Genomic DNA, 71840 nt, shown 5'->3' with positions numbered 1-71840 from the left:
CTAGTAAGCAACAAGGCTGGGATCAGACCCCACACCACAGGGCTCCAGCGTCTATCTTACCTGCACCATGCCGTACTGCTCTGGAGGGTTTGCAAGGGAAGAGGACCGACTATTGACTGTCCCCAGCAGAACGGAGTCCAGAGGACACCAGAATGTCAGAAAGGGGTAGGAGGGAAGGCTGGCTGGGTGGCATGTGGTCTTCTGGCCCTGGCTTAGGTAGCCCTGTTCCAGGGGATTGCCTGCAGGGTCCTCTGGGGCTGGGTGCCATGACCCCTTCCATTGCTGCACGTTTGCATGAGGTTTTCAAAGAGCAAACGTGCAGCAAGAGAACACACTCAAGGCTTTTCAAGAGTTGGCATCATACCCACCCCCCGCCCCAGCTCTGGGCTCAATGCTTGCCCAGTTGTCTGAGGTCATCCAGAAGCCTGGCCAGGGTGGGAAGTCCAGGGGGCAGTCCCATCGGACGACACTAAACCCAGAGGCACGGCGTGGAAGAGACATGCCCAAGGCCACCTGACCCCCCAGTTATGTTCTCGTGCCTCTGTGGCCCATATTGAACTGTCCCCGGCCATGCCTTTCTGTAGAGTATGGACTTGCGTCATGCTAGCTGAGCCGCGTTCCTAAAATTTCACAGAAGAATCTGGAATCCTGTGACAGCCCCTTCCCTCTAAAACACCAGTTCCTTCTGCTGCCACACAGATAGCGTTTTGCTCACTGTCTGCCAGGGACAGGAAACCTTGCCCCCTGTCCCTATGACTAGACCGGTCAGCTTTCTTGCCTCCTCTGGGTGGGGCCGACGGGCAGTCCCCCGACGCCTGGTGCGCGCGCCTACCTTCCTGTCATAAACCTGATGCTCTGAACCCATTGTCGTCGCGCAGCATATGCGCGCAGCTCCCCGGGACATGTCCAGCCCATTCCAGGGCTAAATGTGGCTGGGGAGGAATCCCAGGAATTCTGTAGGCTCTCAGATTCCACCTTTCTCTCTGGTGGGGTGGAGGAAAGATGGAGCAGCAGCTATGAAACTGTATCCTTAGCTCCAGCTCTGGGCTGAGGGACAGGCGGGTGGGGAGCCCTGCTGGGAGCGCAGGGGCGACGACCCCTCACCCACCCTCCACCTCCTCCTTGGTTGCCTCGGCCACCAGGTCCCCCAGGGGGTTTGGGGTTCAAGCAAACCCCTGTGGAGCCCCGCAGCCCCGGTCTGGGCCTTCAGGCCCCCACGCTGGCCTGGGGCTGGGGTCCTGTGGGGCCTCGCTACCTGCCCCGAGTGGGGCCCGGGGCCGGGGCCCCGTGCCAGGCTGGCCTCTCCCTGCCCCCCACCCCCTCCCCGGGCCTTCATTCCCAGGCTCGTCCTGTGGAGGTCTCACTCTCCGGGGCCAGCCCTCTGCCCCGTGGCACCAGCTGGCCGTCCGAGGAGGCCCAGGGGAGGGCTCGGTAGGGATGGGGCCCCGGGGCTGAAGCCCTGTCCCTAAACACCCCCCCAACAGCCTGGGAGGGAAAGGGGCGAGGGGGAGGGAGGCAAGGGGCAGGGAAAGAAGGGAGGCAGGAGGGCACCCCGGCTTTCCTGGGCACCCACTGGAAGAAGCCCCCTCAGCCGGCACCAGGGCCAACTCGGGACGGGGGTAGCTACTTCGGAGACGTGTCCTGCGCTCTGGAGGGCCATGTGCTCAACACATGCCATCTTCAGCAGGTGCCCCGGGTCAGCAGACCAGGCCAACCGAGTCCCCAATGAGAGAATCTCCCAGCGGCCCCAGCCTTGGACGGTTGCTCCTGGGGGTCTCGGATGGGGCTTCTGGGTCCTCTAGGACCGCAGGTGCCTGGGGAGACCCTGCGGAGAGCCCTGGCCAAGGACGCAGGGACCCGGGCTGGCCCTGACTTGCCTGTCGCCTTGGCCACAGCCCCTGCCCCCTGGGGGCCTGGTCTCCCCACCTGTCAGCGGTTTGGCCTGGGGACCTGGCTGACCTGAAGGGCCCTGCCTATCCCTCCCCCGGGCTCTGAGGGACCGGCTGGCTCAGGGCTCCGGGCTCCAGGCGTGCCAGTCCCCCTGAGCCACCTCAGGGCAGCTCTGGCTGCCTGATTGATGCACGGGGATGGGAGGCCAGGCCAGCCTTGGGCCTCCGTCACCACCTCTCCAGTCCTGTCACCGCTCCCAGAACGGGGTGCTCCCTCCACTCTGTACAGCCGTCCTCCGCAATGTAGTCCTCATGGAGCAATCTTCACGGGATGGGGACTTGAAGCTACAGATGTGAAAGAGGCAACAGAGACAAAAGCTGGTAGGGCTCTCCCAGGATTGGGCCGAGGCTCGCCCCAGTCATCATTCCCTGGAGTCCATTCAACAGCCCTGGGAGGCAGTCTTGCTGTGTCCATCATCCAGTTGAGGAATTGGTGGTCCAAAGCCACACAGTACCCAACACGGGTGACTCCAGGAGCTAGAATTCCAACCCAGGCTTGGGCAATCCCAGAGTCTTGAGACTGCTGCTTTCTGGGAGCTGAAACCCTGTCTGGCCCTCATCTCACTCAAGCACACACACAAGAGAGAGACATCCACTTGGTATTTCTGGAATGACCACCTGGCTAAAGGAGCCACCTGCCCGCTAAACAGGGCCAGTACCCTGTCCAGGCCTGTCCTGACCCACGGGACCAGGCAACAGGGGCTGCTTGGAGGAGCCCTTAGTAACCTCTGTTGTCACAGGGCGAGGAAAGCTGGCTCAGTGGCCTGTTGCTCTGTGAGTGTGGGAGGAAGCCAAGGTGGGTTCCCAGCATGAACCCAAGTACACATTAGATCCCAAGGGCCTCACTCTTCCCCCAAAGGAACCCTGAACCCACTGAAGGCCGCACAAGACTGGGTAAGGCTAACGGAATTCTGGAGGGAGGGGCAGGGCAGGGTGGGCGGGGAGAGGATGGGCAGAGGGTGGGGGATGCCTTCAATGACTTCCAAGGAATTACACTTCTAGAAATGAGCATAAGTTACAATCAATTTCCAGATAATACATGCCTTGAAAGACAGATTGGTGGCTTGCATGTTCATTGTACCCAAACTTTAATTAAACCCTTTAAAACGAAAAGCTGCCTGGCATTATTCTGCTAATTGACCCGACCTGGAGGAAGAAGGCCCTATCTGGGACTGCAGTGATTGTGTGTTAATAACGTTTATTCCTATTATGTATTCAAGATGTGTGTGGGCTCCAAGCCAGTCATCACAAAGCAAAAAGGAATAAAACCTCCCAAGACCCCTTCCCCCAGCCCCAGCACTGCCCTGTCATTGCTGGTCAGGCCATCTGGGCCGGGCCCCCTGGGCCGCGAGCTCAGGTGGGACCACTTGGGGTTCTCTCCCTGTCCAGTGGTGGAGATTTGGAAGTCCCTATGCTTGCTGCAATTGGCAGTTTGAAGGCTCAGTAAGGTGACAGGGGACACAGCCGGTGATGGGTGGTACGCAGCTCATTCTCCAGGATTCCATTCAGAGAACTCCAGGGTTCTGGCCTGCACAGGTCCTTAGCCTCATCTCCTTGGAGGGCTGCCTTAGCGGGAGCTGCCATGGCCCTTCCAGAACCTGAGATGGGGCTGCCTTGTCCATGTGCTGCCCACGTGTCTGGCAGGAAAGGAGGTACCTACAGCCTCGGCTCCCTGGCATTTCTTATGCCACCCAAGGCATGGGTTACCCATGAATTTGAGGCCCCGCTCACACACTCTAGTCAGGTCTTGTCCCCGTGAGCCTCGGCGTCCCCATCAATCTTGTGAGGGGCAGTGGTCTTTGGGCCCTTGGTCACTGTCGTGCTTCTGGGGCTACAGGCCTCCTGGCTGGGTGCCAAAGGGCTCTGTTTGGGGAGGCCTGGAGGGTGCCCAGCCTCGACCCCGGCAGGCTTACCTCCATGCCCTGTGTTGCTGGTGGAGCAGGCTGGCCTCGGTGGACAGACAAACTACAGCACAGTGTTTCCTGAGCAGTTGTGCCCCCCATGGTCCAGTGGCACCAGGGGTTTGTAACCTGTGAGACTACAACCTGGCCGGAAGACTGTGTCCCCCTGGGCACGGCCCGAGGGTCTCCACGAGACAATAGGAGGCATGCTCTCTGTCACCCGACAAATGGGCGCTGAGTATGACAAAGTGAGCTGGTGCCAGGTGCTGCCTCGGTAGCTGTGGAGACAGAAATATCTAAAGTACCACTTGGCAAGTGCTGTGAGAGGGAAGCATGCAAAGCACTGTGGGAATCCAGGCAAGGGAGTGACTAAGCCTTCTGGGGTGCAAGCTGCCAGACAAGCGAGGCTTCCCAGGGAGGGGGCATGGGACTTGGCTTTAACGGATTTACCAGGAGGGGATGCAGAGAAAGTAAAGGGCAGGGACTCCCTGGAAGGGCACAGATGCCCCCGCTGGGCCCTGGGGTGCCTTAGGCCTGGTGTCCTCCAGAGGGGCCACTGAAAGGCCACGCTTGGGCTGGACAAGTGCAGAGCTGCAGATGCCATCACACACAGGCACGAGCACGCAGGGACACGTATGCACACACAGTGAGGCATGCGCACGGGCACTATTATGGAGGGAACACCCGTGTGCCCCCGGGACCCTATGCCGAAGCCCTCCCTCCCACAGTGGAGGCATGGGAGGCGGGGCCCTTAGGAGGTGCTTGGGTTTAGATGACGTCATGAAGGTAAAGCTTCCCTTACGGGACTAGGGATTAGTGTCCTTCTAATAAGAAGACAGACCAGAGTGTTCTCTCCCCACCACGTAAGGACACAGTGAGAAGGCGTCTGCCCTTAGGCAGGAAGAGAGCTGAGGACCAGGAACCAGATCCACCAGCGTCTTGATCTCCTACCTTCAGCCTCCCAAACTGTGCCAGAGAGGTGTCAGCTGCTTCAGCCCCCCAGCCTGTGGTCCTGTTACAGTGGCCCTGGGCTGAGGTACACAGGCACATACATAGACACATGCACGTACTCATGGGCACACACAAGTGCACACGACCTGCAGGTGGGCCCGCACACCCAGAGAAGCGCTCACTTGTCTACCCGGAGCTAAGTGCTAGCCCCCAGAAACATGCTCGAGGGCACCCCCCCCCACAGGCACGAGCCCACACGTGCGTGCACACAACATATGCACACTGCCCCCTCCTTCTACAACACCCCAGACCTCTGCTCTTGGGCAGCCAATCAAAAGGCTCCGTTCTGTGAATGGAAGCCAAATCTGGAACAGACCCTCAGTGTCCCATTCATTGCGCAGGCTGAGACTCTGAGTGGCCCTTTCAGAAAGGCATGGAGGATCCTGTCCCGGGCCCCCTGGATGGGCCGCTGCTCCCCAACAGGATGGATCAAAGTCCATTCGGCCATCTCTGCTTGCGCTTCCCCGCCCCCACTGCCACCATCCCTGCCGCACTGGGAGAGGGCCACGTGGTGGGGGCCGGGGAGGCTGAGGCTGCCGTTCTAGGGTGGGGGAGGGCAGGCAGCCTGGAGCCTGGAGGCAGCTGGCCTCTGCGTGTGTGTGTGTGTGTGTGTGTGTGCACATGCACGCCAGTGTGGACCGGTACGGATGTGTGCGAGTGTGTGAACTGCAGGCGGCAGCCCTTGCTCGGCCCCCCTAGAAATGCCGAGCTGTTGACACTTGCCACCCGGGTCCGTGCCGATGTGGGCACGGCAGGGTGGCTGTGAGCCACCCAGAGGCAATGACAATGTCCTGGAGCCTCAGTGGCCATTAGAGGGGCCGAGGGTCAAGGTGGGCTTGGGTGGTGGATCACAGTCGCCGGAAGCATGGCTGGGCCTAGAAGCCTGCACACCCAGTTGAATGCCAGCTCCACCCCTGTGTGGCTTTGGGCAGAGTCCATTCCCTCTCTAGAACTCAGTTTTCCCATCTAAGAACTTGTGGAAAAGAAATAGGTAAACTTAGAGTTGCTACCCCTGTTAGAGGAAAGCAGATTTTGAGAACCAAGAGACCTCCCTCTGTGGTGTCTGCAGGTTCAGTCCATGACATGCAACCAGCACAGTTGGATCAAGGGCCAACTTTGTGCAGGCTCCGTACTGGGGCAGGAACGTGTTCAGGGGTAACATTTGGCAGTGAACGTGACTAGCTGTGTCTCTGCTTTCAGGGGTTGACATTTGAGCCAGGGAGCTGGAATAGAGCTCTAAGCACCCCCCCACCCCCAGCTCTGAGACCCCTGAGCTGTCTCCTAAGTGGCCTGGTCAGGAACAGAAGTCCCGCTGGAACACAGAAGGTCCCAGAGAGAGTAAGAGATGTGGTCGGCAGAACAGTGCCTCCCCCAAATGTGTCAACACTTTAATTCTCAGAACCTGGGATTGTGTTACTTTCCGTGGTCAAGGAGACTTTGCAGGTGGAATTAATTCAAGGGCCTTAAGCTGGGGAGATTTCCCAGATTATTTTGGTGGACCCTAAACGTAATCACAAGGGTCTTTATAAGAAGGTGAGGGTCAGTAGAAGGACATGTGACTATGGAAGCAAGAGGCGGAGCGATGTGAGGAAGGGTCCTGAGCCAGGCACGTGGTCCTCTCTGGAAAGTGGAAAAGGCAAGGAAACAGATTCTCCCCTAGAGGCTCCAAAAGGAACGCAGCCGGCCCACACCCCGAGTTCAGCCCCACGACACCCACTTCAGACTTCTGACCTCCAGGAGAGAAAGTGCATAGATGTGTGCTGTTTGAAGCCACCAAGTTGGGTAATTTGTCACAGCAGCCGCAGGAAATTCATACAAAAGGAGCTGGCTCCTACATCCTCACCACGTGCCAGGCGCTATGCTCAGGGATTCACACTGATTGTGTCATTGGCTTCATAGAACGCTCCCTGCGTGCGCGGAAAGCTCTTCCCGTAACACCCATTTTACAGACGGGGCTCATGGGGGAATGGCTGGCCCATGCTCACCCAGTGGAGAGGTGGTGTAGCACAAGGACTGGCCCTAGGCCTGCTGGGCACCCCGCTGGGCTCTGAGCCCTCTGCTCTCTGACTGCCTCTGGGGGGAAGGACCCACCAAGAATGAAGTAGATTCCAGCACTGGGGAAGGGAGGAGCTGTTCTGGGTCCTGCCAGACTTGCCTTCTGGAAGCCTGGGGCTGGCTGGTCATCAGGGTCTTCTGGTGGCCTCCGGCCGCAGAAGTAATGCCCTTTCTGGTGCCTGAGCGCTGACCCCGAGCTTTTAGAATGCTTGCAGGGACAGTCATCTCAAGGAGCTGGGAGGCAACCACGGCTCTGCCTGAGCAGCCTCTGTGCCCCATCATATCCCGTGAAACCAAGGGGGCTCTTGAACACCCCTGCTCTGGCAGGCTGGACACCGAGCCTCAGAGAGGGACAGGGCCTTTGCCGAAGGTCACCCAGTTGGGTCAGCGTCAGATGGCGGCAGAGCCTGATGCTCCTGATTGCCAGCAGCTCACTCTTTCTGTCGTGTGACATCATTGGCCCTGATTTATGGGCCGATTCAATAGCAGACGCAAGCAATGAGCAATTAGCCCGCTGGCATGGTAGCTGGCGTGGCAAAGTGAATTTCTTCACTCGCCCTTGTAAGACCTGTCTGAATAGCACAAGAAGGTGTTAACATCGATCCAGGAAGCCTCACTTCCCAGCTGCTTGGATTAGCGCTGATGATTGTCCAGCCTGTGACAACAGCAGTGGCTGCGAGGCAGCCTGGCTTACGTGGCTGACCATGCCATCTTCACCTTTGCGTGACACCCCCATGGGGACAGCAGCCGGAGCAGAGGAGAGATGCGTGGGCTCCCATGGCACCAGACTCGAGTCTGGGGGGGAGCAGACCAGGGAATGGGATGGGGGACAGACCCCCCCACATACACACACCTGTGCCCTGTCCTCTCCTCTTGCTACCAGGACCCCCCTTTTGGGAGATGTCAGAGGTGGATTCATATTTGGGACAGTAACACAAGAAGACGGGAGCGGTCACTTTTTCTTGGCTCGGGCTCATTGGGGACTCCACGGGGTCTTCCTCAGATTCTAACTACAGGAAGCCCTGGCCTTGTGCCAAGTAGCTCTTCACCCCCAGCCCCCTCCTCTCCTCCGAGGTCCTAGCTCTGTCCTCCGGAGCCTCTGAGCAATCCCAGACCAGTGGACCCCAGAAGGTCAGACCGGGGGGCCCACCCCCAGGGAGAACTCACAATCTAGTGGAGGAGAGACAGGGGAGCCAAGGTCCTCCCCAGGGCTATATGTCCCCAAGAACCTTAAGTTAGGGCCTCAAGGCCTCAGCCACCCCCGGAAACATTGTGAAGCACCTCTTATTATCTCACTTCACAAAGGATTGAAGACCGAGCCCGGTTAAGCGGCCTGCCCACTGCTGCCGCTGGGAAAGGCGCTGACCACAGATGGGAACCCACAGACAGTGGATCTGAGCCAGTGCCAAGCCACGTGCTGGACAGGCCACGCGTCTCCAGAGGGTCCCATTGTCCCGGAATCGCATTTTGTGATTTCTCATTGACTCGCGCTCTCACTTGGGAGCTGCCATATCTTCATTTCTGGTGGATCTTCAATATATTTTCTCTATTCCAAAGGAATTAATGGTCTGTAAACGGTTTCTTAAGTGCACCTGGGAGCTATTTTGTCCCAGAGTGCAGTTCACAAACCAGTAGTAATAATATCACCTGGAGCTTCTTAGAAATGCAAATTCTCGGGCCCTGTCCCTGATCGGAGCAGACATTCTGGGAGCACAGCTCAGCAAGGACTGGCTACATAATTTGTGGAGCTTGGCGCAAGACGAAAATGCTGGATCCTTTCTTTCAAATTTCTTAAGAATTTCAGGTCGGTGACAGCGACTCATTAAAGCAAGCACCGGGCCTCTCTGAACATGGGGCCCCAGGCCACTGCCCAGGTCACATGTCCATGAACCTGGCCTTGGGCCCATAGACTGTTTCCTCAAATCCTTCAATGCCTGTTCCCCTGTGAGAACCACTGCTCTAATGCATTTCATTTTTTTAAAAAGATTTTATTTATGTATTCATGAGAGATGCAGAGACAGAGGCAGAGACACAGGCAGAGGGAGAAGCAGGCTCCCTGCAGGGAGCCCGATGCGGGACTCGATGCCAGGACCCTGGGATCACAACCCGAGCTGAAGGCAGATGCTCAACCACTGAGCCACCCAGGCGTCCCAATGCATTTTCATTTTAAGAGTAATACCTACTAGTTCAAGAGACTGTAGGAAATAGAGAAAGAGGCCAAGAAGAAAATTAAAAAGAACCACAAATGATCTTGCTACCCAGAGATAATCAACTGTTAACTTTTTGTATTTCCTCCTGCCTTCTTTCAGAGTGCAGGTTCTGGATCTTTATATATACACCCCTGAGCATTCTCTTCTCTAATGTGCTACTGTAAGCATCGTCCACGTAACCACTTGGTTGGCCGTGGCATCTGGAACGGCTCCCCACCTGTGTCAGCTGGCCCGCAGCTTCGGAGGCCCTGTCCCCCACCTGTCTGCTCTGTGGCGGTGGTGTGCCTACTTTCTGCCCACAACTACCTTACCACAGCGGTCTACTTCACCGTTCTTGGCATGTGTGCAAATCTGGACACTCGAGACAATTGGAGGCATGCTCCGTTGGGTCTTCGGAGTGTCCTCAGTAGGTCTGAACCCCAGTGGCCCACAGCAGTGACCAACTCAAAACATACCTATTCCATTCCTCCCAGCCCCTCCGTCCGATTCCCTGGGACCACTTCCCAGAGGAAACGTGTCAGATTCTCCTTTTGGGGCAAACACAAGCTCTTCCAATTAAGTGGATGGAGCACTATTGGCTTAACCACTCTCACTTGTGGGTTGGCTCCTGGTTTTCCTCCATTTTACACCGAGGTGGGTCTCTCTTTGGTGTGAAACTTTTCTGCACGCAGGTGAATTTCCCAGGACAGAATCTCAGAGATAGAATCAACGAGTCAAAATGGTGAGCCTTTTCAGGGCTCTTAATCCTGCACTTGTCTAAAGGAGAACAGATCAGCTTCTGGCTGGTCAGGCCAGTGGCATGCGACCAATGGAAAGCCTCTCTTGGCTTAAAGGTGAAGGAAGCATGGCCTGGATACCACCCACTGAGTTAGCGGTGGGCCGAGTCAGAGGCAGGGGATGGGAACATGAAAGCATGAGCTTCCTGTGGCTGTCATCAGAAAGTCCCACACACCAGAGGGCTTCCACAACAGAAATCTATTGTCTCAAGGTCCTAGAGGCTGGAAGTCAGAGGTCAAGGTGTTGGCCGGGCACACTCCTTCTGAGGGCCATAAGAGAGAATCCATTCCCGGCCTCCCACCTTGATTTCTTTTTGGCTTGCTGGCCATCTCTGGTGCTCCTTGGCTCATAGGAGCATCACCTTGACCTCTGCCTTCATGCTCACATGGCATCTCCTGTATGTGTGTCCAAGTCTCCAAATTTCTCCTTTACATTAGAACACCAGAAACACTGGATGATGGGCACACCTTACTCCAGTATGACCTCATAGTAACTAATCACAGTGGCAATGACACAGTTTCTAACTAAAACCACACTCCGAGGTACTGATGGTTAGGACTTTGGAGGGGACAAAATTCAGTCCTAACAGTGGGATCATAGGCCACACAGGAGGCCCTAGCTGAGGCTCTGCGCCTCCATAGAATCAATAGGAACAAGGCAAGGACTCTTTTTCAAACCACAGCCCCAGAAGCACTTAGGACACTACAGGTAGACCAGTAGTCGCTACGTGGAAGCGGGTGTGGGGTGGACCTTGCCCCAGCCTGCAGGGCCTATGCCAGGGTCCTCAGGCCACCAGGTCACCACAGGCCCCCTCCAAGGCACGACACCCAGCAAGACCAAAGGAGCACAGATTCGAGCCCAGATAGCTTAGCCCCTTCTTTTTCAGAGACCAAGCTCAGGCCCAAGGAGGGCAAAGGCTTTGCCTGGGGTCACAGAACAAGTTGGTGGCAGGCGGGCCTGGGACTGGGTACTCTGGGCCGCCATGGCTGCTCCATGGCTGAATGTCTCTTTCCTTTCCCTCTTTAGCAGAGATGCTCAGGGCCATGAGATCCAACAGAGGCCCACACAGGTGAGGACTCACTCAAGGGCACCCCACAAGGCAGTGATGAGGCCAGGATGGGATTCGAAGTCTCTTGACTCCTCGCTCCATGCTCCTTCTGGTGCCCCTGAAAGCAACGTCTATCTCTGCTTCCCACAGCACAGACCATGGACCCTTTGTTAATAAGGGTGTCGTGCCAAAGTGTTTCCACTCAGGTATGTTTGAGAAATGCTACCTTCTTCAAAGTTAAACCACGGAACTTCTCAGGGCCTTTTCTGTGTTAAGTGTGTTAGGATCCTCCAAGATGGGGATAGGATATGCAACGTTTTACAACTGCTTGGACCTCAGAACTCCTTTATCTGTGAATCCTTGTTGACTTTTCTCTAGACTCTTGGGATGGGCCTCTGAAGGCCGTGGGAGCCTTGAAGTCTCTCTGCAGGGCAGCAAGCAAAACAGTATGGGTCTTGGGAGGATCCTGCTGAATAGACATGTGGGAAGACCTGGGGGAGGTGGGAGGGCGCAGAGGTCTTCAGGCCCACACCTGCCTTCTGTGGACTCAGGACCTGGAACCATCTCGGGCTTCCGTATGAATTAATTATTCAAAACTCCTCTTGACAGCAGCCTTTAATAAACCTCTAATTTATTCTGCACTGAGGCTTCATAGACATACTTACCTTTCTACAGAAATATCTAGTCTTCTTTTCTGTTCTCACCCATACCTGCTGCAGCACTTAACCACACCTCGTTTACCCTACAGCCTGCAGCCGGGAAAAACACAGCCTACTTCTCGCACCAATTTCCATCCTCATGACAGAGCTCAGTGGTTCTGGAGGAAGCCTGAGACTTTCTACCAACAAAATGATACAGATTGAAGCTGTAAGTGCCCTGCCCCGTGTGGTCTCTTCCATGTCAGCTCCTCAGGGAGGAGCCCCCAGGGCTTGCCTCCATACTGGTGGAGTGTTCCACATGGCCATGGTTGGTATGAGGGTTGGATAGCCAATCTCTGGTCCTGGACCAGAGGTCTGATTGTTGGGAAAAGGAATGGGCCTCCCTCGAAATTCCTGAGGTCCAACTTTGAGGATCAATAAGGCAAGTGTGTTCGGCCAAGGACTTTTGCTGGAACCCAAACTTGGGGAATGACACCCAACCACTCAAGGCAGAAAAACACAAAGTAGGGATCCCAACGAGGGGTGACCCTTGCCAACAAGAAAGCTCATGTCTCAGCTCTGGGTTTATAGTAGATGGAACCAAGCACAATGAAGCATTCCGATTTAGAGCCCGTAGAGGCGGATCGGGGTCCATGCGCCTAGGGCGTCTCTTTGTTATTGTACAGAGGCCCGTGAGGTAGGCGTTTCCTCCCTTTCACAGAGAGCAGATGGAAACAAGTGAGGCAAAGGATTCTGTCTGAAGCCACCCAACTATCTCGTGTCAAAGCTACTCCAGGGTCTCAGAAACACGGGGTGTCAGAAGGAAGAGGAGCCCCGGGCTTGGCACCCTCGGCCACAGGACAAGGCAGAGGAGCCAGGGGTGGGGGCTGTGGGCGCCGCCCCACAGCCCCGGCTCTGCTCTGCACTCAGCGCCCAAGGAGGAGCCTGGAAGCCAAGCAGGCAGGAAGCCCCTGTTATCAGCATCCAGGTCGCCTGTCATCGACGGAAGTGTGTTTGGTGCCACAAGGCAAGTCGGGTAGCGCAGGGCCTTCCTGCCGATGCGGGAGGTCGGGAGGCGACAGGCAGGCCCACCTGCCCTCCCAGGGCTTGAGGAAAGGTGCGTTCTGGATTTGGAAGAATCTCCTGTTTTATTCATGAAGCACCGACCCGAAATAGAGTGAGAGCTCTTACATGTGGACATCCTGGCAAGCTTGGAAAGTAAGAAACAAAAATACCTCAGCCACAACATTCTCTATCTCGACTGCAGGCCGGCGTGTTATGTAATTGTCACTTAGTCATACTATTAAGTATACAAATTGCCAGGTTGATAACAGGGTGGAGGAGGATGGGGGACGACTTGGCCAGGGGTGGGGGTGGGTGGTCGGGGGTAGGGAACCCCACCTCCCAGGTCCTTGGGGCTGGGCAACTGGCACCCCGAGGCCGCTCCAGGCCTCAGGAGCCGGGAGCTGGAAGCCAGAGGAGCCAGCTCCCCATCTCATCCAGCCTCCCCGGTCCCTGACAATGGCTGGAAACAGGAAACCCTGCCTAGATCCCCAAGATGACCACTTCAGTCGCAAGTTTGGGAAGATTGATGGCCGGGGAAGCTGGTTCCCCTGAGGCACTGTTGGAGAAGGAAGGGGCTGGGCTTCAGGCCTGGGAAGCCCCCAAGTCCCCCGCGGGATGGCTTAGGAGCATGGCCTGTGAGAGGCCCTGGTGGCCCCGAAGGCTGGACGGAGGCTGGGGTCAGGGATGCCCGGCCTCGGGGCCTTGCCCGTGTCGCTGCCACTGACAGCCTCACCCTGGCTTTGAGGCCAGAGTTCTGCTGGCAGAGAAGGATTACTCAGGGGTGATCCCACTGGAAACCTCAGCGCCTGAAGACAAATGGCATTCATTATGCTGTAAGGCCCAAACCTGATTTAGCTGTTGATCTCAAAATTGAGAGAGAGGGAGAGACAGAGACAGAGAGAGACAGAGAGAGGGGCTCGCACACGTGCACACAAACACACAAGTGAACCAGGAGAAGAGGACACAGATTTGAGAATGAGTGTGCCTGAGTGTGGGAAAGAATGTTGGTGGTGGTGGGGAGGGGGTGGTGGAGAGAAGATGTGTGTTGGTTTGCAGGTCGGGGGGCAGATGGGGAGAACAATCGAGTCGTTTTTCATCCTTCCCCAGAGGGAAGCGACACTCTCAGGAGAAGAGGAAGGAAGGAAGGAGGACATGCACGGGCTGGGACTCAGCCTCCGTGTTTCCTTTTGGGAACGAAGATGGGTTAGGGGAGCATTAAGTTCCCGCCCCAGTGGTGGGTGCCCAGACTCATCAGAAGCCCCCTGGTCCTAGGGTTTCCCAGCCCACAAGCTGAATCCATGCTCTGCCTTTCACTCTGGGGGACCCGCCAAGTAGAGAAGGCCCTCGTGGGGGCCCCCTTTCAGGAACTGGAGTGACTCACCTGTGTCCTTCAGGACTGGTCACACTGGACGACTCCATCCTTGTTGACGTGTCCTCCACTTTCTGATCTTTGTGATTTTCCTCGTGCTATTTCTCCAACTTGGTGCATCCTCCCCAGCCCTCTCCACCCCGGGCGTCTTTCCAGTGGCAAATCAAATGCCACCTCTTTCGCGAAGTCCTCTTAAATTCTCCCAAGGGCAATGACTCACACTCCTCTCAACTCTACAGAAGCAACATGCTTTTATCAAATGTGACTGTCATTCTGCTGTATGCTTTCTCTTTTTCTGATTAGCTTATGCTTATGAAGACAATTCAGGCAAAAATAGAAAAGCATCCAGAGAAAAAAGCCAAAGGGGGAAACCCACCCATAATTCCCTCTCCCAGGAACAACTACTATTAAGATGTTGCCATATTTCTTTCCAGTTAGATTCCCACACATAGTTTCCTTGCTGTAGATGCACGTTCGTATCCTGCTTGCTGCATTTTCCATTTGTTGGGGTGCCCTGAAGCAGAGCCCTCTTCACATTATCAATTTTGCTGCAACCATCCACGTAACTCAGAAAACTCAAGAGAAGGGAAGTTGGGCGTATTTGCCTGTGATCTTATTCTTTCTGTTGTCCTTCCCTCCTTCCTAATGTCCCAAGACTCCTTTTATCATTTGTGCTCTAGAGACCTTCCTTCAGCCATTCTTTAGGAGCAGGTCCTTTGGTGACAAAGCCTCTTAGTTTTCCCTACAAATGAGATATATTCTGAATTTAGATCTCTGGATTGACAGTCCTTTGAAAAATATTGCGTCACTTTCTTCTGGCGTCCGTGGTTTCTGTGGAGCAATCCACCCATCGTTCAAACGTTTCCCCTAGAGGGAAGGTAGAATCTTCTTCCCCTAGAGGGAAGGAACGCATCACTGCATTCAAGATTTTTCATGACTGGGGTGTGTCTCAGCATATATTTCTTTGAATTTATTCCATTCGGGTCTTACTCAGCTTCTTGAATCTGTAGGTTTGTGTCTTTTGACAAATTTGGGACATTTTCAGTTGTTATTTCTTCAAATACTTTTTCAGACCCACACTCTTTTTTCTCTCCTCCTGGGACTTCAATGACAGGAATCTTTAGTGATCTTTCATTATAATGATCTTTCATCATACTCTCATAGGTCCCTCAGGCTCTGCTCACTTTCTTTCCAGTCAATTTTCTCTGTTGTTCAGATTGAGGAAATTCTATTGTTCTAGCTTCCAGTTCACTGATGATCTCCTGTCATTTCTAATCTACTTCCGAGTCCATCCAGAAAGACGTTCACTTCAGTTATTACATTTTTCAGATCTCAAATTTCATTTAGCTCTTTTTTATATCTTCTATCTCTTTGCTAAGGTTTTTATATTTTTATTTGTTTCTGGCATGTTTGTAATTGAGGGCTGAAGCATTTTTACGACAGCTGCTTCAAAATTCTCGTCAGATCATGCCAAGTTCTTGATTTGTCTCAGTGTTGGTGTCCGTTGGTTGTCTTTTGTCATTCGAGTTATGACTTTTCTGGTTTTTGGGATGATGGGCAATTTTGAACATATCCTGTACATTTTAGGTATTATGTTGTGAGGCTCTGGGTTTCACTGAAATCTGTTACAGCAGGCCTCGCCTGACACTGTCCGGTGGGTGAAGGAGAGTGCTGCCTTGTTATCGCCACGTGGGGTTGGAAGTCCAGCCTCTGTGCTTAGACTCCTTTGATGACCTGGGGTGAGAGAAGGAGGAAGGGATGCCTTGTTACTGCTGAGTGGGAGTAGGAATTCTCGCTGTCCAGTGGGCCCCCGGTGCCACCTGCCTGACTGAAAGGGAGGTGGGACAGCTTCTTACCGCTCCTCATGTGGCCTCCATGGCACAAAGGGTGGAGATCTCCTTAGTGCTGAGGGGAATGAAGACCTCAGCTCCCTCCTTGGCCTTTGCCAATACTCTCCTGAAGCAGAGGGAGGTAGAGATGCCTTGTTATAGCCTGGTGAGGGTGGAAGTACAGGGTTCGCACTGTACTTCTTCAACTCCTAGTCTGGAAAGTATAATGAAAAAAAAAAAAAAAACCCAGGGACCTCTCTACTGTGTCATTCCCCAGTCCCCTGGTCCCCAGCTGGTCTGCTTCTTCTATATTTCAAAGTCTACTTATATTTGTTTTATATGTAATGCTTGAGAAGTTTGCTACATTTAGTGAGAGGAATAAGGACAAGTATGTCCACACCATCGTATGCCAGCTGCAATTTCTCTCAATCCTCATAACAACCTTGTAAGGCAGGTACTAATTTATTTCCATTTTACAGATGAGGCAAGTAAGGCCTGAGGAGGTCATACAGATACCACATGCTGGAGCCAGGGCTGTGAGTTCCTGGCTCAGAATTTATTTATTTATTTATTTATTTTTCTGGCTCAGAATTTATTCTATGACACAAAACATCGTAGTTTCTGGTGCCAGTTTGGAGGAGGCACTGGCTCTGCTTTCCCATGCCTTCTTAGGATAGGGAATGGGAACCTCTCTCACACCCACCTTTGTGGACAGTGTGGCTCCTATTTGGATTTCTCAGCAGAAAGTCCTGGGTCACAAGCCAGAAGGACAAAGATGAACAGGCCATGAGAACATCTGGTTGAAAGCCAAGAGAAAGCCCAACAGGGATTTCTACAAACCAGATGTGTGGCAACATTCCCAGACCCTCCCCTTGCTCCTTGGGCATGGTGGGCATGGTGGGCCAGGGGCTCACTGTAACTCTCACTGCCTCTTTATGGTCTTGGAAGCACTTGCCCATGTCTTATCTCTTTAGAGACTCAACTTCTGTTACTCGTATTAGCCCCAGTTTACAGGTGTGGGCACTGAGGCCCAGAGAGGTGAAGTGACTTGCTGAAAGTTCTGTAGCTTCTAAATGTTTGTGCATCTGACTCCCTCATGATTGAGAAGCCCCTTGAGTGGGGATCCTTTACCTGATTCAGATAGTCACCAGCATCTAGTTTAGTGCCCGGCACAGAGGTGACTTTGAACTTCCTTTGATTTCCTCCTACCCTGGCTCTGTTGTGGATGGGGTCCAGTTGGGGGCTGGCACTCACCAGGCAGTCCCCACTGTCACTCCTACGCAGAAAGCCTGGCTGGGGGTGTGAGTAGAAGGCAAAAATAAGGGGATAGCCCATTCTAACCAGCCCGTATGGCCTTGGGGCTTGTTGACACCTGACCTCTCATTCCAGAAAGACCAGGGCATGGACAACCCAAGGCTTGGTATTAACCAAAAGGGGAATGGCCAGCATAGCAGTGGGGTCCATGGGCGATGGGGAAGGGAGCTCTTTGGCTGCCTCCTCTCTAGTGTTTAGAAAATGTTTCCTGTGGACGAGCCCTTAGCCATCCTCCTTTCACACCCCACCCTGTGCCCTTTCAGCAGGACCAAGCTGGTGACTTCATGCTAATTATAAGGCTTCAATTACAAGGCCCCAGACAGTGGCTGAGCAGACATATCTCATGTTACATCTTTGTGGACCAAGCCAAGCTTATATATGTGCTGCTAAATAGAAATATTGCTATCGGATAAGATTCATAATAAACTGCTGCTTAGACTGAGCAGGAAGCTGCTTAGGAGACTGGGGCAGGAGATTCATCTGGCTTCTCCACAATGAGGCTCTTGGTAGCATCTCATAACCCCAGCAATTTGTTGTGCATGGCCACACATGCGCGCGCGCACACACACACACACACACACACATATCAGCTCTCTGACGTAGGTTTTCTCTGTGATCGGGCAAGAGAGGAGCTATTTTGCTGCATCATACAATGGCTGTGTGGTGATGGGGCCTGCAGTGACTTGGTTTGGTGAGTGCTACCACACGGAGGGCAGTGGGTGATCTCAATGAGAGGCCATTGAGGCTTGTCTTGAGTGGGACAGGCCCTGGCAGGTGCTTCCCACTGACCAAGGCCTGCTAACCTGGCCTGAAGCCCCAGGGAGGACAAAGCCCTCATTCTCTCCTTGCACTCCAGTTACCAGAGCCAGGGTCAGGGCTCCAGAAGCAGGGCCTAGGTGGAACCGTGCTCGGGAGAGGGGGCTACCCAGGCTGGCATGGCCACATGGGAAACTGAGACCATCCTTACAGCCTACTTACCCTGAGGCTCTGGGCTTGCCACCTGGCAGGTTGGGATAAACTGGCTAGGCCTACAGGCTTGTGGGTTCAGAGAGCCCCTTCCTTTGGGAGCCTGGGCAGTGGGAAGCCTACAGAGGGCCGGGGGGCAAGGCTGGCTGGGTCCCAGTGACCCAAATCTGCATCACGTCCTGGCCACTGTCTTTCCAATGGAGCCTCACTATGTCCTGGGAGGAACCTCCCCAAAGATATCGAATGTGACCCAAATCCAGTACTGTTACTTCCTGAACCCTGAGACATTTTTAGGCTTGGTGGCAAAGGTGCCCTGAGACAGAAGAAAGTCTTCTACTTATGAATCAAATCAACCATGTTTCTTAATTCTCCTCAGAGAACAGTGAGGATTTCCACGTAACCAGGCCTGTGGAGGCTGGAGAGCTTACAATTCTCAACTGGACTCTTAACGTGTAACCCCTTGGCCCGGCATGTTCTGTTAATGCTCAGTGAAGTGACCATTCACTGAGCAAATACCACATGCCAGAGCCTGCACGTAAACATGGGCTCTTCTTGAACCTTTACAACCAAGCTGCCAGGGTGTATTAGTTTCCTCTAACAAATGGCCACAAACTTGGTGGTTTGAGACAACAGAAATTTCTTCTCTCACAGTCTGAAGGCCAGAATTCCAAGGCCATTATTACTGGGGCTAAATCAAGGTGTCCAAAGGGGACACATTCTCTCCAAAGCTCTAGTGGGAGAGATCTATTCCTTGGCCCTTCCAGCTTCTGGTGGTTCCAGGCTCTCCCTGGCTTGTGGTCACATCATTTCCCCCTCTGCCTCTGTGGACACATCACCTGGTCTTCTCTGTATATCAGATCACCCTTTTATAAAGACACTTGTGATTACATTTATGGCTCAGTTGGATAATCCAGAATCATTACCCCCATCTCAAGATCCTAAAAGTAATTGCATTTTTCTGGGCCAGATTAAAGGAACATTCACAGGTTCTGGGGATTAGGGCCTGATAGCTTTAGGGTGACATTTCCCACCTGGCTTCTAGCTAGAGGCAGGATAGAGTTGCGAGCACCTGGACATCGCTGGTGTGGAGGGGCCAGGTCAGGACAGGGATTGCAGGGACAGAGTGTCCTGCCCTGGAATCAGGCCGCATGTCGGAGTCCTCTCCATGCTTCCCACTGAAGAGCCCAGCCCCGGGCCTGAGCCCTGAGTGGTGTTCAGGCGGGAGGAACAGAGCGAGACAGTGGGATGGGTGGATCGCTGGACCAATGGGGGGTCGATGGGCCTCACCACAGCGCCCCGAGCCCCTTGTCCTGTCTGTCTGCCTGTCCCCGGAATCGGGACAGCTGCGTTTCTCCTGGAGCACTTTGTCCCTTCAGCCAAGGTCAGGCTCCCCTCCGTCCCAATGTTTCTCATTTGCTCTGCTTGTTGATTCTGATTCAGAGCCGAAATGCCTTTGGAAGGACAATCAACACTCTCTTCAGCTCCGCTCACCAGCCTGGCGAGGATGGAGATCAGATGCCAGCTGGGCAGCCGCCCTCGTCTCTCCACACGGCCCCGGGGCCCAGCTTCACGGGCGCCCCGTCCCCCCATCTCCCCCCACTCCGCACTGGCCAGGCTTCTGTGCTTCCCCCCGCAGCCCCGGTGGGGAGGCCTCTCCCGATCTCCCCTCCAGCGTGGCTGATGTCCTGGCCGGAGCTGAATTCAGGCTTTTCTTCCCCCTCACCACCCCTATTGAAATTCAAGCTCAATGACAACACTGTCCCTGGAAGAAAGTCTCTCTCTCTCTCTCTCTCTCTCTCTCTTCCTCAGATGCTCCATTCTATGTAGACTCGTCCTCAACTTGGTCAGTCTGAGCAGTGGTAATCCGTCCCTCCCGATGGCAGGGCCCACTTCTGAAAGCGATTTCTGTGTTTCAGGAGTCTCAAACTCCCACCAGCAGCATCCTTCAGCGGCACGCAGGTGACCGCCGCCCATCGATGACACCCCTGGTGGAGCCTGGGCCCCCACATGACTTGGAAGGCAGCTCCTTTCTGGAGCAGCCTCTCTCTGAGCCTGCCTAACTGCCAAGCCACGTTTGCAGAGCACGGTGATCGTGGGTGGCAGGGGTAGCAGAAAGGCGCTGGGCTCTCAGCCACCTCCATCCCAGCTGTGTGACTGCAGGCAAGCCACCCAACCTCCAGGGCTCCCGTATTCTTCACCGGGCAACCTGGGTGGAGTGGTCCCCCGTCTGACCTTAGATCCGGGCGTGGCTGGAACTGGACCTCCAGCTCTTGGAAGTGAGCCAGGAGGGTGGGCTCCCCAGAACGGGGCCCCTCCAGGGAGAACCTTGGGGCGGGCAGTGGAGGACGTGTCCCAACACGGGTGTGAGCTGCCTGGGGGAGGGAGTCTTCAAGGACAGGACAGGTGTATTCACGAGGTGGGGCCGAGCCAGGGAGCAGGTGGGTTGCTCGCAGGGCCAAGGCGGAGAAGGACCCCTCCTCTCCCTACAGAGTGGGTTGTGCACATTGTGTCCAGGACCCACTCGCTCCCCCTTGGGAATTCAGAAGCCTTTCGGGACCACAGGGCCCTCCAGAGGAGCAGAAGCAATAGGAGAAAATCTCTCTCTCATCTCTCTCTCTCTCCCTCCTTCCCTCCCTCCCCACCACCATCATCTATCTAATCTGTTTTAAGAAATCGTCTTACACGGTTGCGATGGCTGGCAGGCTGGACACGAAGGTGAGAGTTGATGTTGCTGCCTCAGGACTGAAGGCTGGACACTCGGACAGGGTTTCTATGCTGCAGTCTGGAGGCTGAATTCCTTTCTCTTTAGGAAACCTCAGTCTTTGCGCTGAAGGCCTTCAACTGATTAGATGAGACCCACCCACACTATGGAGGCTCATTTGCTTTACTCAGAGTCAGTTGATTTAAATGCTAAGCAATTAATTAAAAATAAATAAATAAATGTTCATCACTTCTTAAGAATACCTCCACAGCGATATCTAGTCTGGTGTTTGGCCAAACAACTGGGCACCGTGGGCTAGCCAGGTTGACACATATCATTAACCATCACAAACATCTTGATTTTGGCTACTCTGCAGTGTCCCCTGCTGCCCTCAACCTTTGGTCAAGGCTAACTTTAGGATCAAAGAAGCAAATCCCAGGAGCCTCGGTGCTGCTTTTCTGAAGTGAGATTATGCCAGTATGTTCGGTGACCCTGAAGTCACATGGCCACAAGGTGGGCAGAAGGTGGAGGGTGAATTTCCATTCACACTCTAAACTCTGCCTTCCTGGGCACGCTTTCCCTAAGTGGTGGTGGTGGGGGCACAGGCAGGCATGAGTGTTGGGCTCTTAGGCTCCCCATCTTTTCCTCATTGGCAACCCCCTTTCACTCCTTAACCTGGGAGGCACTTTCTGACATCTCTCAGCCTCCTGCTCTCAGGTAACACGTGTTGGATTTATCCTCTCTCTTTCATGCGGCTCCACTGCAGACTGTCGGTGCCACAGCCATGTGATCCGGCATTGCTTGGCTTCAGAATGTGTCAGCCTTCGGTCCCAGACCTGAGATCTGGAGGGCTCCTTGCAGATCAAGAGGCCAATGGACATCCAGAACCTCAGAGTTTTCAAAACTTTCTCTGCAGTTCATTGCCCCCACCCATCCCAGGCACACACACACATACACACACACATACACACACACACACACACGAAGCCTTGCCAGATGCTATAAAGAATGTGTGGAGGCCCTCAGAGTGTTTGGACTTGGATTCTGTGACAGGTGCAGCTGGGTTCCAGCTGAAGGGCGAGGTCTGAAGTGGGCCACAGGAGACTTATGTCTTCATATACCAGGACATGGCTGAGCGTTGGGTGGAGAGAGGGAGTTCTGGCCGTTTTTCCATCAATCTTGATGGCTCAGAATAAGTAAATCCTATGAAAACATTTGAGTCAATATGGGAAGGTTGTAGAAAAAAAACAAGAAAGGCCCAAATGGTGGTATGGTAGGCTGAACAATGTCCTCTGAAAGATCCAAGTCATGATCCCTTGAACCTGTGTTACCTTATATGGTGGGAAAAGGACTTTGTAGATGGGATTAAGAATAATGAGATGAGAGATTTCCCTGGATTAGTCAGGTGTGCTGTAAATATAGCCACAAATGTCCTTAGTGGAGACAGGCAGAGGGAGATTTTGCACGGATACAGATGAGAAGGCCAGGTAAGGATGGCGATAGAGGCTGGAAGAGGCACAGAGCCTCCCCTAGAGCATCTGGAGGGAGCATGACTTTGCCGACACCTTTATCTCAGCCCAGTGATCCTGGTTTTGAACTTCTGGCTTCCAGAACCATGAGAGAATGCATTTCTGACATTTTAAGTGCCAAGTTTATGCTCCTTTCTTATGGCAGCCCTAGAAAACTAGCACAGGGCACTGACATGAGTGCCCTTTTGTGGGAAAAGGAGGAAAGATCACAAATTGGCCAGGCGGGATGGGTGGAGAACAATCTTCAGGATCAGGCTGCTTGATGATGGGGAAACTGAGGCCCCGTCCATGGTGGAGTGGTGGCCACCAGCTGACATGGACCCCAGTCTCCTGCCTCCTGGGGTGGTGTCCTTGTCACTGGTCTGTTGTTCCTCTCAAGAGATTTGGCTTTCCACCTCCTCTGTCTCTGATCCTTTCGTTTCTCCAGGACTCACTTACTCCCTTGGCCTCCAGACTTCTTTCTGCCTGACTCCAGGTTGCCCAACACTCCCCGAGCCCCAGGCTGCATGCCTTCCTCACAGGCAACGTCTCGCTGACACCAGAAAGCACTTTCATGACACCAGCATTGACATCCCCAGAAGACAGCTCCTGTCTGCAGCCTCGAGGAGTGTGTGGCGCTCCTGAGCCTCTGCAGAGGCCAGCCTCACAGTCTGTAGGCTGTAGGCCTTCTAGTACCGCCCCCCCCCCCGAATACCCAGAGAGCAGACTGGCAGGCGGGCTGGCACTCTGTCTGCCCCCTCGCCACCAGGTGGCCTCCCCAGCTCCCAGGCAGCATGCCATGCAGCAGGCCTTCTGCAGACAGCAGTCGCTGGGGATCCAGAGCTAGACCCTTTTAACACGGTTCAGCCTCCAGGTACTCAGCACTGGCACCCTCAGCCACCACCATGCCAGCACCAGGCCCTTCTTTTCTTTTTCTAAGATTTTATTTATTTATTCATGAGAGGCACAGAAAGAGGCAGAGACACAGGCAGGGGGAGAAGCAGGCTCCCTGCAGGGAGCCCGATGTGGGACTCAATCCTGGGACCCCCGGATCATGCCCTGAGCAGAAGGCAGGCGCTCAACCACTGAGCCACTCAGGGGTCCCACACCTGGCCTTTTCTATATTTACCCCCAAGAATAGATAGAAAGGGGACCACCACTCATTTGAAAATAAGTGCCATTTCCTAAGTAAGGTATCAACCGTCCTGTTAAGGATTGGCATCCAGCTTCTTGGGATTTTATTTTTTTTTTAAATATTTTTTTTAATTTTTATTTATTTATGATAGTCACAGAGAGATAGAGAGAGGCAGAGACACAGGCAGAGGGAGAAGCAGGCTCCATGCACCGGGAGCCCGACGTGGGATTCGATCCCAGGTCTCCAGGATCGCGCCCTGGGCCAAAGGCAGGCGCCAAACCGCTGCGCCACCCAGGGATCCCCGCTTCTTGGGATTTTAGATAACACAGCCCGGACCCCCAGAAATGAAGGTGATGAAACCTCAGGCTCACCTTGTCCTCAAAAATGACTCACAAGACGGCAGAACCTTTCACCTTTTGGTAGCTCTGCTGCCATCAAGTGCTTCCATGTGGGGAGTGCTGTTCTGCTTCTGGGCACTTCCACAGCTCTTCTAGCCTCTGAGGCCTCGTGGTCCCACCCTGGGCCCTGGGTCCCCCAGGCCCGCCCTCCGGAGAGCCTAGGACATGACCTCCCGTGCCCACTTCAGCTGCTGTGGGCTCGTGTCTCCTTCCCATCTGGAGTCTGCTCCCCGCAAACACCAGTGTTTGTTCCCAGGCCTCCTATAGCAGGGGACCTGGGGTGAGCGGAGCCAAGAGACCAAGGGATGTCGGGACTTTGAATTCTCCACCGTGGAGGTTCCACCTCTCTCATGCATACCATGGCTTGTCTGGCTGCCCCATTTCTAGTTGTCGAAACTGAAAGCCCTTTTTTGGTCAGGATTGGGGGAGGGTGGGGGTCTTGTCCCAGGGGACCTCGTTCTGGGACCAGGGACAGGTCTGTATCTCGTCGGCATGAACTTTCCACCTTTTATTAGTTTCCTGGAGCTCCTGTAACACTGTGCTGCAAACCAGGGAGCTTAGAATGACAGAAACATATTATCTCCCGGTTCTGGACACCAGAAATGTGAAATCAAGGTGCAGCCGGGGCTGTGCTCCCTCTGGGGGCTCCAGGGGAGGATCCTTCCTTGCCTCTTCCAGCTTCTGCTGGCCCCAGGCTTCCTTGGCTTGTGGCCCCGTCACTCGGGTCTCTGCCTCTGTCTTCACATGCCTGTCTCCCTCTGCGTGTCTGTTTTACAAAGATACATATGATTACATTCAGGGCCCCTCCAGGTCATTCAGGGTATTCTCTTCATCTCAAAATCCTTAACTAAATCACATCTTTTGCCATATAACACAATATTTACAAGTTCCAGTGATTAGTACTTGGGCGTGTTCTAGAGGCCACCATTCAACCCACTGCATACTTCTAGGCTCGCCCAGTGGCCCCAGGCCCTGGCTGCCATGCTGGGAAAGCCCTGGTTCCACTTGCCAAATACACGGCTTCCAGAGGGGGTCTACCACCACCCAAACTGAGACTATAGCACGACACTGCCATGGGCTGGTTGGCATCTGCTGGGCTGCCAGGTGGATGGGCCAGGAGGGGATGTGGTATAGGTCCAGTACAGTCAACAGGAGGATGTCTGTCTGAGAGGCATGCATTAGTGACTGTCCATCTTTAAATGACAACTGGCCCAAGGCTGGAAAAGAACATGAGTTTATTAATGGACACGTAAGCTCTAAAAGCAAGAGGGAATGCAGCATGGGCTGCAACGTGATACAGCAGCAGAAGACACAAGGCATTCGGAGTGCTGCCCCCAAAGCATCACACCCAAGAACTGGAGGCCATAATAATAGTCCATACAGCACATGAAGTTAAGCAACTCTTCAGATATAGATGGCATTGGGGCACCTGGATGGCTCAGCGGTTGAGCCTGTCTTTGGCTCAGGGCTTGATCCTGGGGTCCTGGGATTGAGTCCCACATTGGGGTTCCCGCAGGGAGCCTGCTTCTCCCTCTGCCTGTGTCTCTGCCTCTCTCTGTGTTCTCATGAATAAATAAATAAAATATTTTATTTTTATTTTTAAATAAAATATTTTAAAAGAAAGATATAGATGGCGTTGAACTTGGCCTACAGGTGCTTGCCTCCTGTAGAACTCTGTCCCATTATGCAGACAAGGAATCAAGACTCTGTGGTCTTGTCTTTCGCTCCCTTCTGAAGCCAGCTGCTCTGAACCCTCACTCGCACTCCTTACCTTGGATCAGTGGGAGACCCTCCTGTTGGGTTTCCAGGATTCCCCCCACCCCACTACCAGCATACTAGAAAAACCTTTTGGTAGCTTATTTCTTTGGTCTCAGACTCTTTTCACTCTGTTCCTCATTATGGAAAGGGGTCCTTCTCAAACTTTTAGATGTGTGGGTCACCTAGACAGTGACCAGAGCTGGCAGCAGCAGAGGCTACGCAGACACAGAAGAGTGTCTGAGCTATCAAACGGGGCACTGACTCTCAAGGCCGTGCTCGTGTACCAGTTGGCCACAGACTCCAGCCACAGCACCCAGGCACCACTGGGGAGGCGCCAGTCCTTTGCAGTCCTGAATCCTCGCAGAGGAACAGAAAGCCCTATGGAAGGGGTGTTGTCTCTGCCTGCTACGGCTAATCAGTGTGATTTTCCTAGGTTCACCCCCACCCCAATCTTCCACCCTGGCCAGACTGGCAGTTGAAAGTCTTCTAGACAATGCCATTCTGGTTCCACCTCGGAGCCTTTGTGCCTGATGACCTCTCACATGGGGATGCATTCTGCTCTGTTGAGTCAAATCTTTCCCGTCTTTCTGAGAGCTGCCTTACCCAGGAAGCCTTTCCTGATTCCTTTAGAACTTGTTTTAATTCATTTTGGCCCTCTAACCACCCCTGCATGGTTAGTGTGTGTGTGTGTGTGTGTGTGTGTGTGTGTGTGTGTGTGTGTGCTGGTTCTCCTGCAAGCTTGAGGACAGAGACCAAGCCTTGCTCCTCACTGCATTGCCCTCTCAGCTTGAGGCCTAGAATGCAGCAGGTATTCAATAAGTGATGGCAAAATGGACTTGACTGAGGGATTGAGTGACCTTTCTCAAATCAAATCATGCCCCAATTAGACACAGCTGCAGTTCTCTTGGAATGAGGATGAGGCTAGGGGTCAGGCCCAGCCTGGCTCCCAGCTGGTTTCCTCCTCTCCCCACATCTGGAGCAGCTTGCCCCCAACCTGCAGGCTCAGCCTCAGGAACCTGTGAGCATCCCCGGGGCCTGGAGTCCACAGAAGCCCAGCCCAGCTCATTCTATCTTGACCCAGGCGCTGGAGGCCCAGCCCTGCTGACCAATGTCCAGATCTTGGCATGTGACCTGCTTGTGAGCTGCTGCTGGCCTCTCTTTACCCACCTGTTGCAATGGGTCCAGCCTCTGCTCTTACCCTGCTGGGCCTCTTTGGGCCCGTAGGTGGCTTGCTGGGAAGCTACTGTGGACTGAATGGGTCCCTCTCTGGCAAATTCCCATGTTAAAGTCCTAACCTCCAATGTGATGGTATTGGCACATGAGGCCTTTGGGATGTGATTTAGGTTAGATGAGATGATGAGGGTGGGGCCCCCCTGCACTGGGATTAGTGTCCTTATCAGAAGAGGCACAGAGAGCTTGCTCTGGCTCTGTGCCACATAAGGCTGCCAAGAGCTAGAAAGAGAGCTCTCACCAGAACCTGAGCATGCTGGCACCTTGATGTCAGATTTCTAGCCTCCAGAACTATGAGAAGTAAAGTTTGGTTATTTAAAACCACCCAATCTGTGTTGTTTCATTATGGCAGCCCAAGAAGACTAAAATGGGGCCTCAGCTCTATGGCCCCAGCCTCTCCCAGCCTGTGGCAGACTTAATAAATAATACCCCTTTCCCCCAAAGATGTCCACATCCTAAACCCTGAAGTCTTTGAAGGCGACCTTTCATGGCAAAAGAGACTTTGCAGGTGCTATTCAGTTAAGGATTTTGGCATGGGAAGATCATCCCGCAGTAACCAAGGGGCTCAATGTGATCCCAATGATCCTTATCAGAGAAAGAGAGAGGCAGCAAAGAGGGATTTGAAGACACTCCACTGCTTGCTTTGAAGATGGAGGAAGGGCCATGAGCTTCTAGAAGCTGAACAAGGCAAGTAAACAGATTGTCCCCTCGAGCTTCCAAAAGGAACCAGCCTAGTGACACCTTGATTTTAGACTTCTGACCTCTAGATCTGTAAAAGAACAGATGTGCATTGTTTGAAGCCACCAAGGCTGTGGTGACTTGTTACCACAGCCACAGGAAACTAACACACAGTCCACATCCATGCTGCCCTCTGGGGCTGGCCCGACCTGCCCCTTTTCCGGAGATAGTGTCAGGCTCTGTCCCCGGCCAGCACCTGTATTGGCCACACCCCAAGTTGTCCCCACCTGGTGCAAGATTCACCCTTTCAGCCCTGCCTCCACCCTGTGACTGGGAGTCTTCTACCCCAAAGGCAAGGGGCAAGCCCCAGCCACCAATTCCCATCCTTCCCCACTCTGCTTATAAGTCAAGGGCCACAAGGAGAGAAACATCCTCCCAAGAAGGCGTGCAGAGCTGAGGGGGAGAAGAGAGCAGTGCACCCATAGAAGGACTTCTAGAAACCGGATGAGGATGGATGCTGGTCAGTGCCAAAGATCTCCAAAGGAAGGTGAGCCTAGGCCACTTAGCAGGCAGGCCAGTCATGCTCTCCAAGCCTCAGGGACTGCAGGGAGCTAGTGGTCAGCCAACCTGTGGCCAGAAGCACTCACCAAGAAGGGACTGGAAGCCAAGCATCCTTGGCTGGGGCAGCACAGGGTATGGGCAGCATTGTCAACTGTGGACAAACCAACAGGGGGCAGGTACCCAGAATCGCCTGTGAGATAGAGTCCCTGGCCCAGACCCTCTACTGACCATGCCCTCCTTATGGGAACTATTCCTCACTCTGCTTTAGGCCTGGGTCCAGAGAACACAGACTCTAAACCATCCAGGGCCTGGGGGGGGGGCACGGTTGGTGGGGATTCTACTTCTACTCATGCTTGGTAAGCTCCTTTGGTACCAACTCTTCCACAGACAACAACTGTAGATTCTGGACCAAAGCAGAAACCAAAAAACACACACCCGCAGGCACTGGAGAGCTGCCCGAAGCAGGCCGACAGGAAGTGCATGAGCAAGAGGAAGAAAGCTCTAGGCGAGCTTCCCGTTCTCACATTTGCTGCCCTTTGCAGGCGGCCTAACTCCCGATCTTTCTGGTCCAAACCACCATAGGCCTGAGGTCAGGGTGCTCCCAGCTGCCGCAATGTGGCAGGATCCCATACGGCAGAAGGGCCAAGGCCAGTCCCAGACCTTGTGAGGAACGCGGCCCAGTTCTCTGGCTGACCCCTAACCATGCAAGCCCCATGAAGGGCTTTCCGCAAGTCACCTTCCTGGTATACCTGACGTCCTCCTGACGTTTAGTGAGCACCTACTGTGTGCTGGGTTCTGTGCCAGATGCCAGGTGCCTTCCTCCGGGTATCCCCGAAATCAGACGTAGGTGCTTGCTGCTGTTTGTGACTGCCACTCAACCCTGTGTAAGTGGCATCTCAGGGCCTCGTGTCTCAGAGCAGGAAGGGAAAGAGTGTGCCTACAGACCCCCTATTCCCACTGGTCAGGGGCTCATCCTATAGGGCCTTTCCCCCACCCCCATTTCTGAGGCTGTATGTGAGTAGATGCCAAGCAAAGTCCCACAGAATGCCATGCGTCTGGGCCCACAGGGAACCCTGGGTGGGAAGCGTGAGGCTCATAGCATAGGGATGAGGTGAGACCTCTTACTAGCTGTGGGACTGCTGTGGGCTGAATGTTTGAGTCACCCCAAATTCACATATTGAAACTTAACCCTCAGGGTGATGGTTTTTGGAAGGGTCCCTGTGGGAGGACCACAGGTCATGAGGGTGGAGCTCCCATAAATGGGATTAGTGCCCCTAGAAGAAGAGACACAAGAGCTTGAGGGAGCTCTGCTCTTTGCCATGTGAGAACACAGCAAGAAGATAGTCATCTGCAAGCCGGAAGTGAGCTCTCATTAGAGCTAACTGTGCCAGCACCCTGATCTCAGATGTCCAGCCTCTACAACTGTGGGAGATACAGTCGGCTTGCAAGGCCCCTGGCCTATGCTATTGTGTGACAGTGGCTCGAGCAGACTAAGACAGTGACTTCGGACATGAAACTTCACCTCTTCAGCCTTGTTTCCTCATCTGTGAAGTAGACAAGTGGCACCCATTCTATTTCCTAGGATTTCACGGTGATGGTGGCTTGCATTCACAAGGGTTTCCATGGTGTCAGGCCCAGGGCTAAAGACAATTGTGGTTGGGTCCTCCCAAGTACTATTAACCATCGAGCTGAGACCCTGGGCCAGTGACATGGCCATAGCTAGCAACTCACAGATGAACCAGACCCGATCTGCAATGTTCATCATAAGCTAATGTGGGAGGCAGACCCAGGCACTGCCACCAACAGTTCAGCTGGGTGTATTATGTTAGCTCTGGGTTCAAGTTTTCCTAGAGCTGGGAGGATGACATTAATGGAGCCTACCCACTGTGACCTGTGGAGGCTCCAAAAGTATGGCCGAGTGGAGCTGGGCTGTGAAGGAAGAGCAGTGTCTTCAGACACACATCCTTGCCAGCAGAGGAACCAGTTTTGGCAATGGTCTACAGACATGATAGGGCTGAAGTACCAACAGAGCCTGGAGTGGTTGAGGATGGCTGTGTGGGGGTGACCAGAGGGAGCAGTGGGAGAGGAGACTAGAGAAGCAGGACAAGCTTTGCTGGCCACCATTAGAAGCTTTGACATGGTCCTGAAGGCAATGGGAGAGCTATGGCAGGGTTATAAGCAGAGGCATGGAGGGGTCAGATTCGAGGATTCAGACATCCACTGGAGTTGCAGGAAGGGAAGTACATTTGAAGGAGTAAGTGGGGAAGCAGGAAATAGGAAGATGTAGCCATTGTCTGGGCAAGCAATGCTGGAGACTTGGTTTCGAGATCTTGCTTTTCCAAGATTTCTAACTTTCATGTGAAATGTGGTTCGAAGGGCCCTGACCTGTAACACGTTGGTGTGGTCACAAAAACCTTTTAAAAATAAACCCCATAAAATAATTTCCAAATTCCACATGTTCATTCGCATTAAAGTCTGCATTAAATAGTATCTCATTTTTTTTAAATAAGAAAGCCTTCCTTTTCACAAAGAAAATTGGGCAATGAGTCATACCTAAGATGACCTTGTTTCTTTTAAGAATCTGAAAATCCGGGATCCCTGGGTGGCGCAGCAGTTTAGCGCCTGCCTTTGGCCCGGGGCATGATCCTGGAGACCCGGGATCGAATCCCACGTCGGGCTCCCGGTGCATGGAGCCTGCTTCTCCCTCTGCCTATGTCTCTGCTTCTCTCTCTCTCTCTGTGTGACTATCATAAATAAATAAAAATTTAAAAAAAAGGAAAAAAAAAGAAACTGAAAATCCCAGACCCCAAACTCAGCATCTGGTTTGGACTCAGTTTGATCTGAACAAAACAATCAATCCCACCCAGCCATGGGCACAGCACTTTACTCAGAGATGTACATACAGTCAGTGGTCAGAGAAGGGGTGTGCTGCCTGTTAACCAGTTTGCATCAGACTGGGGCCGTGGCTCAAGTTGGGATTTTTTGCAACCCTCAAGGTCATCCTTCTAGAGAATGTCAGAGTTAGAACTGGTCTTAGAGATGACCCAAGTGAGGCTCCTAACAGTACTATGGGCATACTGGGTCTCAGAGAAGGTGTGTACTTGGCCACGGTCATGATGTGAACCCATGGGAAAAGGTGACCTGGAAGCCAGCCCCCTCCTCCCAGCCTAGTGCTCCCTCTGTGTTCTTGCAAGTCCCTGCTTCATTTCCCAAGGGCCGTATCTGCTTACCATGGAGGCACTGATGGACCCCCAGAAGTCTTTCTAGAACCATCACGATCTTGGGGCACCTGGGTGGCTCAGTCAGTTGAGTATCCAACTCTTGACTTCGACTCAGGTCATGATCTCAGGGTCGTGAGACTGAACCCCACCTCAGGCTCCATGCTCAGCAGGGAGTCTGCTTGAAGATTCTCTCCCTCTGCCCCTCCTGCTCTTCCTCTCTCTCAAATATAAATCTTTAAAAAGACAAATAAAAATAAAAATCAATCAGGATCCAAAGCAAATGGTCCATATCTGCCTCAGCTCAAGTCCAGCCTGGCTAAGATGATGGAAAGTGCTGGGAGCAAGGTGAGGCCAGTGAGGTGTGTGGAGTGCAAAGTTTCTCAAGCCACCTACACTTGGGTGCTGACCCTGTACTTGTACAACCCCGAGGTGAGGCTTCCTTAGTCCCACCCCAGACCCAAGTGCCAGTGGCTTCCATGTCTGTTCTGAGGGCTCCTCCATCAGACCTGGGGCCTCCTGCTCCCACAGGTGCTTCTGGGTGCCTGGGCTACCCTCCCCGGGGCAGAGCACTGGGAGTCGACAAAATGCATTGACACCCATGATCGCAAGGCAGAGAATCTTAGCACCCGGTCCTAGATTGGGCAGGGGAGGTTCCGAGACAGCCAGCAGCTGGTCCAAGGCCACGCCAGCCCTTCGCTCTGCCCGGTTCCCTCGTCCTCCGTCCCTGTCCTTGCCAGCTCTGCCATCTGCCCACGTTGCCCACAGCCTCTAGGCAAGGCCCCTGGAGCACGGGGTCTTCAGGTAGACCTAGGCCACTGCTCCTCCCGCTCTGGAGGACCCACAGCGGCAACCAGATATTTTTAGGTAAACAAAACTGAGCGAAAAAAGGTTATAAGGCTGAAATGATTGCCCTCATTTTGAATCTCAGAGTCTTTTCAGATAATATAATCTTGTGGGGCCCCAAAGAGGCTCCTGCCTGCTCTGCTGATTGGGATGGAACAAGCCCAGGTAATTGCCTCTTCTGTGTAAAGACCAATTTGTCCAGGGAAATGAGCACAGTTGATGTAATCAATTAAAACACTGAAAGCAGCGCAGAATATACAGGAAATGGAAAAGAAATTGGAGCCTCTGCCCCACCTTACCTTCCCAATGCCTGAGTCCTGCCTGATCCACTGACAACTTCTCTCCTTTTCGGGGCTGACTCCAAGAAGAGGCTAACCTGACAGGATTGCTGAGGGCATGGAGCCCCAGCAACCAGGCCACCCCTGGCTCCCTTGGCAGCCTTGGCCAAACCCCGAGGGCAAAGCCCGCCATGGCTGAGGAGCCTCGAGGATCGTGGGGCTTCTCCTGGGCCTGGCCCTGTGTGGGCCATGAGCTTGCACTGAGGGAAGGAGCCAAGACCCATCAGAGGTCTTCTCGCCACTGCACCCTCGGATCAAGGATGGGTGCCCAGAAGGAGCTGGGGACCAGGCTGAGAAGCCATGCCACCAAAGAAACCTCAGGGCTCTGGGCTAGCTCTTGGCCTGTGTCTGGCCTTGGGATGCCCATTTGCCAGCCCTAGGCTCTATTGGGCTGTGTCCCTGGCTCCCGACACAGGGGGAAGCTTGGGTGGCCTGGCTGGCCAGCTTGCTAATGCCCCCTGGCGTGGGGCCGACTCACTAGCTGGCAGTTTCGCACTTCTGGCCTGGTGCCTGTAGCTGTGACAGAGGCCAGGCCTCCTGGTCCCTGGGGCCCCTGCCTGCTGGAGCCCACTATCCGTGGGGAGGCAGGCACATGCCCAGTGCGGCAGGATCCCTCCATGCACCTGCATTCAGGTGCCCTGGGAAGCAGAGAGGATGAGAGAGAATGTGGGAAGCAACATGCCACTCTTCTCATCTTGTTTCTGGCTCCTGTCCTCCAGCTAGGAACCCTCTCATGCTTGGCAGGTAGGCTCCCACTTGTATCTCAGAAGAAAAACAACAAACACCCACGGAGGCAGGAATACCATCTGGGACTCAGAGGTAAGATTTTTGTTTCAGGAGGAACCCACTGGGGGATCTGGGTCTCAGTCACTTAAGCGTCCGACTCTTGGTTTTGGCTCAGGTCATGATCTTGGGGTTGTGGGGTCGAATCCCACATCCTTGCATCAGGCTCCATACTCAGTGGGGAATCTGCTTCTCTCTCTCTCTCTCTCTCTCTCTCTTTCTCCCTCTGCCTCTTCCCCCAGCTTGAGCATGAGCGCTGTCTCTCTCTACAATAAATACATGAAAGAAAGAAAGAAAGAAAGAAAGAAAGAAAGAAAGAAAGAAAGAAAAAAGAAAAAGAAAGAAAGAAGAAAGAAAGAAAGAAAGAAAGAAAGAAAGAAAGAAAGAAAGAAAAAAGAAAGAAAGAAAGTTGACCACAGCAGCCTGGGGAATTGCTGGTGACTATCTTAGGGCCACACAGTGACATGGAGAGGTCTTGGCTGTACTCTTGACAAAGAATAGCACCCAGAGATTGACAAGCTTGGTCAGGGCACAGATGGGTCTTTTTTTTTTTTTAAAGATTTTATTTACTTATTCATGACAAACACAGAGAGAGAGAGGCAGAGACACAGGCAGAGGGAGAAGCAGGCTCCCTGCGGGGAACCCAAGGCAGGACTTGATCCCAGGACTCAATTGCTGAGCCACCCAGGCATCCCAGATGGGTGTTTTTATATGGACGTGGTGTGTATCTCTAACTTACCTCTTAAGTCCTTGAGGGCATAGAGCTGGTATCAGAGAGTGTGTTTTGTCACTCCACCCCACCCAGATTTGGGGGTTCGGGACCCATGTTGTCCAAGAGGCTGAGATGATAGAGGAATCCACTCCCATTTGACTTCAATGATGATCTGGCCCTGGTGTGGCTCAGCCTTGAAGGAGCGGAGGGCAGACAGACCACATGGCAGACATGTGCAGCCCCCACACACTCTGGAGGCACTTCACCTGCCAACTGGAGCAGGTCCTCTCGGCGACTAGGACTGGTAGACTATGGGACAAGAATGGCACATGGATTTCTGTTTGTGTTCCAGCATTGACAGGCTGGAAGTGACTGGGTCCAGGCTCAGTGGGACGAACACCATGATTGATTAACAATGTCTGGCATGCCAGCAGGAAGGGGGTGAGGGCATGTGTTTTGGGTTTTTGCCATCCCCGGTCAGGGATGTTCATAGGGATGTGCAGTAATGGCAAGGAGGGAAAAGAGGAGGATGGTATAGGTTTTGCTTAAAAATCTCATTAGCCTTCTTAGGCCAGGCTGCCTGGGCCCCCCAGTACCACTTCCCAAGCCATAGTCATTCTGTGGTGGAAGCAAATGGGAGACAGGTGTTTACCAGCAATCCTTGCTTCCAAAAATGCCAGATGGGTCTGCGTTTTCATCGCTATGGTAGCGGTGGCTCTAGGCCCCAAAGGCACAGTGACACCAGGCAAGAGGGTTGGCATTTTTCTGCAGGCAAGAAAACTGAGTTATCACAATAAGATGCTTCTTCCCATATCCCCCTGTGGCCTCCGTCTTCTGTAGCAACTGAGGTCAAAGTTATTTCTTAGAATTGAAAGAGGATCATTATCCCTTGATTGAAACCATTGTTTTTCCTGATCAAAAGCCTCTCGGTGGCTGCCCCTGCTGACCCCTAGCCTGGTGATTCTGCTGTGATCAGCCAGGTTTGTGGCCTAGGACGTCCCAAAGGCCAAGTGACCAGTCTGGCCTGAATGCGTTACATTCAACCAAAAGGGGATGCCAGTGTAGGACCTTGGGGGGGGGGTGCTGGAGGTGCATGTGGCGTGTGGAGGCAGGCGCAGCTGTTGAGACCAAAAGGTAAAATTTTTCCCCTTTCTAGCCAAACTCTAGACCTCAAGAATCTTAAAACCCACATTTATCTTGTTCCCTCCCCAAAGCCCACTCAGATGACAGGAAAGATATAAAGAGGGGCCTACACCCATAGGGGCAGAAAAGGGGGAATGTAGGCAACTACAAGCCAGAGGTGCTTCTGGAAAGTGAATGGATGAGTGCTGCGTGAATTTGCAGAGTGAGGAGAGTGGGAAGGCAAGCTGTGAGGACTCAGGGATTGCAGGCACCAGGGTCTTTGTAAATGCAGAGCATGAGATGGGGCTGAGGATGAGAAGACTGGTTCAGAATGGGTACCAAGAGTAGCCGGCCCTCGAATCTCCTCCCTGAACTAGGGCACAGCTATTCCAACAGGGGACGGGAGACTGACTTGCTGGAGAGGCATATCATTGAGCACGCAGGCGAAGGAGCTCAAATGAGAACTGAGGTTAGTCGGAGGGCACGTAACTGGTGGTGAGAAGACCCTCAGCCTCTTCCCTGCTTGGACTCCAGAAGGCCAATTGCCAGGTAGAGGGAACTGGCCAGTTCAATGATGAGAATCCAAACCCTGATTTAAGTAAAGACGGTGATACGCTTATACTGGGAGTTTGGGGTAGGCAAAGTTAGAGTATGTATGTAGGGATGGGCCAAGAGATATAAATCCTTATTTTTCCATAGTAGGGCATCAGATAATTTTCTAAAATGGTAGAATCAAGAAACTACAGTGTAAACATGTTATACAGAGCTATTGAACTACACACTAGAAGGTGAAGAGCGACAAGGGTGGGGAGTGGCTGCCCCTGTGGAGTAGAAATTGGCGATAGGAGGCTGGGGGGGCATTTTTTATATCAACCTGGTGATCTATCTGGCCTTTTAAACCATTTGCAAGTGTTGCACTGATAAAAATAAAAATGTAAGTAATCTTTATAAGGGTCACTCGAGCCAGATGAACAACTCAAGTGCCTAGACATAGCCAACCCTTCCAGGCTAGGGGGCAATCCTCTGGCAAGATGGTAGACAGATGAGACAACCGGCATGAGCCCTGGACAAGCACTGCTCTGGGCAAAGCAGTTTCTTTCCATGCTGGTGACTCACCCAACGCCCTTGTGTTCCTGTTACAGAGGGAGAATCTGTGGCCCAGAGAGAGGAAGGGGTTTGTCCATGATCCCACCATGAGCATACTCTAGCAAAGGCTGAAAGGGCAGTGGAGCAGATCTTTGCTCTCCACTCACCCTTGCGTGAGCACAGTCCTGTCACCAGCTCTTGGCACTTGAGGAAGAAGCCGTATCCCACAGGGCATCACGGCCATTCCTCTGAGGTAGATCCTACTAATATTCCCATTTTGCAGATGAGGCCATTGAGGCACAGAGGGATTAAGCATCAAGCAATGGGTGAAAGTGGACCGAGCATTCACAGATAAGATTTATGGAAGAGACAACACACAAGATGAATTTTCATTTTTTTCATTTTTTTCATTTTTTTCATTTTTTTCATTTTTTATTGGAGTTCAATTTGCCAGCATATAGCATAACTTAACCCAGTGCTCATCCCGTCAAGTGCCCCCCTCATTGCCCATCACCCAGTCACCGCAACCCCCCGCCCACCTCCCCTTCCACTACCCCTTGTTCATTTCCCAGAGTTAGGTGTCTCTCATGTTTTGTCACCCTCACTGATATTTTCACTCATTTCGAGATGAATTTTTAAAGTAAACTTTTTATTTTGAGAGAATGGTAGGTTCACACATCTACCCGTGTGCCTGCAGTCAGGACACAGAGCACTTCCACCACTGCAAGGATCCTCTTGTCACCACACCTACTTCTCTGGCTCCCCGCCCCCTTCCTTGGCTTCCTTAACCCCTGGCAACCACTAACATGCTCCTTCCCCGCTTCTGTCAGTTTGCTGCCTCAAGAATATTATTACATTGGTGGAATCCCAGGGTAGGTGATGTTTAGCGATGGACTCTTTTCATTCAGCAGAATTCTCCAGAACTCCATCAAGTTTGTTGAGTGTCAATCACTTATTCCTTTTTGTAGTATTCCATGGGCCAGAGGGACTACACTTTGTCCTGTTCAGCAGGGCCTCGCGTCACAGACCTAGGTGATGACAAGGCTCATCTCGTACAGTCGCCGCGAGGATTAAATGAGTTTATACTTGGAAAGCTTTTGGAGTAGCACTGTGCACACACTGATTGCTACGTGAGCCTGGGTTAAGCAAAACATAAATGAGTTAAGAGTTTTGCCGTGGATGTGGAGAAGCAGATAAATAAATAAATAAATAAATAAATAAATAAATAAATGTAAATAAACAAACAAATAAAAGGACTTGCAGACAGATCACCCAAGTTTTCTCCGACAATCAGGAAGCTGTACAAACCCTTCCAGAAGGGCTGTGTTGTCTATTTTGGGTAAGTGGAAAGATGCTTGGCAATGGTGGCTGTTCTCCAGCCTTCCATCACTTCTCCATCCTCTTGCACCCAAAGCTACCCCTGCCAGTGCAGCATGGAAAGTCCTCTCCTGAGCTGCTGACACTTCAAGCCCTAGTCAAAACATCAACTTTGTTTAGATCGGGCCTCACCAAATAAATGCCCAAAGCAAATGCTCCAGGGAGGCAGGGTGAACTGGTGGCTGAGCTATACTGTGGCTCAGCCTTCGGGGTGCAGGTTCCCTGATAAGAGATACTGGAGGTGAAAATCTGGGTTAACTTGGCTGTGCGGTGTGAAGTGAAACACAGGGCTTGTTCAGTGTAACACCTGCAAATTCCATGTCAACATGATATTGCGCCAATGCCCGGGGCAGTCTGGGTGGCCCCGGTGCACCCGAGAGGGTGGCAGGGAAGACCCACTCGTGCCAGGCAAGGACCAAACCGAGGAAGACAAGCTCGTGGAGAACTCCCTCTCTCTGCTCCTGCTGCAGCCCCTCCCTTAGATCAGAAATTTCAAGTGGGAATTGGCAAACCCAGTTGCATGGGAGAAAAACTGGGACCAAATCTGGGCCAAAGAGGGTTTGTAGTGCAAATTACATTTCTCTGCTAATTGTAATCTGTTAATTACATTCAAAAAAGAGTGGAAAGGGGGGGAGACTCCCCACCCCCAACACTCCCAGAAACCCAATGCTGTGTGTGCACTGGCTCGGCGAGGCGAGGCGTACACAATTTCAGGACGCAACGGCACACATTGAAACATGTCGCTATATTTAGAGATAATGGAATTTTTCTTTCTTAAGGCCTGATATAAACTTTGATTACATAGCATTTCTTTAATTTGTTGCTATTCAAGAAAACCCTGGGAACACCAGGGCGAGCAATGCCTAGCTTTTTGCATTTGCATTTTTCATTTGCATATTTTAATTTCCCTGACTACAGCTCCACACCTACATGTGCAGTCCCTGTGGGAGGGAAAAGAAGACTTTTCAGGATAAATAATACCTTCTGGTATTATTTGGTATTCTTTAGCCCAGCTAAAGAACAGGGAACCTTGGCGGGGAAGCCCTTGATGGCCTTCAATCTCGCCACTAGTAGAGTGACGCTGAGTGGGTCATCCGACCTGAAACCGCCTCATTCTCCCTCCACGGTGCATGGATGGGCTACTGAGCCAGGGTCTTCCCACTGGACAGGACGTGCGTGCTACTTTTATCTCTGGGGCAGAATCAGAGCCTTTGACCCACACCCCAGCCTGGGGAGCTTTTCTCACCATGTCTTTCTCCAGAGAGACTTCTGAATTGTCTGTATCAGTGCTTAGTTTCTCTTTATGGCTGAGTAGTATTCCATGATATGGATGGACGTACCACAGCTCATTTAACCATTGCCACTGAGGGATGCTCCAGTCTTTGGTTGTTACAAATACAACCACAGAATACAAGTGTGAAGGTCTGCTTTTATTCCTGGGATAAATGCCCCAAGGTGAAAGGACTCAGCTGTATGGCACTCACAGATATGAACGATACATGGCTTCTAGAAAAGTCCGAGCTGCCTACAGAATGGAATTTTTGGACTCTTCCATCTAGTGCTCTTTCTCCAGCTGCTGCCTCTTGGCCTGAGGCAGCCTGATGGAATATCTGTGAGTCTGCCTGAAGCTTGCAGGGGTGGGGGCAGGGAGAGGTCTTTGGCCATAACAACTCACAGGAAACTCCCTGTGCCATCCAGCATATCAACTGGCTTTGCAAGTACCCGGTCCAGATGTGTCAGGCCTGTGGACACAGACCCCCTTTATGAGGCTTGCTCAATGGCCGTCTGTGAGCCCAGGGCTGCCCAGCCACCTCCTGGCCAGGGGCATGCTGGGTAACTGCCAAGCCAATGACAGAGTTCACACTCTCCGGCCTTTGCTTCCCCCTTCACGTTGACTGGAAAGTCTCCATCTTCCACAACGTAAGTGGGGACACTGCAAGCATAGTTGCTGGCTGGCAGGGCCCAAGCCACTCTTCATTGTGCACAAGCTGTGGGCATCGGGCACTCGCTTTGCAAACATTTACTGACAAGCCACTAGGTGCCCAGGAGCTTACCAGCTTGGGGTAGGGAGGGGGACCCGGGGACACGTGAGCATCCAGAAGCACAACTCAGTTGGCTGGGGACACTTGGGGGAGGAACAGGCACAGAACCTAGTGAGAGAGTAGTCATGTGAGGGGTGCAGTGGTGGGCAGAGGCTGGTGCCTCAATGGAGAAGATCTGCAAGGCCAAGGCTGGGTGAAGGGGTCTTCTGAGAAAGGTGGCATTTTTGAGCAAAAGTGGGTATCAGGGTTGGGGGGGCAATGTCACCAGAGTAAGCAGACAATGGGATTATTTGCTACTTCCCCTCATTCCGCATGAAAACACTTCGATAGCATCTGTGATCACTGTATATTTCTACACAAGCCATCTGAAACCCTGCCACGATTCAAGGGCCTGAGAAAGTCCAGGATGCAGATCCCGAGGGAATCTGTGGAAGCGGGCATTCCACACCAGGTCCTGTCCATGTCTCTGAGTGGGCCATGTCTCCTGTCCCACAGCTCCATACTCGTTGCCACCGGGCCACGCCACAGGATTAGGGTCCCTGGTGCAGGTGCCTTGGGCAGGGCCTGGCCAATGGCCTGGGTGGCAGCACACAAAACCAATCAGTGCCCACTGAACATCTAAGGCGCTTTCTGTATGGTGGCAAGGGGTGGCCCAGACATCCAATCTCTTCAACCCAAGACAAACGAAACAAACGCAAGTCACAATAAATCAGGTTCCCATGAGTGTCAGGCCTTGAGCAGAGCACTTTCACATCCACTAGGGTCCCCTCAAAAATCCTGTTGAGTGGGTCCTAGTATCAGCCCTATTTTGCAGAGGAGGAAAGCAAGGCTCAGAGAAATGAAGTACCTTTTTCAAATTCACAGCCAACTTGAAAGAAATCCACACAGGCTTCCAACCAGGCGTGGCTAACTTCAAAGTCCATGCTCTTCCTACAATAGCACACCTTGGAGCCTACATTTTTTTCTTTTTCACCTTGATTTTGGCCAAAATTATGGATTCACAGGAAGCCACAAAGATGCTACCCACAGAGAGATCCTGTAGATGCTTTACCCAGTTTCCCCGATTGTTGTTACATTTTGTGTAACCAAATCAGGAGGTTGGTATTGCTACAGACTGTGTATAGTTGGGGTCATCGTGTCACACGTGTAGACTCCTGTAACTGCCACTGCAATCCAGACACAGAGCTATTTCTCCCTATGAACATCTTTCTTGTGCTTCTCCTTCACATACACATGTGTGCCCCCCCACTCTCTCCCTTTCTCTCTCTTCCTCTCCACCCTACCATCCCTAACCACTAATCTGTTCTTCATCTCCATAATTTCTTCATTTTGAGAATTTTATGTAAATATATTGAGTCTTTTCACTCAGAGTAATGCCCTTGAGATCTCTCCAAATTGCTGCATGTATCATTAGTTCATTTTTGCTTCTTGCTGAGCAGTACCCCATGGTGCAGATGGACAAAGTTTGTTTAACCATTCACTCGTTGAAGGATAGCTGGGTTGTTTCCCAGCCATTATAGACAACGCTGTTATGGGGCACCTGGCTGGCTCAGTCAAGGCATATGACTCTTGATCTCTGGGTTGTTAAGTTTGAGTCCCATGTAGGGTGTAGAGATTACTTTTAAAAATCTTAAAAAGAAACAAAGCTGCTGCAAATATTTGTGTATAGATTTTTGTGTGTGTGAAATAAGTTTTCATTCCTCTGGGATTAATGGCCAAATGAGTCATGCAGCAGTTTCTTATTTAGTTTTAACAAAGTATTTTTTTAAACTTCTTTTTTAAAAAATTTTATGATAGTCACAGAGAGAGAGAGAGAGAGGCAGAGACACAGGCAGAGGGAGAAGCAGGCTCCATGCACCAGGAGCCCAACGTGGGATTCGATCCCAGGTCTCCAGGATCACGCCCTGGGCCAAAGGCAGGCGCCAAACCGCTGCACCACCCAGGGATCCCTCTTATTTAGTTTTAGAAGGAACTGCCAAACTATTTTCCAGAGTGGCAGTTCCACTCGGCATTCTCACCAAGAATGTATGAGTGATCCAGTTTCTTAGTATCATCTCCAGCACTTGGTGTGATCGCTGTTTTTTGCTTTAGCTATTCAGATAGGTGTGCAAAGATATCCGACTGTAGTTTTAATTAGGACTTCCTGATGCTTAATGATATTTTATGTGTTTATTGGCCACCTGCGGATTCTCCTCCATGGAATCACTCTTCATATATTTTGAATGGCAGTGGTTAGTTGATATTTTTCGAGCTCTTTATGTGTTCTAGATAAAAGTCTTGGGCTAAATATATAGCTTGAAAATGTTTTTCCTCCACTCTGTAATGTGTCTTTTCATACTCTTAATGGGGTTTTTCATAAGCTAAGTGTTTCATTTTGATGCAATTCAATTGATCTGTTTTTTCTTTTATGAGTTGTGATTCTGATATGTATAGCATGGTATTCATCACCAAGCCTTAGGTCCTGAAGCTTTTCTTCTATCTTCTTTTCTGAACATTTTACATAGTTATATATTTTACATTTAAGTCTGTGATCCATTTTGAGTTCATTTTTGTACGTTATGCAGATTATATCAAGATTTCTTCTCTTACTTTTTTTTTTTTTTTGCCCATGGATGTCCAATTGCTCCAGTACCATTTTTTAAGACTATCCTTTCTCTGTTGAATTGCTTTTGCAATTTAGTCAAAAATCTGTTGGGCATATTTGAGTGGGTCTATTTCTGCGTTCCCTGTTCTGTTCCACTGATCTGTGTGTCTATTCCCAAACCACACTGTCCTGATTACTGAAGTTATACAACAGGCCTTAATAACAAGAAGAGCAAGTCCTGATAACTTTATTCTTTTTCAAAACTGTTTTAACTATTTTAGTTCCTTTGTTTTTGCATATAAATTTGAGGATAATATTGTCTATATTTACAAAAAAGTCCTGTTTATATTCTGATTGGATTTGCATTTAACCCGCATATCAACTTGGAAAGAATCGACGTCTTTAAGACGTTGAGTCCTTTAGTCTCTGAACATGGTATGTCTCTCCATTTATTTGGATCTTAGTTTTCAGCATAAAAGTCCTGTACTTCTGTTGTTGGGTTTATAGCTAAGTATTTCTTTCTTTTTTAGGAGTGACTATAAATGGCATTGTGGTTTTTTTTTATTTTAAAGATTTTATTTATTTGACAGAGAGAGAGCGAGCACAAGCAGAGGGAGTAGCAGAGGAGAAGTAGAAGCAGACCCCCCCATTGATCAGGGAACCCCCCCCCCTAATGCAGGGCTCCATCCCAGGGCCCTGGGTACATGACCTGAGTTGAAGGCAGACGCTTAACCAACTGAGCCACCCAGGTGCCCAGTATTGTGTTTTTAATTATAGTTTTTACGTGCTTGGTGCTAATATGTCAAACTAGGATTTATTTTTATGTCTTGCTCTTGTATCCTGCAACACTGCTGAACCTACTGATTCCTCATTCTGTAAATGCCTTAGGATTTTTGTGTGTGTAGACAATCACCTACAAATAGGGACAGTTCTATTTCTTACTTACCTATAGTCCTGGTCCCTCCTTTTCTTGCCTTATTGAGCTGGCTAGGACTTCCAGTACTATGTTGAATAAAAGTTTAACTGTTCCTGATTTTAGATGGAAAATCCTCATTCCTTCACCATTAATGATGATATTATCTGTAGGTTTTTCATAGATATTCTTTATCAAGTTGAGAAAGCTTCCCTCTGTATCAGTGTGCTTGAGCAGCCATAACAGAAATACCATAGGCTGGATGGCTTAACCAACAAAATTGTATTTTCTCACAGTTCTGGAGGCTGAAAGTCCAAGGTCTAGGTGCCAGCAGGGTTAGTGTCTAGTGAAAGCTCTCTCCTTGGCTTGTAGATGCCACCTTCTCAATGGGTCCTCACATGGACTTTCTTCTATGCACATGTAGGGTAGAGAGACAGAGATAGATCTCTGGTGTCTCTTTTTTATGAGGACACCAATCCTATTGAATTAGGGTCCCACTTTTATTACCTCATTTAACCTTAATTATCTCCTTACAAGCCCCATCTCCAAATACAGTCACATTGCTGGTGAGGATTTCAATGAAGAAACTTTAGGGGGACATAATTCAGTCCCTAATATCCTCTATTCCTGAATTGCTATGAGTTGTTTTTTTTCTTTTTTTTTTTACCATGAGGGACTGTTGGATTTTGCCACATGTTTTTGCATTGCTCAATGTGACTTTTCTTCTTTAGCATGTTGATCTAACAGATTACATTGATTGCAAATATTGAACCAACTTTACATACCTGTAATAAACCCCACTCAGTCATGGTACATAGCTATTTTTATATGCTGCTGAATTCTATTGCTAATATATGTTTCAAGAATGTTTCTCACTACATTCATGAGGGGTATCAGTGTGTGGTTTTCATTTTTTTGTACTGTCTTTATGTGGCTTTGGTATCAAGGTAAGACTGACCTCATAAAATGAGTTTGAAGTTTATTTCCTCTTTTATTTTCTGGAAGAGACTGTGTAAAATTGGTGTTAATTCTTCTTTAAACCTTTGGTAGAATGTGCCAATTAAACCATCTGGGTCTGGAGATCTCCTTCTTAGGAGTGTTTTTTTTTTTTTTAACTGTGCATTCAGTCTCTTTAATGATCATATTCATTCTCTCTTTTTCATATTAGGTGACCTTTGGTAGTTTGTGCTTTTCAAAGACTTGGTCCATTATATTTAAATCATCAAATATAAGTGTGTGAACCTGTTCACAGTATTATTCCCTTGTTATTCTTTTGACACCTGTGGGATTTACAGTGATATTCCCTATTTCTTATCTTTTTCTTTGTCAGTATTGCTAGATGTTTGTCAAACTTACTGATCTTTTCAGAAAACTAGCTCCTTGTTTCATTGATTTTTGTCTTGTTTTCTGTTTTCAATTTCATCGATTTCTGTTATTTATTATTTCTCCCTTCTGCTTGCTTTGGGTTTATTTTGTTCTTCTGTTCTAGGCTTTTAAAGTAGGAACTTAGAGTATTTATTTGAGAGTCTTCCTTTTGTCTAGGGTATGCATTTAGTGCTATAAATTTCCTTCTGGGCACTGCTTTAGCCATGTCTCACAAATTTCAAGATGTTTTATTTTGGTTCTTACTTGAATATCATTGTGGTCACAGGGCACCTTCTGTATATTTTCCATTCTTTTAGATTTGTTTAAGTTTGTTTTATAGCCCAGAATATGGTCTATGTTGGTGAATATTCTGTAGGCACTTGAAAAGAATGCCTGTTCCGCTATTGTTGTGTGAAGGGTTCTATAACTGTCAATTAGATCCTGCTGCACAATGGTATTGTTGAGTTCTCCAAGACCCTTGCTGATTTTGTGTTTAGTCATTCTACCAATTACTGAGAGAGAGCTACTGAGGTCTTCAACTATAATTGTGGATTTGTCTATTTCTCTTTTCAGTTCTATTAGTTTTTGCTTCGCATATTTTGAAGTGCTATTGTTTGGTGTCTACATATTTAGGATTGTGATGTCTTTTTGGTGGGTTGACCCTTTTATTATTATATAATGTTCCTTTCTGTCTCTGGTAATTTTCTTTGCTCTGAAATCCACTTTATCTGATATTAACATAGTCACTTGCTCCCCTTTGATAAATGTTTGCATGATATTATTTTTCTGTCCTTTTATTTTCAATGTGCCTATATCGTTGTATTGACATGATTTTCTTGTAGACCTCATAGAGTTGGGTCATGGTTTTCAATCCACTCTGCCAATATCTGTCTTTTTAGAGTTCCATTTTGATTTATCTATAGTGTTTTTGAGGGTATCTATTTGTATAGTTTTCTTAGTGGCTGTATTTCCATCTACTGATATCAACACTTGAACAATCTGAGTAAAGTATAGAAATCTGACCCCTGTTTATGTTCCTTTGCCTTCTCTCACTTTATAGTATACTTGTCTTAAATATTTTCTCTATATATGTTTAGATGCCCATCAGTAAGTGTCATAATTTCTGCTTCAATCATCTAACATCATTTAGAAAACCTAAACTTTCTTATTCTTTTTGCTGTTCTTCATTCCTGAGTTCAAAGCTTTCTTATTTTTAACATTTATTTCCTGTTTAGAAAACTTTCTTTAGCCATTTCTTAAGGGTAAGTGTGCTCGTGATACATTCTTAGTTTTCTTTCATCTGAGAATTTGTTCTTTTTGCCTTCAAGTCCTTAAGGTTATTTTCTCTGAGTATGAAATTCTAGGTTGATAGTTCTTTTCTTTTAGCACTGGAAAAATGTTGTGCCACCTTCTTTGCACCTTCACAATTTGGGAAAAGAAATACACTGCCATTCACATCCGTGTACCTTGCTTCAGACTGATTATGTGCACCTGCATTCATATGTTGAAATCCTAATCGCCAAGGTGATGATATTAGGAGGTGGGGCCTTTACGAGGTAATCATGTCATAAGGTTGGAGCCTTCTGAAATGAGATTAGTGCCTTTATAGGAGAAGACATGAGAGTGATGATCTCTTTCTTCCCCATGTGAGAAAACAGCAAAAAGACAGCCATCTGCAAACCAGGACAAGGGCCCCACTTGACCATACTGGAACCCTGATCTCAGATTTCCCAGCCTCCAGAACTGTGAGAAATGCATTTCTGTTATTTAAGCAGTGCAGCCTATGGTATTCTGTTATAGCAAACCGAGCAGCCTAAGGCATACCTTTATAGATCATGAATCATCTCTCTATTTTTAAAGTTCTTTTTCATTTGCCTTTAGTTTTCTGAAGTTTGGCTATGATGTGTCAGTGTGGATTTCTTTGAGTTCATCTTGTTTGGGTTTTGTCCAGCTCCTTGAATCTAGAGGATTATATCTTTCACCAAATCTGGGAATTTCTCATCCACTATTTCTTCCAATATTTTCAGTCCCACTCTCTCTCCCCTCTCCTTCTGGGACTTGGATGATAAAAGTGTTTCATTTTTGTCTTTTCCCACATATCCTTAAGGTGTTGTTCATTTGTGTATTTTTTGGGGGGAATCTATTTCTCTCTGTTGTTCAGGTTAGGTAATTTCTATTGTTCTATCTTCAAATTCACTGTTTCTTTCATTTGTGCTCTCCATTTTTCTGTTAAGCCCATCTACTGAGGGGATTTTTTTAAACTTCAGTTATTGTATTTTATAGTTTTAAGTTTTTAATTTTGTTCATCTTTGGTCTTCTATTTCTTTACTAAGACTCTCTAGTTTTCATCTGCTCCAAGAATATTCATAACTTCTCATTGAAGCATTTTTACTGTGGTTGCTCTAAAATCCTTGTCAAACCATTCCAACATCTTTGTCATCTAGGTGTTGACATTGGCCAATGGTCTCTTCTCATTCAAGTTGGGATTTCCTGGTTCTAGGTATGACAACTGATTTTCAAGTGTATTCCAGATATTTTAGTTATCATGATGTGAGACTTTGGATCTATTTAATCTTCTTTTTTGCAGAGTCACCCTGTTGAGGTGTAGTATGTGGGTCTAGCTTGTGGTGGATGCTCTACTCACCAATGGGCCTTAATAATACCATCCCTGCAAAAGTTCAGTGCCAAATTATACCACTTGGCATTGTCTTGTTGCCATAGGGTAGAAGTAGAAGTCCATCTTCTTGCTGGACTCCACCAACACTACCATGTCTAAAACAGTTTAGTGCTAACTAGCACCACCTCTCATTGTCTCATTTCACCTCTTTTCTATTGAGGTGGGGCCAGAAATTCTGTTTCCCATTTGACCTTGCTGATACCACAGGGAGGGAGTAGGTTTATTCTTTCTTGTTTGGCTCAAGTAGGACAGGTAACATAAAAATGTTTCTGTTCCACTGGGTCACCTTTTCCCAGTTCTTTGGCTAGATGAAGAAGACCTTTCTTGGGTCATTTCATCCATGCCTATTACCAGTTGCAGGTTGAAAGTATCTATAGAGTGCTATCAGGGATACATGAGAAGCAGTCAAGAAACCCAGGGAATTCACCACCATACCATTCCTCAAGTCCTGAGGTCCCTAGACAGTCCTCCATCTTCTTTCTGCTTCTGAGGTCTTCCTATGCTGTTTATTGCATTATGGCCAAAGTTCACTAGTTGTCACAGAGAACAGCTGGGAGGAATGGCACTATTCCATCTTTGCTGGATCCGGAAGTCCCTATATTTTATCAAAGTAATAGTAATGACAAACCCATACTAAATACTTACTATAGACCAGGTACTCTGTCATCTGAAAGCTTTCTATATATTCTCTCATTCCATTCATATGCAATGCCTGTGAAGCAGGTATTAGCGTTCTCATTGACAGATGAGAAAACTGAGTCTCAGGGTTGAGATTACTTGCCTAAGGTTACACAGCTAGTTGGTGATCCAGAGTTATCTGATTCCTGAGCCCTGTCATTAACCTCTACAATGAAAGCCTTCTTAGATCCAACAACAAGCAAATTGCAGCAGGAACAGAGAGGAAAGTGAGATGAATAATTCCTAGGGAAGGAGCAGCAGTCAGCAAAGGGGGTGGGCACAAACATTTCTTGGGCATCTACTTTAGCTTAACCACTGTATTAATCAGTTTGCATGTCATGCCATCAGGGAAGGCTGTCCAGAAGAGTTGACACTGCACTGGGCCTTAAAAGATAAGTGGGGTTCTTACAGGCAAAGAAAGATGTGAAAGAAATTAGAGGTAGATGGAACAGCATGAGCCAAGTCAGAAAGTCTGGAAAGCATTGGAAGAACTCAGGGAATGGAGACCACCCTAGAGCATTTGGAACATGGGGAAATGCGGTTGGAGAATTGAAGCAAGACAAAGTCGCAGAGGGCCTTGAATGCCAGGCATAGGTGCTTAGACTGAGTGCACCTGGACAATGGGAAGGCAAGGACGATGTGCCCTGGTCAGATGCAAGGTCAAGATGGCCCTGTGGGTAGCTGCATGCCTGTCTTCTTGCCTGAGGCTTCTGAGAAATGCAATTTTGTATAAGCTGAAGAATTTAGTTCCTGAATACATAATATTAAACCTTGGACTAGATCTGATAATTTCAGATTACTGAAAGAATAGGCCTGAACACTGGGAAAGGCGTAATTCCTGGAAAGAAAAGGGGGAAAAGGACTGCAAAGCTGGTGGGGGAGTCAGGGCGGGGGGACATCCAGGTTACTCAGCTCAGAGCCCATGCAGAAGTGGGCCTGGATTCAGCACCACTCCAGCGCCAATCCCTTACATGCTGCCACTCCAAGGGAGGGGGAGAAGGAGCCTCCAAAGAACCCCAAATCCCTGCCACAGCCTTTGGTCACTTCTGCCTGCATTGTTCAATGTCCCTGGCCAAGGGGCATATCTTCTTTTACAGAGAGAATGGAGGACCAAGAGCTGTAAGTGTCCCCCAAGCCCAGCCTAGGGTGTGTAGCAGGGGCTCAAAAATAGATTCCTTGAGTGACTGATTGGCTAGTTGCCTTGCAAACTGGCAGCATGTATTCCCACGTTTGGTATATTTCTCTATAATCTGAACCTTCCCACAGCCTGCCAGTCAGGGCTTCCAGTCCCCCTCTACAGATGAGCAAGCCAACGCCATTCAGTAGGAAGGTGATGCACTGCAGTTGAACTTCAGACCTTTGGCTTATGTGTCTGCCCAGTAGGCTCTCCCACCCCTCTCTGACTGGCTCTCCACTGGGCACCTTGCCTCACCTCCCCCACAAGGTCCCCAACCTCTGCTATCTCCCACTTCCAAATCTCCTTGGAAAAAGTAACCAGTTTCCATCAGCACCTTTCTTAGCAAACTTACAAACTCGGGGCTTCTCTGCACCCAGCTTCCCCACTGGCCCCCTGATCTCTGGGGAGATTCATGCATCTAGTCCACAAGGGGACCTCATCCACAAATCCTTACTATTCCTTGGCATTAGGTGTTCCTCAATGCTGAATTTTCAGAAGGCCCACCCAGTCTGCAAACAGACCCTGGCACCCATCCCATGGTTACCAGTGTCCAGCTGTGGTAATAATGGAACAAGGCCAGGTTTTGGTACCAGGCAGACCTGGGTGTGAATCACAGCTTGACATCTTACCTGCTCTGAGTTCTTGGTCAATCAATATACCCCATCCCTCTACGTATGGTTCTCAGACAGAACGACAAACTTCAAGGCATCTAGGTCACTCCTAGGAACCCCATACCTGGCTGGAGCCACTCGGTAGAGGGGACAGTTGATGGAAGAAACAGCTGTGGCCAGTAAAACCTTGTTCCACCACCATCCCCAGAAATCAGCTGAGAGGAAGGACATTTGTCCAGCTAGCAAGACACTCCAGTGCTTGGGGCATTATGAAGTGAGTTTTCTGAAAGGCTTAGAAAGTAGCATGCATCATACCCAGCCATTTCTCACTCCCCGCACCATGGACGGTGGTTCCAGCAGAGGTCCAGATTGCCTGTCAGATCCTTGGGGGCAAAGACATTGAGACCCTGTACCAGCCCTGGAGGACTTTATAGGGGTAGGCAGGGGTAGGGGAGGTGAGAGGAAGGGGTTGCTACCCGGGACTGCCTTGCTGGGAAGCAGAGCCAACTGAGGAGGGAGATGGAGGATGGGGGACTGCACATTTCAGAGATCAGGCCCACTGAGGCACCAGATCTGGAGAGCACAGTGAGTCCTGCTGCAGCCCTGCACCACCCACAGCACAGAACCTCACCAGACCCTCTCTGGAAGAAAAGCCATCTTCTCCTGAAGTCAAACAGAAAGAAAATCCATCATTCTAAAAGAACAGCAGAAATTTCCTGAAGGAGCAGAAATGAAATCTGGAAGGGAAGAGATTTTAGCAGATCTGATATGGGCTTTTTAATCTGCTAGCTGATATCTCTAAGCTAATTTCCAAACAAAGAGAACAAAGAGCCAGCTGGGCCTCCAGGGACACTCATATTTTCTAACTGAGAAGTGCATCAGGTTGGATGAAAGTGAGCAGACCCACGCCCACAGCACCATCCTCCATGAGCAGGGCATAAGAAGGGCAGGCAGGCTGCAGGGAGGGATGGGGGAGGACAAGAAGGGAGGACATTGTCAGTAGTGGGTGCACCCTGCTCCTTGACTTTAAAAACTATCCTCTAAGTATTTTCTAAATAATTGCTTCACAGCTCTTCTGGGTTCACACACACAGGCACACCCAGTGAGGAGAGGGCTGACACCTATTGGCAGGGCAAAATGGCCCAGAGGCTTGGCTGGGGTGTCTGATGACCTGGAAGTGAACTTTGCCTGGCTCCACCATCCCTTCCCTTGTCCTGATTAGCTGTATGATTTTGGTAGGGCCTTTGATGTCTGCTTTGAACTCTGTACAGTCAGATTCCTGGGGCTTTGGTAAGGAGCAGAGGGACAGGGGCTCATGACACATTTGGGGAGCCCTAAAGGCTGGGCCACTGAGATACAGGAATCTCAGGACCATCAATGGCTGCCTGAGGGCACCCAGTGAAGTATGGTTCAAGTCCATACAAGACCAGTGGTGCCTTCTTACTTCCTACCCATTCAACCAACAGAAGAGCCACATCCCCTGCAGGATCTCTTAGGGTCCCCTTCTGTATTCTTCCTCAGGATGTCTTGTCCCTCCAGCTCATCCTGCACACTGCAGCTGAGATACATCCTGCACATAGTCCTGACCATGTCCCTTCTTTGCTCCAACACCCCCCCCCACGTCCATTGGTTCCCTTTGTCATTGGGATAAATTCAAAGTCCGTTGGAATGACCTGCATGGCCCTGTAGGATCTGGCCCTGCAACAGCTTGGCCCTGATGGTCTGCCACTACTTGGCCACCAAGCCCACCTCGTCATCTGGCTGCCCCTCTTTCTTTAGTATTCTTCTCACGTTTCTTCCCACACCATTCCTGCAGCTGTCTTCCCCACTAGACTGTGAAGTCTGATGGCACTGACTGGCCTCATTTACGTTTGGACCCTTCTTTGCCCAGCACAGAGATGGAGTTGGCACTCAGAACAGCTTTGTGGAATGAATCTCAGGGACCATGTCTCCCTGTGGACACAGATTGAGTGACACAAGAAAAGAGCCCAGTACAGGGTCGTGTCACTGAAGGGCTGCTGTTCCTATCACCTCTCCAGCCCCATGGGCTTGGGACGTCATTGACACACATGAAATTCAGACCCCTGGAGCCTGGACTCCCTGAGCCCTGTGAGCGCCCTGAGTACAAGGACGACTATCGTGCCTTGCAAGATGGTGCCAATCGAAGGCAGCGGAGTGAAACCTATGGACATTGGTTGCTGTCCATCATGAGGGGGATCCTCGGCCAAGTCCTTGCTCATCCTCGTGCTGTGTGGAATGCTGAGTACTACTGACACTTCTGACAGCCTTTCCTTTCCCCTCTGGCTTTGGTCAGCACCGGGCAGAGGGAGGCAGGTACTTCCCTCAGGACACCATGGGACGGCTCCCTGGAAGAAGTCTTCTGCCTTGAGCATAAACCTCCCTGAGGTTTGATCCTGTGTCTCCTTCCCCTTCTCAGCCCATAGGACCTGGCCAGGTGCTGACCCTTTCAAATGCAGACTGACTCTAGTCATTGAAACAAACTGCTACAAGTCACCAACCCAAAGTGAAGGGGCTACATTGTTCAAGGGGAAATAATTGCCTACTTGAGGGCGCCATACAAAGATAGTCATTCCTCAACACATCTGACCCCAAGCCCAAAAGGCCATGCACCCATGAAGCTCTGCTTGAATACTAAACCTAAGGCTTGGTTAAAAATGGGCCTTAGAAACAACCTTATGAATGTCTTCTGAATTTACTTTGAAACTCTTGACTAGTGTTCCACTGAGTATCTCAAGTCTAAATCTTCAAGTTTAAAAATTTCTTCTCTTTCTTAATTTGGGGCCATTGGTGAAACATATGCCCCTCTGAGGATAAAAATATGCTTTCTTTTTTCTGATGATGAAAACTCTGGAGTTCTACATGTTTTGTTCTGTTTTGTTTTGTTTCTTTTCTTTTTTTGCTCTGGCTGCCAGTAAGCTCCTGGTTAAATGTTATGATTAGTCCCCAAATTATGTTAACTCTTGGAAATATTGGGTTTGTTTCTTTCCTTTCCCCCTGATTATTTTTTCTCAGTATTCCTGATTTATTAACTTGGACAATGCTCACCCTACTCTCAATCCTTTATAGAGTCGGGGTACCGACATACAAATCATACTTTCAGGAGAGTCTTTCTGTAATAATAATTGTAACCCAGCTGTGTGCTCAGAGAACAGGGGGTCCCTTAGAAGAGGGGGTTGACTGAGCCAATGTGCAGGCCTGAAGCATTGACCAAATGGCCAAGATTCTCTCTCTTCCTTTCCATAATACAGTTGGAAATTGAACCCAAGAGAAGAGAGAAGATTTGCCCAAGGCCATGGCCCAAGGTGAAGTCAGAATTGGAACAAATCTCTCCTGACTCAGTTACTGCCATATCTTGCTACATTCATCTTGCCCTCCAGTTTAACAAAAGGGGAAACTGAGCTCCAGAAAAAGCAAGTAGTTGATAGTAACTCCACTTGGCTGCAGAATCCTAGAGACCACAAAGCATATCCAACTTCTTATTCTAATCCCATTATGACGCTGATGTGTGTATTGCAAGGGGGAAAGAGAGAACACATTCTTTTTTGTAGTGAACCATGCACCAGTCTTCACTGTGTAAGTAGGGGCATGGTATAAGCTACAAAATAGCCAAATCTGTGGCCTAGTGAGGGTTTCTAGCAGCCAGATATAAGCAGGGGATTCTGGGAAAGCATCAACAACAGATGTAGGCCTTTGGTTTCAACCACTTGGGATCCTCCAGCCTATCTTGGTGCTGAATAGAAGGAATTCCAGGTTATCCTTCCATCCACTTCTGAGTCCACAGCATCCCATGCTTATCTAATCAGGGGCAGGCACCCCTAACAATGGTACCCTGAGCTGGGCACTCAGTCCTGCCAAGACTCATCTATCCCAGTGCTGGGTGACAGGCTTCAGCAGTGTAGTCTAAACACTTCCTAGGGTTCTAGACCAGGGCTTTGGCAAGTAGAACCGATCCCCTCCTCCCATTGTCCTTGTCCTGATATTCACTGGAGAATATTTATAGCTTGTGGAGGAGCCCAAGCAGAGGGAAAGATACCACCAAAACTGGGAGTGGACTCTGCCACTGGAAAATGGAGACTCTGTAATTTACTCCATTATAATTCAAGAAATAAAATCTATTTCCGGTGATTAACTGGGTCTATTTATAGACTATGAGGCCTGAACTGTGATATTTATAGAATGTCATCGCATTTAGCAGTAATAGCACAATTACATGTTTATGAAGTAATGGTTTTGCAATTTTTCCTAGAATTCTCTGACATTTAGATCTGGAAATTTTACATTTTAACAAGCAAGAACAGCAGCTATTTATTTAAGGGTGAACAGCAGAAACTGTCTTCTCTGTAACTCCTTTTACTCCAAGCGCCTGCAAACCCTCCAATTCATTTTGCTTTCCCATATGAAATAAGATGATGTATGGCGAATAATATACCTATTTTTGTGGAGCTCTGATTTCCTTCTTAAATGGTGTCTTTCATCGCTTGAGATTCTTACATCCCTGAATCTTCCTCCTTGGGATTTGGTGTTGACATGTTTCTCCTTTTCTGTAATGATCTAAGCCAGGCTAAGAGGCCAAGACAGATGTGTTCAATATTCAAAATAATACAGTGGAAGTGAAATGAGACCCCTTTGCTCTGACTCATAATAAGACTCAGAGTGGCAAGTAGAGGGAGTGGAAATTCTCATTTGGTTATTGATCTCAGCAGTAAATCAGCATGACTAGTTGGATATCCCTGGGGCAGGTGCTAGAAACACTTTGTAAGGCCCAGGACTGAGTGCTGACCCCAAATCCCTTTGTCATCTAATTCCAGGGTGGACATTCTTAGCACACAGCTACCAAACCATAACTCACAACCCCTGGCAGTGGGCACAGCCATCGGTGTTGGAAGATGGGTCTGCAGTGATCTTGAGGAAGTTATGTGCTGATAGTATTTGTTGATTCCTAAGGTGTAAATATTCATATCATAGCTGATTTCAAACTACCAATGTGATGTCATCTGTCAGCTGGCTCTAAGTTTTCTGAAAATGGATGCAGCCAAATGATGAAATGGAACCTCCACCAGGCTGAGAGGCAGGAGTTCTGGATCCAAGACCAGTTCATGGGACGGGATTCATTGGATTGTCCTTGTGAATGCACATTTTCTACCCTGAGCTTCAATTTCCCCAGCTGTCAAATGATGAGAATAGTCCTTGCCTTGGGCCTGCTTCAAAGGCATTGGGATGTCAAGAGCCAATGGCCAGGGAAGTGTACAGAAAACATGGGTGCTCTGCACATGAGGGAGGCTCCTTGCCATCCCCCTGCCTCCATGTTAAGTGCTCACAATACCTCCCTGTGTTTTCCTTAAACCTGCCTATGTTTGCCGGTGACAACCTGCTTCACTCTCTTGCCAGCCAAACTTCTTTGTGGCATTTTCTGGCTGCCCCAATATTTAAAACATGGCTGTTCTGGGAAGCAACCACAAGCTACTTGGCCATGAAAGCCTCATAACCTGCTGGAAGTTTTGAAGAATTGTTTCTGAACATAGCAGGTACCTCTGGAGGGGAGGTGCAGGGCTCAGGGGTTCAACTTCTTGGGCCTCTCTCAATGTTACCTAAAGCAGGGCTCTCACACTCTCACTTTTGGTAACCGACCCACCAATTCACTTGGTCTTTGCCCAGAAAGCGACATGGACATCCCAACAGACTGTCTCTTCTTCCTCGGGAGAACTGGGATTTCAAGATGGCAAAGCATTGTGGGTCACTGGAGGGGTATCCTGGACCATGGGCTCAATGCTGCCAACACCTGCCATGAGCAAGTCTCTCTCGTTGTGGTGCCTCATTTTCAAGTCCCCAGGTGAGGGTGGATGCTGATGCTGCAGGCTACCCTCATGCCTACCACCAGTCCTCCTCTCCTGGGCACTGGGTGTTGGCTATGGACATTTCCCCCAGGAGGTCCTCTCACACTGGCAGCATCCCCTGAGAACTGCCCCTCCTCCAGTGCTCAACATCTCAGTAAACAGCCCCTCCTCTTCCCTATCACCCAAGATGGATACCTTCTCTCTGATTTCCCATAGTCAACCAGTTACCAAGTCTCGACCATTCTACTCTTCCATGTCTGGGAGCCATCTCATCCTTCCTGGGCCCTCAGCCAGCACCATCTTGGGTCTACAATAAATCCTGACTGGTTCCTTGCCTGCGGTCTCTCTCTCCGATCCATCCTCCACATTTCATGACATGACCTTTCTGAGTTGCACATAAAATCATGTTACGCCCCGGCCTGGGATGCTTCTGGGGCTCCCTGATGTTCCCACTCTCTCTGAACAATTTATCCACAACTCTAAGCCTCAGCGTCTACGTAATCAATTGTCCCCTAGACATCTCTCCTGGACATGCTACAGAGCCTTCAAACCAACTTGTCCCAAGTGGAACTCATCACCTCCCTTCCCCTTCCTCAAACCTGCCTCTTCCCCAGTTCTTCCCATCCTGGTACCCGGCACCATCACGCCACAACCCCCACCGTGGGTCAGGTCAGAAAGCTGCCACCGTTGACTCCTCTCCTTTCCTCATCTGGTCCTTTCCATTCTACATCCTAAAAATACAGAAGACACCCACTTCTCTCCAGGCCCACTGCTACTGACTTGGTCCAAGCCATCATCTTTTTTACCAGGATTATTCCAAACCTCCCTTCCCCCATGCATTCTATGCTCTTTGTAGCAATTCATGTGCTCTTAACACACACATCTCATGCTACTTTTGCTGAAAAAAAAATGTTCAAGAGTATTCCATTACCTACATTATAAAGTAATTTGCATACATTACCTCCATTCTTTCTAACAACCTAGGAAAGTAGCTATTATCCCAGGAAACTGATTCACAGGGAGGAAACAATACAGTGAGTGCAGAGCAAAGTCAGAGTTTGAATTCAGCATTGCGTGGATCTAAAGCCCATGCTCTTTACCCATACCACATGGGTTAAGGGGGCAGCAGGCATGTGAGGTTTGCCAAAGCAATGCAAGCTCTTTCCTAAACCGCACTCAATCTAGCTCATTCCCCGGCTGCCCTGACATTGAGGTAAGCAAGGAAGAGAATCCAGGGCTCAGATGGGGACTCTCCAAGGATGCTCCCAGCTTGGACAGGCACAAACTCCAACACTTGGGAAGCCATTGGTCTGCTGATTTGTCCTTGAAGCCCATTTTCAGCTCCACTAACACTGAGGCATCTACTACTCATAATGAAATGTGAGTTGCATGCATGCGTGGTGCCCAAAGAGGTAACTTTGCTTGCCCTCAGCCCCTCGCTAATGACATGGGAGGATGATTCTCTGCTCTGTTCCCTCCCGAGGCTTTGGATTGGTCAAGGAAAAAGTGGATATGAACCTTTTAGCAAACCACAAAGTGCGTTACAGGTATGTGGGTTTATTGAGCATAATCTTCTCGTTTTCCTTTTGGGGCTGAGAAGACAAGGAGCAGTCCCAGCAGCCAGAGCATTTGGGGCGGTGAAGGTCTCTGCCTGGGTGGTGATGTCTCCCTTGTGATCGAAGTCTATTAGCTTAGACAGGTTGTATGCTGGGGGGCTAGTTCTCTAGTCGCTTTCCACCCTGGGCCTCAAACCATCAGCTCTAAGAGGGGCCACTTTCCTAATGCACCTTCTGGGGGGAGCAGCGGGCCCCTCTGGCTCTGCAACCTGACTACTCCTGGGCAGACACCCCTCTGGAGCCCAAGATAGGGATCAGATTGACTGGAGTTCTAATCCCAGTTTACCAGCTGTACGACCTGGACAAGGTAGCCACTCAGAGCCTTAGCCTCAAACATAAAATAGACTTAATAATTACTTTGGCACAGGGTGAGTTTTGGCTTCAGATGAAATAATTAAAATTATTTCAGCATACAATGACTGGATATCCACTCTGTGAGCCACAGAGCCAGGTAATAATCATCACTGGCATTGGTCAGGTGCCAGGTGCTTCATGTGTCCTCACCAGTGTTAGGAGGGAGGCACTACTTCAGTCCCACATTATACACAGAAAAGGAAACCGAGGCTCCAGTGAGTGAGGTGACTTGTCCAAAGTCATACCATGTGTGAGGAGCAGAGCGGCACCAGTGCCCCAATGCTTCGGAGCTTCGGTCGCTGCTTCTGCACAGCCCTGTGGGGCCAGAGGCACATACTGGCCACAGGTCACAACCAGAACCAGCACAGCCACCCTGCTGGTTTAGGGAGGAAGTAAGCCTGGGCAGCCTCTCCCTGACCAACCTATCTACAGCCCGATGGATGGATCTGTGTGATCTTCCTCAACACCCTTGAGAACTATGGGCAAAGGGACAGAGAGATCTAAGGAGAGCTCCTGACCCCCTCCTTCTTCTGGGGGCCCCCTCGGTGACCACCTCACTCATAGCTAAATAGACTTGTCCAGCCCTTCCCCAGCCCCGTCCTGGCTGCCGGCTGGCAGAGCCGATGTCCAACTCTGTGTTAATGATTAACGCACAGCGGTGGGATCGCAGAGTTGCCTGAGAGTCCTGTGTCCAAGAATGAACTGCATTGCTAAATCAGCGAAGACAGTTGCCAAGGTAACCCCCATGTAATCTATTTAACTGGCTCCCCAAACACCAATCAAGGTCAGATAACGCACTCGAGCACCATATGAACACACTCAGACAGCATCAAGCTTTGTAGCAAGACAGCAGGGAAGGAAGAAACCTCATTAGGAAGAAGGAAAAAAAGCACCCTAAATTTCATTTTGAAAAGTGTTAATTGGGAATGCAGTTGGCTTGGGCGGGGGCCGAGGCCACCACTCGGGGCACGTCCTGGCCACAGAGGAAGTCACTGGGGGCCATTTGGTAAGAGCTGCCACAGTCTTCCCACTTAGGATCAAAACAAAAGGCGTGGCTAGACTGAATTATTCATTTCATTGAGTGTTTTATTAATGTGGAGGCTTATATTTACATTTTAGCCTAACGGGGTGATTTTGTACTCCTTTTAGGGGTCCCCTTATCTGGTTCTCCTGCAACTACTAGCCCCCTCCCCAGTACTTCTCAATAGTTTGTTATTTATTTATTTATTTTTTAAAAAGGTTCCGAGGGGCCCTTGAACTTGCATTTCCTCTTCTCTCACCCCATCAGCATCCCCAGAGAGGGGCTGGAGAAAGCTCCCACTTTGGAGATTTGTTCTCTAATGCTATCTCATTTCTGGCTCCTAGAAACAAGGTCCTGGGCGGAGGTGGGGAGACAGCAGGGGAGGTGTGGGCATTAGGATCCCCCATCTCTGGAGGAGACTCCCAGTGGCAACCCACATCTTGTCACCATCTGTGTCCTGGGCCAGCACTGGGCCAGGAAGAATAAAAGTGGCTGGCTTCAAAGGGCGAGCCCCAATGAAATCTCCAGGGCTCTTGTCCCCAGCTTGGGCTCTCTGAGGCCCTCTTCAGCGTCCCTGGCCGGCTAGAGCATAGGGGTGCCTCTCCCACTCGCTCATCCCCCAGTCTGCTTCCAAGTCTTCACCCAATCCATCGAGTTGGTCTTGCCTCTCACCATCCCACCATGGTGCTGGGTCCACACCAGGGTCTTAGGAAATGGTACTGAGTTAAGTGGTCCCCCTCAGAAGCACCTCCTGAGACCTGGCTCTCTGCTTTCTGACCTTTAAAGTGCATCCTCCTCCTTCTGGTCCTTCCCAGTGGGGAGGCTGAGCCATCTGAATCACTAGCCATGGGAGCCGCTGATGGGCATTTCCATCAAACCGTTCCTCTGAAGAAGAGAAGCATTTTGTTTTTTTTACCCAGAGGCCTGGCCACGCGCAGATTTGTCAAATTTGTGTCTCGAACCCTCTTTTTTCAAGCATGATTAACTTGAGGAACTAGGGGAGCTACGAGAGCTCTCGACTCTGATGGCTTCATCAGAAAATTAGCAGCTCGCGTCTGGATTTGGGCCCGTCAGGCAGAGTGCTCATGCCACTCACAGTCCATGATAGAAAGTCTTCCCAGATGAACTGAAATACCCCCCAGGGCAGAATAACTGTGCTTTACGAACACACGAGCTGTGACACTGGGACCTTGGAGCCACCACTTCCCCATCTGTCTTGAACATGGGAAAGGGGGCCCTAGGACACAGGATGGACCCACTGAGGGCAGAGTCCTCTGGCACAGGAATGGTCAGCAAGCGTTTCAGGAAGGCCATCAGTTGTGGATGTGGAGGTGGGGGTCAACGCGCAGTGCTGAAAGTGGGCTGAGATTGAAGAAGGGGTTGGGGTTGCGACACCACAAGTATGTGTACATTCGGCACCCTGGGCCGATAGTTTTAGAGGAGGCTGCCCTTTGACAACAGTGGATATAATTGGATGTTTCCAATTTGGCCAATGGGCTACTTTCAAAGTCCATCGCCAATTGTGTAATGGCTGTGATGTATTAACACAGACCGACCTGGGAAGCTTTGTTCTCATCCTCTGAACCTCAGCATCAGCCCAGCAGTGGGCTAATACTACAGACCTTTGTAGAGTCAGATGCAGAGAGAAGCTTTCCTGTCCTCCCAAATTGGTCTCTGATTGGCAGGCAGCCACTTGCCTTGCCTCAAAGCTTTTGTGACGGAGGGTTAGAAGGGTAGGTTTGGGGGGCATTGCTTCCAGAATGGAGGGGATCACAGCAGGCCTCTTTCTGCAAGGATCACCAGAGGGAGGCTCGCCTCTGTGACTGCTGCCTGGCTGGGGACAGATGTGAGAGAGTCCCTCACATCCTTCTCTTTCTTCTCTCCCAATTTCCCTCTTCCTCAGCAAAGGCCCATCTTTGCAAGGAGACAGAGAGGCAGGGGAAGGGGATGGGCCCCGGGATAGGCTGATGCCCTAGGTCCCTCCATTTTCCTTGTGTCTTCTCCCCCCACCATTGCACTCTTTCTATAAAAAGACCCACTTTGGAAACCACCCCAATGTCACGGCAGCTTGAATGGATAAACCAGATGTGATATATCTATATATATGGAATGTTATTCGGCCTGAAAAATGGGAAGAAGTTCTGACACGTGCTTCAACACGGATGAAACTTGAAGACATTATACTCAGCACCGCGGTAAAATAAGCAGTCCCCCAAAGAAGAAATGCTGAAGATCCTACTTGGATGAAGTACTTAGAGCCATCAGCTTCGCAGAGGCAGGAAGTAGAATGGTGGGGGCCAGGCGCTGGGGCAGGGGGAGGTGGATTTGTTGTTCGATGGGCACAGAATTTCAGTTTGGGAAATTGAAACGAGTTGTGGAGATGACGGTGAGGATGGTTGTACAGCCGTGGAATGGACTTAATACCCGTGAAGTGGACATTTAAAGTGGGTAAAATGATAAATGGTATGTTAGGTATATTTTGCAACAAGACAACATTTTCAAGAAAGAGCCCCACTTGGATCTGCTTGTAGGCACGAAAGAGGGACTGGAAAATTAGCTCGTATTTAGGTCAACCCCTAGCACACTCACTTTTCTGCAAGTACTCTTCAGTGGGCCGGGCGCTGGGGGCTGGGCGGGATGGGGGTTCTCACAGGAGAGTGGTACAAGTGAGCTCCTCATCGCCCATTCCCATAGGGGAGCCAAACAAACAAGCCGCTGGCACTCCAGGCTCGGTTGTACCCCAGCCCGGCCCTCCCCAAGCTGGGAGGAGTGGGAAAGCAGGAGGCCAGGCCCAAGACCACAGAGTCAGTGGCAAGGTGTGGACGGGGCCCCGGCTACACCACGGGGCTGCAGGATTGCTTGGCTAGACTGCCCTTCCTTGGGCATTTGGGCCAGGCCAGGCTCCACTGGAACAGAGTAGCCAGACAAGAAGGCAGATGCTGGCCCGGGAAGGACAATTTGAGCCATAGGAAACCCAAACCACCTCCCCTTTTTCAGTAAAAAGGGTCCAGAGGGAGCATGATAAGGTGACAAAGCAGGACGAGTATCCAGTGTTGCACAGGAGAAACCAAGGATCAGTGAGGGGAGATGATTGACCAGGGTCACAGCTAGTGAGTGACACAGAAATGACTGGAACCTCCTCAACCAAGCCCTCTGGTTTACTGCTCCCTGTGGCCCCACCCGAGTTATCGGAGGCACAGTCCTGTATGTTATTCCTTCCTCCACCCCCAGATGAAGGCAAAGATCAAGGTCAAAAAGGCCTTAGAAAGCAAGGTTTAGAAGGTGGAAAAGAACAGAGGCCAAAGGGCACAGAGCCCCAGATGTCACCAAGGTTAATAGCAAACATGCATTTTTTGTTTTCAATAGGCGGTGAGGAGTCCCTAACTGGTCTTTTTCCTTTTTTCTACTTTGCTTATTCAATTTTTAAAGATCGAAATAGAATTCACATACCGTAAAACTCACCCTTTGACAGTGTACACAGTTTTTTTTACTCTGTCCACAAGGTGGTGGGACCATCTCCACTATCTCATTCCAGAATATCTCCAGAAACTCTGCACCCATTATCAGGTACTCCCCGTGTTCCCTACCCCCAGCGCCTGGGCAACCACTCGCCTGTCTGCTTCGTGTCTCCGCGCATTCCCCACGGTTGACATTTTGCATAAAGGGACTCATTCAGCTTCTGCGGCCTGTGCCAGCACTTCATTCTTTTCATGGCTGACTCATATTCTGTAGTACGGATAAGCCACATTTTGTTTATACACTCCTCGGCTGATGGAAATTTCAGTTGCTTTTACTCTTTACTGTTATGAATCCCGTTGCCATGAACATTTGCATACAGCTTTTTGCGTGGCCATAGGTTTTCAGTTCTTTTGGGGTCTATGCCCTGGAGTGGAATTGCTAGGCCATCCGGTCACTTGACATGTAAATTTGGAGGAACCACCAGACCTTTTACCAACGTGACTGCACCATTTTATATTGCCACCATCAACAGATGAGGGTTCCAGTTTCTGCACATCCTCATGCTACTTGTTTTCCTTTTTAAAAACTTCGAGCCAGCCCAGTGGGTGTGAAGTGTTCTTTCCCTGTGGTTTTGAGTTGCATCTCTTTGTATGTTCATTGGTCACAGGCATATCTTCTTTGGAGCCATGTCTATTCAGATCTCTTGCTCATTTTTAATTGGATTATTTGTCTTTTTATTGTCAGATTCTTTACGTATGCTGGATACAAGTGCCTATCAAATTTATAATTTGCAAATATTTTCTCCTACAAACTGATCTTTGGTTCAGACAGTTCAGAAACACCAGAGCTTGGACGATCTTCTGGGATCACTTGGATCTCTTGATCCCCCTGTACTTGAAGAACGTCCCTTCCAGAGTACCAGCTGCTGTCATGGCAACCAGGTAGACGCAGGGTATAGACTGATGGTAATAGCAATTTGCTCTCAAAAAAAACATTTTGAGTTAAAAGTAACCTCTCCCCAGTCTGCTATGGAAAAGAGATTAAAACAAAGCAAGCAATCATCCAGAGACAGCCACCCTCAACAAACAAACAGCCCACCCAGCCAAGTCTGCATCACTCAGAGCAGTGATTCCATTTGTCATACAGGGTATGGCTACCTCGTTTATCTCCTCAGTTTGGAAAAATCTTACTCCCCGAGACATTACAAATGAGATTTAAATTTAAATTAAATCTCATTCAAAATAGGCGTGTTCAGTCACAGCAAAGCCTCAACAAATTGGCTTAGCCTGTTTCGACAGTGGGTTGGCTCCAGCTGGATGGGAGTCGGCCCGGAGTTGGGAGTTCGTCCCCACAGGCTGAGTTTAGTGAATGGCTGAGTTTAGAATCAAGAGGGCAGGTGGCTTCTGGCAGGGCCACTCGGTAGCTTGTTACAAGAATGGTCAGGCTCTAAGGGGGCCTATTTGAGGGTAGAGGCACTTGCATTGAACATGAGCTGCCGGACAAGCCTCCAAGCAGAGTAAGCACAGTAGTACCCTGATGATAAGAAGATCCCACTGACTGTGCCCAGAGCCCAGACTCTGGTCAGTATCGAGCTTGATGGCAAATGGCACCAGATATGAGAGAATGAGCATATTTCTCTCAGCCTTGTGCTGCAACCTGTAAAACACTTGGAGTACCTGGGTAATACCTGTCCACCAAAGTCACTTCTGCGTCCTGGCACACGCTAGCCTCTAGCCAGACTTCCCTGGCTAATGCAAAGATTGCAAGGCCGGAGTTCACATCAGCCAGGGACTTGGGCCTTTTGCTGCCACAGACCTTGCCATGGCCTGGACTGGCCCCTGTAGAGTGCAATGGTACGTGTTTGTGCTTTGAAGGGTGTAGGGCCATCCCATCTCAGCCAGAATCGAGGGCACAGTAGGGCTGGTGTCTTGCCAAAGATGCCCCCTAGAGCCTCCTTCCAGAGCCATACCTCTGTCACAGAGAGATTACACTTGCTGGTTTGGTTCTGAGATGACTTGTAGGTGTCTTGCTCATCCTGCACCGTGCCAAATGGCACGGTGGGTCAGGAGGGACAGGGACCGAGCAAATTCAGTGCCACCGTTGAAAGGATGAGGAGACCTTCTTCCCGAGTCTGTCCCAGGGGAAGGAGAAATGCCACCACGAGCACCATTAGTGTGAGAGCGGAGCCAGTGCTGGCTGTCTTCCGAGCTCAGACCAAAGTTTTGCCAGCAAGGCCATCTCAGCTCTGTTAGTCATAAAAAAGAAGAACAAAACACCATCATCCTGACCACCTTAGAATGGTTTGGAGGAACCATTTCCAAACCTCACTCAGAACGTGCTCAAGTTCCAGAAAGAGCTATTTTATCCAAGGCAGTAGAGCCAGCCAGGCCTGCACCCATCTTGGAGAGCTTGTGTTTCCTGGTGTTCGCTTGATATTAGCAGGCTGTGGACAATGGCTTCTTTCGTGGGAAAGCAGGCGGATGAGCAGGTATCAGAGAATTGTTTCCCAGCAGACACTGCACTGAGCATCTCAGCCAAATCCAGCCACCTTGGTCAGAGAGGACAGGAAGGCTGACAAGCTGTTTAGGGCTTCTCTTCAAATGTGTGCAAAGCATTTTGATCTGAAGGGATTACATTGAAACTCTCTTTGTAGGGACACCTGGGTGGCTCAGTGGTTGAGCGTCTACCTTTGGCTCAGGGCATGATCCTGGGGTAGTGGGATCAAGTCCCACATCGGGCTCCCTGCAGGGACCCTGCTTCTCCCTCTGGCTATATCTCTCCCTCTCTCTCTGGGTCTCTCATGAATAAATAAATAAAATCTTTAAAAAATAATAAAAATAAAAAAATAAACATCCAGAGAAATTTTCTGGACTCAATGTTAAAATGCCTCTCAAATACATAATACTAGTACAACCTAATGTCCCTCCTATATTCTCTTGTGAAAGCACTTGAAACCATTGGTTGCTTTTTTCAAAAAAGAAATAAGGGTAACTGAGGGCTATGGACCCATCGAGGCGGACAGCAAGCTGGACTGAAGGCCGAGGCAGGCAAGGAACAGGAGCTCAGCCTCTTTGTGGGTGCTGACACCAGTGCTCCTGGTGAGGGCCCCGTGGGCTCTGAGGGGATGGGGCTGACGATTAGGTGCAACTAGCGCATGAACTCAGAGAACAGAGCAAAAGCCCCTGGTGGAAGCTCAGCTCTAAGAGTCAGAACCACACTGGGCTGAGCCCAATCAGGGTGCCTGGGGCAGGCCACTCAAAGGAGACCACGGTCTGGGGGCAGCGATCTCCTCAGCCAAAAATGTGCCCCCTGCCCATGGGATGGTGGAAGGCTTCTCCTGATGGATATCAGAGGACTGGACCCCAAACACAGTGAACACCAAAAGAGTGATAATGACAACCGAAAATGTGGTGACAGGGTTTATAGCATTCTTGCACCTGCATTCTGTTGCCCAGTCCCCCGGGCACCCTGAGCATCTGCCTCCTTGCTTGCCTCAGGTCATAAGATTTGTGGCAGAGTCAGGACTCAAACCCAGTGCTCTTCACGATGCCCAGGCCACTGGTGACGCTTGCCCCCAAAGCCCCACAAAAGTGGAAGAGGCTGCTGTGAGGTTGGAATAAAAGCTAGAACAAACGAATCAAACAAAACCAAAAAAAAAAAAACCCAAGCCCGTGTATGCTTCACAAAGACGGCTGTGGGAGAAGTGTTTGGCTTGGAACCCAAAATGTTTTTCCAAGCTACAAAAAGGAAAAGACCAAGAGTCAGAGGTTCAAATGGGCATATTGACTACATTTCCAAGAGTGACACAATGGTTTAGGAATGGCTGGACTGTTCCTCTTCTTGGCTTCCCTTGGTGGGCACCAGGGAGGGGGGAGCAGGCGCCGTTTCCAGCCGATCACCTGGGCGGCAAGTGACAGGGCTGGGGGTGCGGCCCTGAGCCTTTCCAGCAGCAGCTCCAGGGCCCCACGCTCCAATGTGGCACCAAATGGCTGCATGACGACATTGAGCTATCCCAGCAGTCCCCTGATTCTGCCCAATGGGGCCCTGCCTGATGGCAAAAGTAGAACAAGAGAAATAACTGAAGGAAGAGTGGAGAAGAATCAAGCCCCAGGCCAGGCTTTTTGGGACTGGGGCCCCCGCAAAGAAGCAGAGGAGGCCGTCACACTGGTCTCCCCTTGCAGGCTGGGGCCTGCCATGGGGCATGGTGGACTGGAAGGTGGGCAGGGAGGTAGCCGCCAGCCTGCGGAGACCAGAAATGCAGAGATGATAACGGCTGTGCCCAAGAGCATCTGTGAGTCTATGTGCACGTGGACACACGTGCACGTGTGCCAGCGCGTGGGTGTGCAAGTGTGTGCACATGCGGACATGGGTCTGTGTATGTGCATGCTTGTGCACACTTGTGTGTATGTGTTATTAATATTCCACCAGTGAGGGATCCCTGGGTGGCGCAACGGTTTGGTGCCTGCCTTTGGCCCAGGGCGCGATCCTGGAGACCCGGGATCGAATCCCACATCGGGCTCCCGGTGCATGGAGCCTGCTTCTCTCTCTGCCTGTGTCTCTGCCTCTCTCTCTCTCTCTCTCTCTCTCTCTCTCTCTGTGTGTGACTATCATAAATAAATAAAAATTAAAAAAAAATTCCACCAGTGAATGCTTCCCTGGGGTTCCCTGGTTCCCCTTTTCCCAAAATATAGCATAAAGTGAAGGGAAAAGAATCCTTGAGCCTCCGTGACTACTCATCCAACCCGTCCAGGAAGAGGAGAGGGCAACACCCCTGTAGGTAAGTGCTGTTATTATATTCTGATTTCACAGATGAGGAAACAGGCACTGAGAAGGGAATTACCTTGAGGGGTATCCCAGTAACCCCCAATCCCAACTCCCCAGGAGTTACTTGCAGAAGACGGCGGCTAGAACCCCAGACTTCTGGCTTCTACACCACACGGCTCTTTTGTCAATACCCACCTCTTTGGGACTATGACACACTTCTGAGCAAAATGAGCTCTTTGCTTCTGGCCTGCTGTGATCTGATCGGGTTCCCTTCCTGGAGGACGGGGTGGAGAACACTCAGGGTCCCAGTGCCCCTGTGGAGTGCGTGGTGACACGTGGTGCTCAGTTGAGACAGCCTAATGAGCTGTTGTGACCAAGGCACCTGAGAGACCCAGCTCTGCTGCGATTAACAATAGAGGAAGCAGGGTGGTGTGGCCAGACTGGCCGGGTGGAACTGGGTTAGGGATGACCCTCCGTGGGGGGCAGGGCTCAGCCTTTAACCCATAAACAGTGGAAAGAAATGGAAGGGTTCTAGGTAGGGAAGTAGCACAGGCAAATGTGGGGGTCAAGGCACCTTGCTCTCTGAATGCCAGTCTGGACCCAGGGGGACCAGAGAGGAGGCTAGAGTGGTGGGGCTGGCCCCAGGGGCTGTAGAGAAAATCCAGGCTCCAACCCCCACAAGAAACCCTGTGCCTATAAAGGCAAATGCCATCTCAAAGAAAGCAGTGATCATACTGCTTTATAACTGGTTTTCCCAGCTATTTACATACAACAGTCCCCCCACAAAACAGGTGTCAAAAATACAGCAAACTCTATTGTGCTGAAAAAAGTCATTTTGACAAGTCTAATTTACTGAGATTGAGTCATGAGAGCATAAACAAATCTCTCTTGTCAAACTCCATATTGAAAGTGGGGAAAATGGATTGTAGACTTAAGTGCACTAATGCTTGGAAAGGTACTCTTATTTCCTTCGGAAATTTCTAGCACTGCTCACACATATGTTGCCTCTCAGCCTCCAAAGCTGTCCCCCAACAGAGCACACAGTTTGGATGCTCAGAAATAAGAGTGGCCCCAGAGGTGGCCGCACTCTGGCTCCCAGCCATGAGGTTCCCATGTAAATCGGTTCCACAACCTCAACTAGTAACATGAGAAATCTGGGGGGACCTCAGGGACAACCAGCTAGAAGAGGACATGGATTCCCTAGACAGAATAAAGCTCTTGACTACGGTTGCTAGTTACTTACATTTTTTAAAGATCTTATTTATTTATTCATGAGAGACACAGAGAGAGAGAGAGGCAGAGACACAGGCAGAGGGAGAAGCAGTCTCTCTGCGGGGAGCTCGATGTGGGATTCGATCCCAGAACCCCAGGATCATTCCCTGAGCCCATGGCAGATGCTCAACCACTGAGCCACCCCGGCGTCCCTCTCACATGTTTTAGAAATCTCTTTGGCAAGCTAAGCTAGAAGGAAAAAAGCAAAAGGCAATTCCAGTGTCCATGTCTCCTCTTGCCAAAAGAGGCTGGGCCACTCTGCTCCACCTTGGACTTCTGCAGCAGCCACTTCTCACCCCCTTCTGATGCCTGCAATGCGCCCCCACTCAAAGACGCTGGGTTGCTCCTCTTGGCTTTCCCCTTTGTGTCACAAGCCCACTTGTGGTTCTCCTCATTGGCCCTGGTGTCTGGGTATGTGTGGTGGGCCCCGAGTGTCCACCTCTTGCCCCCATTTGGGTTGCTTTAGGTTCTACCCCAATGTCTCCACCTCTACTTGCCTGGGAATCTCACAGCACAGAGCACGCTAGCGGCTTCTAACTCTGCCTGGAACCTGGTGGGCCCCCTCTTCCTCAGGAAAGGCTTGGTTGAGCTCCCACTTGGGTTAAAAGTTAGGAAAGCCCAAGAGCCATCATCTTACCTCACCTCTCCACCCAGGCTTAGGTGAGAGGGGGTCCCCAAGGTAGCCACAGTCACCACTTATCCGTGGCAAATAAAGATCACCAAGTTGACATATAAAGCAACTTGAGGCCAAGCAGAAGAGGCAACAATTGCAGTCTTTTTTTTTTTTTAAGATTTATTTATTTATTTATTTATTTATTTATTTATTTATTTATTTATGTATTTATTCATGAGAGACACAGAGAGAGGCAGAGACATAAGCAGGCTCCCTGTGGGGAGTCTGATTCGGGACTTGATCTCAGGACCCTGGAATCACGACATGAGCCAAAGGCAGACGCTCAACCATTGAGCCACCCAGGCGTCCCAACAGTTGCAGTCTTTTAAGTGATTTCCTTCCAAGGTGACTGAAAGTATTTGGTATCTCATCAGTTCGTGAGGCTTCCGGCCTGGTCAGCTCGGTGTCCACGCCGCAGGGACATCAGGGGTGATGGGCACAGATGGGAGATTGGACAGGCACACTTCGAATTGTCACCAGGTACCACTGAACCACATTCACCCAGCTGGGTCTTAGAGGGAACCACTTCTTTGCCACAATCCCAGCTAAGGAAGCGGAAGATCCGGTCTCAGAAATCAATACGGCGTCTCTAAATGAACATTGGTCGCTTTACCATCGGTTCCCATCCTGCGACTGATTAAAGTCAAGGGTGGCAAGGACGTGCTTTGCCCTGCTTGAGGAAATCTGCCTTGGTCCAGAGGCAGTGGAAGCCACCCAGGGCTGGCTGGATTCCTGCGCCAACACACTCATCATGCCACAGTTGGAAGGATGAAGCCCCGTGGAAGTGCAAGTGCCGTGTGTCAGACACTTTTCAATTAACAGCCCCTTGCTTAGTGACTTTGGACCACCAGCCACCCACTCCCCCACGGGCAGCGCAGGCCAGCAGGCCCCAATACCCCGGATCCGTCATCTGGTGCCTCCTGCTCCCTGCCGAGAAATCAGATGTCAGCTTGCAGTCTCGTCACCCCCAATTCCACATCAGGCTGTGTCAAAGAAACATTCACAACACAAATCACATGAGCGGTGGGAAAGCCAGATTGCCCCAACAGCTGACAACGAGAGGAGAGGAGCACTTGATCCGAGGCAGGTCGTGCAGGCAGCACTGCGGAGGCAGGCCCGAGAGAGGAAGGGAGGCTCCAGCCCTTAACCAAAGGCCCGGGTGCTGCTGGGCAGTCAGGGCGGAAAGAGCATTTTCCCTCTACCCTTCCAGGCTTTTGGCTGAGACTCTCTGGCAATAAAAGGACAGATTAATAGGAGAAAACCCAACAGCAGCTTCAGAACCTGGATCCCTCCTGTAATCCGAGGGAGAGACCCGGGAAAACGGAGCCACTCTCTGAAGTGGCCCCGGCCACCGCCTAGAATAGCATCTCCAGCTGAAGACAAAAGAAGGTGATGAGCACTGGGTGTTAGACTTTATGTTGGCAAATCGAACTTCAATAAAATATATTTTTAAATATATATAAAATATTATAAATATTATATAAAATATATGTAAAATTTTATTGAAGTTTGATTAAGGTGCAGGGGATGGGTGGCGGGAGCCAGTCCCAGGAGGTGATGGGGGAAAGCCTGGTAAACAAGGCGAAGGTTGTTATGCAGATAAACTGGAGGCCTTCTCCTCTCCATTGGTCGGAGTTTCTAGATATTAGAGCCTCCCCCACTTCCTCTGATGGGGAGAGACACCCTTACAATTGGAGATTTGCTTTATCCATGTAAATGTGTCTTGCAAAAGGGTGACTCTGTCTTCGTTTTCCAAGCTTCTAGGACTATGTCTGCTGCTTCTTAAAAATAAGAGCTCAAAATAATCCCTCTGCCCAAGGGGCACAGCCTCTGCCCTACGACCCTACCTCGGAGACCCAAAGCCAATTTGGCCTTCGCCACGGACCCGGGGGGTGCCTACGGGTTTGGGCACGGTGGGTGGCTGCAAGTTTGTCGTGGGCAAGGGTGCCTGCGGGCTGGCGGGGAACACCCACCCTACTCTGCCCTCTTCTCTCTGGCATCATCGCAAGCCGGATCGGCTTCGTTTCTTCTTATAGCACCAAGAACTTACCCAGAAGGAACTCAGCATTCTCCAGGAAGCAGAGGGCGACTGGGCTGGGACTAAGAAGATTCTGGGAGTCTGAAGCAGCTTGCCCAAGGGCCACCCCGCTGGGAGGAGGAGGACCCCAATTTAGACCTGGGCTTTCTGCCTCCCAGAGATCCTGGCCTGCCCTGCCCTGCCCAGTGTGTGACCCCACATGACACGAGGCTCCCATCTGGATCTCGCCCTGGACTTCCATGAATAAACTGCAGGTGGAGGGGGGTGGAGTGGAGGCAGGAGGCGGGGGTCACAGAGCCTCATTCTTCCCTGAGTCAGGAGAGGCCTGGCCGGGCTTGGTTTCTGGTCTCAGAGAGTGACTGCGAGGTTAATTGTACCGCCCGTCCCGTTGTGCTCCCCTCCTGGAGCCTTGCCAAGCTCTTTGCCCATTTGCAGGGCCCATCGGCACGTGTTCGAGTCCGGTTTGGGGTCTGCCTAGCCCCCTGTGCCATTTCCGTCAGGTCCTTTGTGTGCCCTCTGACTCAGGCACTGCTCTGGACTTGGCCAAGCAGGGCTCAAATCTCAGCCCCCCACTTCCCTGTCGGGGGGACGGGGGGCGGGGACCTGGGATGAGGGCTGGAAGCTCTCTGACCCTCCGTTCCCTCCTGTGGAAAGTGCCAGGGACACCTGCTGCCCAGCAGCGTGAGCAGCTGGTGGAGCCCTGCAGCTGGCCGGGGTGTCCTGAGCACTGGGGTACGTGGCTGGGGTGCTAGGCCCTTCAGCAGAACCAGCAAGAAGCACAGGGGGAGGGGAGAAGGCCAGAGAGCCAAGGCAGGCCGCAAATAGCACCTCCCCACCCCCCCACCCCCCACCCCACCCCCCTGAGTGCCCATGACCTTGTTGGAGTCTCACATCTTGATGTGGGAGGCCCACCCCTGTTGGCGATTTTGCCTGCTTTTGCCAGGTGCCACCCAAGTGCCAGCTTGCCTTGCACCGGAGATCGGGTGAGAAGTGGAGCAGACCTAGGCTCTTCCTTCACGGCGCTTCCAGGCCAGGGGCTCCTGGGCTGGGGCAGCCGCATTACCTGGGAGCTCCCCACCTCGGACCTTTTTTTCTTTTAATAAATTTATTTTTTATTGGTGTTCAATTTACTAACATACAGAATAACACCCAGTGCTC

This window comes from Vulpes vulpes, chromosome X (assembly GCF_048418805.1).
Source record: "Vulpes vulpes isolate BD-2025 chromosome X, VulVul3, whole genome shotgun sequence".
Taxonomy (NCBI): Eukaryota; Metazoa; Chordata; class Mammalia; order Carnivora; family Canidae; genus Vulpes; species Vulpes vulpes.
Note: the sequence above shows the minus strand (reverse complement) of the source record.